The 72,089-nt window shown below is 35.3% G+C and overlaps 1 protein-coding gene, 1 long non-coding RNA gene and 1 pseudogene across 3 annotated transcripts; 2 read left to right on the forward strand and 1 right to left on the reverse strand.

Annotated features, from left to right (window-relative positions):
- Positions 1 to 5,878: 5,878 nt before the first annotated feature.
- LOC136203673 (uncharacterized) lies at positions 5,879 to 6,965 on the reverse strand. The gene is made up of 3 exons (XR_010674941.1): positions 6,479 to 6,965; positions 6,337 to 6,387; positions 5,879 to 6,264 (listed from the first exon to the last, which is right to left on the reverse strand). It is a non-coding gene; the product is annotated as an uncharacterized lncRNA (long non-coding RNA).
- Positions 6,966 to 19,726: 12,761 nt separating this feature from the next.
- LOC136204016 (probable terpene synthase 6) lies at positions 19,727 to 27,163 on the forward strand (annotated as a pseudogene).
- A 16,698-nt stretch (positions 27,164 to 43,861) lies between these two features.
- On the forward strand, positions 43,862 to 51,811 carry LOC136203146 (terpene synthase 5-like). 2 transcript variants are annotated; one of them, XM_065994221.1, is made up of 7 exons: positions 43,865 to 44,055; positions 47,377 to 47,548; positions 47,822 to 48,094; positions 48,307 to 48,679; positions 48,760 to 48,891; positions 50,270 to 50,518; positions 51,367 to 51,811. In XM_065994221.1, the coding sequence occupies exons 3-6, from the start codon at positions 47,875 to 47,877 to the stop codon at positions 50,271 to 50,273; spliced, it is 729 nt and encodes a 242-aa protein (XP_065850293.1). In that variant the 5' UTR covers positions 43,865 to 44,055; positions 47,377 to 47,548; positions 47,822 to 47,874; the 3' UTR covers positions 50,274 to 50,518; positions 51,367 to 51,811. The 2 variants fall into 2 exon arrangements, with proteins under 2 accessions (XP_065850294.1, XP_065850293.1); XM_065994222.1 differs by lacking the exon at positions 47,377 to 47,548 and having other exon boundaries at positions 43,862 to 44,055.
- Positions 51,812 to 72,089: the final 20,278 nt, after the last annotated feature.

Raw genomic sequence — 72,089 nt, forward strand, 5'->3', positions numbered from 1 at the left:
CTCACAGAATCAGTGCCATCAAACACTTTGAGGATGAAGTTATTGATGCTAGAACTCACTTCTTCCCAGTGCTTCTGGAAAAAGATTGCAGGTAGACCATCAATCCCAGGTGCCGTAGTTGGTGTCATGTCAAACAGAGCCATTCGGATATCCTCCACGACAATTGGTTTGAAGAGGTTCCTTATGGTAAGATCATCCACAAAGGGAAACGAGGCCGACGACGCTAAGGAGTCCGTCGGTTGATCAGGGTCTTGATTATACAAGGCAAGGTAGAAGCTTCTCGCATGAGATCGAATGATATCCAAGCTATATAACCAAGTGCCTGAATCATCCTGGATAGCCTCAATTTTATTGTTTTTCCTTCTAATTATGGTAGGCAAGTGGTAGAATTTGGTATTCCGATCCCCCTGAGATATCCATTGATTTCTAGATTTTTGGAACCAGAGTAATTCCTCTTGTCTCAATACAGCCGACAGTTCATTCACGAGAGATCTCTCTAGTTTGAACAAGTTTTCCTCCCGAGAGTTGATTAGGATTTTCTGAACACCAACGAGTCTACTTAGTATTATCTTCTTCCTCATGAATATATTTCCAAAATTTGTTTGTTCCATGTCATATTGCGCTTAAAATCATTGACAGCTACCACGGGATGAGTATTACCCTGACAGCTCTCTTCGACCACACTTTTAAAATCAGAATGCTCCTCCCAAGCCATTAAATACCGGAAAGGACGCCTCTCTCTTGCACCGATCAGCCCCTTCAATTTGAACAGCACCGGAGCATGGTCAGAATGCCTGAAAGGAAGGTTGATGACCGTTGCCTCTAGGAATTGGGTCCGGCCACAAGTGTTTCCATACACTTTATCCAATCTAACATGAAGTAGTTGGCGCCGCCAAGTAGACCGAGCCCCTGCAAACCCAAGATCGAGAACACCGCATTCATCCATTTGAGCTTTATGATTAATTGCACAAGTTCTGTAATTGGAGCTTCCCCCACGTTGATCATCCATCGAGCTGATATCATTCAAATCTCCTATAATGAACCATAGATCGGTGATAGAGCTGCTTAGAGAAGTCAAAGTGTTCCAAAGGACATTTCTATCGGTAAGGCAAGGAGATGCATACACAACAGACAATATACAGATCAATTTATTATTCTGCATCACTTGACAGTGAATGAACTGATGTTGACTTTGTAGAATATTGATATCCAGAGTCTGCTCTTTCCAGAACACCCAGATACCCCCAGCACGACCTTGAGCTTCAAACCGGACGCATTTCCATCCTCTGAACCTCTTAACAATACGGTCTGCCATGGCTTATAGAGCCTCAACATATCATTCAGGTGTAAGCGTTAGGGCCTCCTTTACCCGGATAGCTTATAGCACCTCTCACATTCCAGAACAGAAAATTCATAAAAGATAAGGAAAAGGAACCTAATTAGGCGTCTAACTAGCATTAGGGCCTCCTTTACCCGGATAGCTTCCCGGGTTTTGGTTCTTCGCTTTTTTCTCTATGGATTTGTGTCTCTCCGGATGTTTCTGTTTATTTGGGCTGTTTCCGTTAGGATTCCCAAGCTCTATACGTCGAGGCTTCAGAGTTTGGGTATCCGCTTGTGAGCTTTTGGGGTTGTGTTGCTTCATCCCGTTCTCAGCCTTACCCTGGCCTGCTTGATCTTGTGCCATCTGACTGCTTACCTTGTTAGGGTTAATTGCCATAGTTTCCATGATGTTAGGGTCTGGGGCCTTAGCGCCAGCCACTTCAGTGGTTGGAATGCTGCCATCAGGATTCTCCATAGTAATAGATTCATCAGTACCACTAAGGACCTCAAATCTCGAACCACTGCTCCCCATCTTTGGCTTAGAAGTCTCCTCAACCTGGCCGACCAGCTTTGGGGCTAAGACTCCTCCCCATTCTGGTATTATAGCTCTTGCCATGTGAGTAGTTTTTTCAGCTGTTGCTTTATCTGTTTCGTGCTCATGACTGAGAGTCGAGCTTTGAGTGGGTACTTTTTTTGCCGACGGCGTGGTTTTCTCGTGCTCATCCATGGTCCATACGCATTGGCAACCACATCTCTGATAACCTTATCGATGTTTGAGCGATTATCATGCTCAAGATTCATATCAATAGCCTTCTTAGGACATTTGTCTGCCAGATGGCCAAACTTACCGCACTCAAAACAAATTGTATGAAGTCCTTCATATTCAATGCAATAAGTCATTCTTTGAAGTTGGAATTTTGAGAGCAGTGGCTCGTTAAGGTCCACCTCCACGCACGCTCTTGCAAATTTCCCCCCTTTCGGCTGAAGCTGATTTCTTATTATTCTTATCAATATAATGAACAACCCCAACTTTTCTTGCCAGCTTTGTTAGGAATAGATCATTATAGTACTCAATGGGAAGGCCAGGAAACCTAACCCAAGTGAGGATACGATTAACATCTGCATCAAAAGGGTCAAAATTCGGTTTCCATGGTTGTATTGAGAGGAAGTGATCAGCAACCAAATACAGACCACCTCTTATAGCTTTCCAATAATCATTTTCATTAGAGAATTTGGCAATATAAAAGTCATTAACAGTACCTTCCTTAACCCAGAAGGATGTCACTTTTTGGTTGAGAAAGTGATAGCCTACCTTTTTCCCCAACACTTTGAGTATCAAGGAGCTGCTCCATGGCTTCCATAAAGCCCTTTTTTTTGCAGTAGTTAATCTAATTGTGGGGCAGAACGGGTCGTCGTCTTCTCCGTCAATGTCCTCGTCTGAATCCAAATCTGGCTGTTCCGATTCCCCTCTATCCACCTCCTCTGCATTTATCATCTCTGAATCAAGGTTAGAAGTTCTCCCTTGCACCATTAAGGACCAAGACGTTTTCCGTTTTTCCGGTGAGGAGAGCATTTCCGGCGGGTTGCTGGTTCCAGGCGATCCATCAACACTCTTTACCTTCTTTTTTTAGTTCTGTTCGTGACAGGCCTGCAGATCCGGCGGCACCGGTGGAGGAGGCTCCATCAGAGATGCAGTGGACGTGAACTCAGGCGGTGGGAAGCAAGGGGCATCGGCGGCGCCGCTTAGGAATTTCTCACGAAGAAGACGCAGCTTTTACTGTTGCTCGTGTAAAAACTTACAATGCTTATTTTAAATAAATGTATTAAGCCCTCATACCACTTTCCATTTCCATTCTTCTCCAACTCCATTCTTCCTCATTTCTTCACCATTTCTCACGATTTTTACACCAAAACGAAGCTCTCAATTCCAGCTACGCATGCATGTAAGTTTTATTGTGAAATTTCAAGTTTCAAAAAAAACGTTTAGAGAGAGAAAATTCGTCACTTTTGGTATTCTCTCTATTTCTCTGTCCTATGTTTATTATTTTGAAATTCTAACACCAAAAATGGACTCAGGGGATCAATTTACGTATGGGTGCACTAGATTTTGATGCATGCAAGGAGTTTTGAGGGGTAATCAGAGCTACACCAGAAAAAGTAAGAAATCTAACCAAAGTTTAATTTTCAGGTTGATTTTGGGTGTTTTGAAAGTGATTCTAGATTCCTGAAATCATAAGAAACAAAGTGGTATAATTAATTTCTCAAAATAATCAACTTTAATTTTTCCGATAGGCGGATCCCGACCACCGGTAATATTTTCCGGTGACATACTAAATGAGTGCAGAAAAAATATTTGTTTAACTTCAAAATGTTCTAAATATTATTTGGAGCAACATTAATTCTTGGACCTTGGCCAAATTCCTTACCGTTTAGTTTTTTTATATAATTGGATGAAATTAAGGAAAATAATTAAGTTCGGTTAAAAATAATTTTTGGATCCTCATTTAAATAAAAATTTCAGGGTAAAGGCTATGCTTACTTTATTTTTTACAAAGTAGGCCTTACTTTGTGTGTTTTTACCATTGGATTAATTTTATACTCCATCATCCAATGGTGAAAACACACCAAGTAATGGTACTTTGTCAAAAACAAAGTAACCATAGAAGGCACCAAAATTCAGAATATATAATTTTAAAAATAAAGGTTGAAGGGAGATTGGACTAAGCATAATTAATTAATTATGCTCTTAAGATTATTGGTTAGTTAATTTGATTGAGATAAATATTATGAAAAAGGATTATAAGTATATATGTTCATATGTTGTTTGATGATGAGTAATTTTGGGAGTAAAGTATTGGAATTACTGACAGTTATGGAACTGTCGGATGATTGGTGTCCAACCGGGCTGGTAAATTGTAGTCTATGGAGTTCCGGTTTGGACTTTGAATATTTTTGAATATAGAAGTGTATTTTATTGCAGGTTGACCCTAGTATTATTAGGAGGATGTTCGTTTTATAGGGGAGACTGTCGAATTTTTAGTAGACAGTCTGTAAAACGAGACAAAATAAATTTTAATATTTCCCTAAACATATATAGATTCTAAAAATAATATTATCTCTTTTAGATATTCAACCAGTAGGAGGAGCAGCAGTACCTGAAAACTAGGGCAGTCGGCTAGGAACAATTTGTGAGTTAATTATATGTTTTGCATTTTTAATTTAGCATTTGCATTCATAATACATTGTTTCATGATATTTCAAGTAAAGTATTATTTTCACTTATAAAAGTGTATTATTATTTATAATAATTTATACGTAATTATTTCTGGATAAATACGTGTTATGGACATGCTTCCTGGTAAGCGGCATCAGGACCTTGTGCACACGGGTACTATCAGATTATTGGATAGTGATGATACTAATATTGTGAATGTTATGATATATGGATAAGCTCGGTTGAGATATTCTCGGGCTATATGATATGTTGATTTTGGATTTAAGTGAGACTGTGTACAGAATCGGTTGAGTTATTCTCGGTCCCCCAGTCATTGGATATAAGTGAATTTTAAGGTTATATTTAGAGGATGGATAATTTGGGTATTGAGGTTTAGGGTCCAACAAGTATTAAACCACCTATCGATTTATTTATAAGACAATTTTGTGCCTACTTATATTATATATATAATTATTATTATTATATGTGACATAAATGTTAAATTACTCATGCATTGCATATAATTAATTCACTATGGGAGGTTTGACTCCTTTAATTTTTTAGGTAACTAGAAGTCTGTTGCAGCCCATAACTTTTCTCCGGGCAGCACATCTATCTTGTTATGTATGGATATTTAAGAATTATGTTAAAGTTTATACTCTAGACCGCAGTACAAGTTTAAGGATTATGTTGTGTGTTTCTTTTTGAAGGATTTAATATTAAATTATGTTAAGACTATTGGTAATGTTGATCGTATATTATATTAAGGCTTGCTATGGGTTCCGGTAGCTTGAGCTTACCCGTTCCTTAGCGCCGGTTACGATCTGTGGGATGGGTCGTGACAAAAAATCTCCCCTCCCCCACCTAAAATTTGGGGTCCTCTGCATGATAGCTCTTTGTACTCTCTCTCCTCCTACTCTCCTGTTGGGAATAGAACGTGTGTATTAACATACACGGTCCAATGACAAATCAAAACTTCGTTCTATTCCCCAACCCAACGATTACATTAAAACTCCTCATTGATAAATTCAACTAAAGTAAACAAATAATTTATCATGTTTACCTTTTGTAGCACAGATCTATTGAAGTTTTTTTTCTTTTTGCTTCGTTTGATGCAACCCCACCTTTGCAACGATTACCCAGATAGTTGAGGTGGTACTCTTGGCCAAACTAAAATTGACAATAAATTAAAAATAGCATTTTTCATTATAGACAAATCAAGTAAGTACTGGGAAAGCTGTTTTCAAAATGAATTTTAAGACAGAAATAACAAAATGAGTTAGATTGAGTTTTCTCTATAAATTGCATCACAGATTACTCAATAAATTACATCCATTGTGTTATCATTCTCAAAACCAGACCAAATATGGCAATTCTCGCACCGGAGTATAAATTTAGACGTGTGACGTTTGAGGTCACACCTTTGCTTCACTTGCACCATACAATTCGGTATATATAAGCTTTGCCTCTATGTTTTCAATTAAATTTAGATATGTAGTTTCATTTACATACGAGATAAATTATAAAATTAGTTATATAATTATTAGCACCTTTGAACCACCCCTTATCTCCAGCTTGTGCTTTGCTGTAATTATATGGTGTTTCCCTCCTTCATCTCCGTCAGCTGTTCTTGTTAACACCGACACAAAATAGTACTGTTTTCCGTCAATCACCCATGTCGATTTTTCTAATATGTTTGCTGTTGCCACCGCTCCTGAGTCAAATCCTCCCTGCACCCATCTTTATTAATTAATTCCATCTCTCCTTTTTCTCAATTATTCATTCTAGATCAAAATCGTTACCTCTGAATCGGTTTTCCCAAAATACGTCGATTTCCCTAGTAAGAAATCCACCTGCAATTATCCAATCAATTTTGTTTTTTTCAGCTAACCACTCTCTTAATTAGCAGAAAAAAGAGAGTAGAAAATGGGTCTTCGATAATACCTTGGAAAGGAATTCCTAAGGGGAGCCAAAGTCAGTGACGGATTTCTTATCAGTTGGAGTGACCTTAACAGAAAGATTGCTGGTAGTATCGAAATTGTCTTCAAATCTAAGAACTTGACCAGGAAACTCAACCTCCTTACTTGGGTTCCATTTAGCTAGTTCTAACCTCTCTCTTTGAGTTTCCTAAAGATTTGATGATATTGATTTTACGGAGAGAGGTTAGAGAGAGAAAGAAATTCAAAGATAAAGGTTAGAGAGAGAAAGAAATTTGAAGAGAGAGAAAGAAATAGAGGGAAGAAGATGAAGATATGGAGAGATAGGGGTATAGAATTAATTTTATATTAAGTGGTTGAATTTTTTTTACTTTTTGACTCGTCAAAGCTAAGGTGACGCGTTTACCGAGCATTGACCGGTCATTTTTGACTACTGTACACTTTAGTGGGAGGTCACTAAAAGGTTATACAGTTTAGTGTGATAAAATTTTGGTTGTACATCAAAGTGTGATTACGGGTAAAGGTTGTACACCACGTATGTAATTTACCCTATTAGGCGGAGCAAATCTATTTTATGTTACTTATAGAACTTTGCAATTACTGTTAGCACTAATATTTTTAGATGGAGCAATTTCAGACTCCATAATGAGAAATCTAGCAACACATTTCTCGTAATTTAATTCCATATATGTGCCACCTAAATTATACTATCGTCTACATGTAACTAAAGTTAGTGTTAATATACAGTTTTATATCTGAAACTAAATATGTTATCGCCTAATAACCATATTAGTATTAGCTATTTTTTTTTTCTAAAATAACCATTAAATTTCTTACTCAATACTTTTTTTTTTTTTTGATGTAAATTTCTTACTCAATACTAATCAAACATTTTACACATATGATTTATTTAATAAAAATCAAATCCAATTAATTTTTATAGAAAAATACGTTATATTTTCTTATATAAAGTGAGATTTGTATCATGTAAAATCATCTTGAGTGAGATATGTGTATTGAAACTTAATGTCACGTTACATCATAACCATTGAAAACCTATATAATTAATTAATTATTTTTCTTTCCGTTGGACTAGTTCCGTATTTCAATTAAAAAAATTAATTATTATTTTTGTTGAAAATTAATTATTTTTCTTATTTCTGCTTTTCTTTATATATATAATTTTTTTCTTTTTTTGTGTGCTTCTCTCATTTTCGTCTGCTTTTCTTATTTTTCTATATGCTTTCGGTTGTTTATCCATATTTTTTTCGCCTATTTCCTTAATTAGGCTTAAAATTACTCTATCAACTCACTATAAAGTTTAAAATTGTTGGGAGTATTGTGACTAATTTAGCGGAAACAATTAATTTAATAGTAAAATATAAATAAAAATTAGTATATAGCAATTGAATGAAAGACAAGAGAATTGAAGCTAATTATTTTCCATTAACTTGAATCCATACAAGCTGAACCTAAATTCTATTTATAGAGATATGAAAACATGTATTTACAGTACATATGTAATGTGAATACATTATTGAAATTCTACATTAAATAACAGTATGTGAACATACTCTTAATAATTTGTTTTATTTGTTTTTGGTTTTTTAATATTATTGTATTATTGTGCATTTAATGCACTGTCCAAAGACATGTGATATTGTTTGACTTCTTTTTTTTTGTTTTATATTTAATATCTTTTTATTTATTTTTTTATACGAATTTGCATATGACCTACGGTCATAATTGTATTCTTATTATTTTTTTTTGTTTTAAAATTAATATTATATGGACAAATATTATTTTTGATGACGCCTCCTGCAGTGGATCAGATTAATTTTGCCTTCATTTTCAGCTTTCCGGACAAAATGAAACTTGATTTTGATGTGTTTCATTTTTTGGTGTTGAATTGGATTTTTTGCAATAGCAATCGCAGTTTTGCTATCACAAAATATCTTTATCGGCTAGTTCTGCACTTCATCTATATCAGACAAAATTCTTCTTAGTCATAACGCTTGATTGACCGCTGAACATGCTGCAATATATTCAGCTTCTGTAGTTGACTGCGCGACTGTTTCTTGCTTCTCCGAGATCCATGAAAATACTCCGCTACCAAGACTGAAATTATAACCCGATATACTTTTCATGTCATCTTCTGAACCTACCCAATCACTATCTGAAAAACCAATTAATTATAAGTTCTTAGTTATTGAGTTCTTCCTTTTTGTTCTTCATTTTTCTCAGCTTTAATTCCTTCTTTTAGCTTGCCTTTAGCTTTAATTCAAGTTCCAATAGCCAATTTCCAAGTTTTTTAAGCATCCCTAAGCCTTTAGTTTGCTTAATCCTTAGCTAGAATTCTGTTTCAAAATTAATTTTCCAGATTTCGTCCATTTAAAGTCATTTTTTTTGCTTTTAATCCCTTCAACAAATTTGTTCCTGACTTCCTAATGTTCAAAATTTAGCATTTTAATTTCCCCAATTTCATGTTCAGAAACTCTATTTACAAGCCAATCTTTGCGACCCAAATCGTTTTAGATATTCTGTTTCCAGATTTTTTCAGATTCGACCAATTATTTTCAACTTCAAATTTCGTCCATTTACAATTCGTTTTAGCCTTCGATTCCTTATAGAAGTTTGTTCCTGACTTTCTGAAATTAAATTTAGCCTTTTTAATCATCTAATTCCGTGTTCTAAAGAATTCATACGATCCCTCCGAAGTTGAAGGTTAAATCTGCCTCATTTTGTCTACCATAAGTCAGAGATTTCCCAAATCGATTCCGCACGTGACAATCGACCGTGGTGCTCCTAGGACTTCAAGCCGACATCAAAATTCAACGTCCAGTCGAGATAGCTATTGTGGCTCCGAGTTTATCGTTGAATTTCAATTTTTATTTTATTGCATTTCGATTCCTTGTATTGATTTGTTTTTTCTTAATTCAATTGATTATCTATATGTTTAGTATAGAAATTTCTCGATTGTAATTAATTTCACTTTCATGCTTACTTTGAACATATGTATTCAAACTTTGATTCCTATCAATAAAATATCAATTTTCACCAAATCTTGTGTCAATTTCGCACCTTTAATTTCTTTATTTTACTCGTCTTCAATTTATTCGTGATTGCTTAAATAAAAATAATTATTTAGCAAAGTTTCTATAACAGCGCTAGAGACCCAAGAGGGACTTTTTCAATCCTTGCGTCCCTCCCCAATCGCTTCGTTTAAAATGTCAAGTTTTGGCGTGCAATTCAATAAACTTAACCGTCTTTAATAATTGAGAAATAATTTCTCTGACACGCCCGCACCCTAACCACACGTGACAAGGTTGAAAATTAGCATATTCGCAAAATATCGGTAACAGTAATCAACCAATTATATTGTACTACATTTGCCACTTATCAAAAATTATGCCATGTGAAAATGTTTAACAAATTAGTTAGTCTTTCATTCAAATTGGGTTAAATATAATTTATGAGAATATTTCAGAAAGGAAAATGTTACAAAATAATAATATAGGGGCAAATGATAATATTTTGGGTTAATGTGCAAAAATACTCCTAACATTTTGGGTCAAGAACAATTTTATCCCTAACGTTGGAAGCCAAGAGCAAATTTACCCATAAACATTGATAAATTGGGTCAATTTCAGACATTATTATAAAACACAGATATTTTTGTTCTTTATTCTGCACCAATTACATAACAATTCGTTCTAAAAAAAGGATTTCATATTTGTTATAATTAAATAATAGAATTGGAGATTAATATTTATAAATTTGGTGAATTTTTTGATTTTTTTTTGTCTAATTCGTAAAATAAAACAGTATATTTTATTATTATTATTATTATTATTATTTCAAATCTCGATATATGTTTGTGATTTGTTACTGATAGAATGACGTATGTGTAAAGTGTAGATCGCAAGACCCAATTGATCAACGGTATGATTAAAATTGTTGTTGGTTTCCAACGTTAGGGGTAAAATTGCTCTTCACCCAAAACGTTATCGATATTTTTGCACCTTAACCCATATTGGATACTATAAGGAATAAATATGACTTTATTCCTTCAACAACTTTTTGAAACGTACTGCTTAAAGATTTAATTGATTTTGTTTTTAAACAGTTAGTTGATTATATTTTAAAATTTTCGCTCTTCAAACTATAAGGTTTCAAAGTAAATTAGGATTTTAAACTATTAAAATCATCAATTAGGTCATTGAACAAAGCAAAAATCATCCATTAAGTCTTCATTCTAAGTAAAAATAATTAATTGGAGCCTAATCGAAAATCATTCTGTTAAACAGTTTCAGATCCTCTTCTCAAACCCATTTTGAACCAACACAAAGACCATTAAAATTCATATTAAATAGTCATAATTTATAAATTTATGATAGGATGGAGATTAATTGATAATTTTGCTTAGTTTAGAAACATCATTATGCTTTTAATAGTTTAAGATTTTAATTGATTTTAAAACTTTAGTTTGAGGATCAAAATGGTATTATGCTATTAATTTTTACAAATATAGTTTGGATACCTAATAGGAATTTCAGTTATTATTTACTATTATTACTATTTTAATAAGTGGGATAATATAGAAAAATAAAAATCTTCAGACACAAGTGAGCCAAAATTGGTTAATAAAAGAAGTAACTAAACGAAACGGAAGGCAGTGAATTACAGTTACAATTATTTAATTAGTTATAAATCGTTGTCTTTCTAATATTATAAATTAGTCGGGATTATCTTGGGGCCTTTGGATTTGTTGAGTCGCTCAAGTTCGGAGCTCAATAGAAAACACTTGAAACAATTAAGGCTTAATACATCATTTGCCTGCTGAACTTTTAAAGTATTTCGATAGTCCTTGAACTTACATAAAATGTTCAGTTAGCCCCCTGAACTTGCACAAATTATAATGAATTGATTATTCGATTGCAAAAAAAAAGTAAGTTAAATTCAGAAAATGTATTGCACGAGTCTTAAAAAAATAAAACGACTAAATCCTGATATGCGGTTGTAATATTCGAGAAGATAAATTTTATACTTGAGCAATAACTACATTTTTAATTTATTTTTGAATTATGTAATAATATTCGATGTTTAGAATACATCTTCCTCATTTAACTTACTTTTTTTTTTTTATGATCGAGAGATCGATTGATTACATTTTATGCAAATTCAGGAGGGTAACTGAATATTTTATGTAAGTTTAAAGGACTATCAGAATACTTTAAAAATTAAAGGGGCCAATCAAACTTTTTGGACAACTTCAGAGACAAATGATTTATTGAGCCAACAATTAATTAAGAATATCTACTTGTCCATTGATCAATTTAAGTGTAGCCATCTCATATATTTTAATTTATCTTTAAGCCGCATCTATTATGGGTTGAATCAAAAAACATATTTTATACCCATGATCTGATTTTAATAAATTGTGAATCACGAAGGCTAGTTTTTAAATCTTTTATTATTTATTTATAGCTATGTTTTGCGGATATAGAAAATAAAACTTTTTTTTTTTTTTTTTTTTTTTTTTTTTTGATAATAGCAGCACTTGTATTAAACATAATCAGTATCATTACACATACAAGTTGAGATAAAACTAGGACAGCAGCCCATGAAAATTTGAGGCGAGCTAAGGTTAAGACCCCATCAAGCGAGCTCATGTGCAGCCCCATTAAGAGTACGACTTTTATGAATAAAATTACAGTTCACAAAAACAGATGCTATAGTCTTTATACGGCGAACGATAATATCAATATAACTCATATCGCTATCTCTTGAGATAACGTCCACCGCGAGTTTGCAGTCTGTAGAAATAATGATATTTTCCACACTGCATTCCTTTGCAAAAGTGACTCCGTTGAGGATTGCGAGCAGCTCGGAGTGAATCACCGACCAACACTTTCCAATCGGGCACGCGCCGCACATTACCACTTTGCCCGTCTCACTTCTCATGATGAATCCCGCAGCACTTCCGGTAGATTGTGGAGAGTAAGTTGCATCACAATTCAATTTGAAGAATCCTTGAGGAGGCGGTTTCCATTGGCGCGGTGAGGGTATAGGCTCTTGTTCTGTTAGTCGCATTTCAGTACTGTACTCCATCGCATTTTTAACACCTTGACGGATCAAATCATCTGTAATCCCTTTCTCCCCATGTAATACACGATTATGGTCATACCAGACCATCCACATTAAGGCACAAAAGCTTCTGAACTCATTTTGAGTAAGAGATTGCCATGCCATTACCACCCATTCCATAATTGAGGAAGCTTTCAATTTGTACACCTTTACACCTAGATTCATCATCTTCCATCTTTGAATTGTTCTCCTGCACTCTACAAAAATATGCATTAATGATCCATTACTAGCTCCACAAAAAGGACAAAGGTTGGTGGCCCTAAGATTTCTTTTGGATAATGTATCCAAACATGGTACAGCACCTTTACACAAAGCCCACATAAAGTGAATAATCTTTGGGGCCAAAGTAATTTTCCAAAGCCATCTCCATATATCAGAAGGTCCCCTAGAAGTCCCTGGCACCCCATTAAGAACTCCATTTAATTGCAGTGCCGTTTTATATCCTTCCTTTATTGTGTATTTTCCAAATCGGTCCGTCGGCCAAAACAGATTGTCGCAAGTGTTATCTGACCTCAAGGGGATTTTCAGAATCCACTCTGCATCTTCCGGTAAGCATACCTCGCGAACCAACTCCTCCTTCTATGACATGTTTTCTTCGTTTATGAGAGAAGAGACAAAAGCAGTTGGGGCATCAGTTCGGAGACACAGAGGCCTGAAACATGGTATCCCTGGCACCCATCGAGAAGATAGTATTTTAACTGAAGTCCCATTTCCTATCCGCCAAACACCACCTTCCAACAAGATCTTTCTAACACTTAATAGACTTCTCCATACATAGCTGTCTTGTGCTTTACCTGATGCTTCAAAAATGGATGTGGAACTCAAATATTTTCCCTGAAAAATAGCCGAACATAGAGAATTTGGCCTATCAATCACTCTCCAAACTTGTTTTGCAAGCATTGCTTGATTGAAGGAGAACATGTGTCGAAATCCCAGTCCCCCATCTGGCTTGGGGGCACATAATTTGTTCCAGCTGATCCAGTGAATGCAATTTCCTGCATTATGTTTTCCCCACCAAAATTTTGCTATTAAGGCCTGCAATTCATCACAGAATGTTTTTGGCAGTAAAAAACAACTCATGATATATTGGGGAATAGCTTGGGCCACTGCTTTAATTAGAACATCTTTACCGGCCCTAGAGAGCATACGCTCACTCCATCCTCCAATTCTTTTATTGAGCCTATCTCTCAAGAAGCTAAAGATTATTTTCTTTGATCTCCCTAACACAGTTGGTAAGCCTAAGTATTTTGGAAAGGCTTGTACTTCTTTAACTCCGAGAAAATCACGCAGCTCATTTTTTGTGCTATTTTGCAGATTAGTACTAAAGCTCACCTCAGATTTGTCGAAGTTGATTCTTTGCCCCGAAGCCATATTGGTGCATAATATTTTTAATCATAGCGCACTCCTCGTAACTAGCCTGAAAAAACATGATTGAATCATCTGCAAAAAAAATAGATGGGTTATCATTGGACTATTCGGGTGCACTTTGATTCCGTGTATGCATCTATCCATTTCAGCCTTCCTCATCAATGCTGACAAAGCTTCCGCACAGAAAAGAAATAAATAAGGTGAAATAGGATCTCCCTGACGAAGACCCTGACTCGGTTTGACATAACCTTTAGGCACCCCATTTATAAGGAAAGAGAAGGAAGCTGAAGTAATGCATTTAAGAATCAACTCAATAAAAAACCCTGGGAAACCCATTTGTCTCATAACCTTTTCAATGAACAACCACTCAACTCGATCATAAGCTTTGCTCATATCTATCTTAAGGGCACAGAAGCCCTTCCGCCCTTTGTACCGATACTTCATCGAATGAAACATTTCAAATGCGATAAGAGCATTATCAGTAATTAGCCGACCAGGGACGAAGGCACTTTGAGTTTGGTTTATCACTGTATCAAGAACCGGTTTAAGTCTATTAGCTAAGACTTTAGAGACGAGTTTATAAGTCACATTGCATAGGCTTATCGGTCTCAAATCATATAGAAAATAAAACTTATGTATCATGTCTTATTTACTCTCTATTATATTTATTTTCTCATCTAAAAATCTCTTCAAATTAGTTGAAGTACAAGTTAAACCTCGATAAATGAATGTTCGATAAAGTAATAACCTCGTTTATATAATAAATTCTTTCGGTCTCGACTTGGGTCAATGGACTAAAGTAATAACCTCGCTAAATGCATTAAGTAATAAAAATATTTAAATCCTTAAGAGCCTAATGAAAATATAAATTAATAATTATTGAATTACATACAATATATACATAGACAAAAATCTTTCAATCAATCAACTAGAAGTCATTTCTTCTAAAAAAAATTGCATCTATAGTTGATTGTTTTTTTTTCCACCTAAACCAAAATGAACACAATCCTTAACTTTTTGTAGTGCAAACACAACTTCTGATATACTTTGCTCATGTTGTAGCAAGTAATTGTTTAAGGTGACCATTGTTTAAAAGGCCTATTTTGACGATACATTTACGACAACGCAACTATCATCTAGCTCTGGATCATTTAGATCATCATTGTTTATTATTGACTGAATAATTTCTTCGTCTGTAAGCGATTCCATAACTGCATCATTCTCGCTAGGATAGTTCAAAAGATGTTCGACATCCATCACATTTCTATAGCATAAATTAGAAATGACATCATTTAATCATTGGATATCTTCATCTAATTGACTAACTTCTGGTTCAGGAACATTAGCATATTCTGAACGAATCTTGCAATTATTTGATTGATTTGTAATTATGCTAATGTGATAATTACAAATCAATCAAATAATATATTTTCTAAACAAGATAATTACATATCTAATGAATATTTATCGATAAATGAATAATTTATTCATTTATCGATAAATGAATAATCTCGCTTAATGAATATTTTTTTCCGGTCCCAAGAATATGCATTTATAGAGGTTTTACTGATAGAAATTAATATTGTTGTAAAATCAAAACGCCAAGAAAAGACGGAGGACCTGAATGATAAATATGTAATAGTTAGTATTTACTCTGAGGTTGACCTTTTATTATGTTTCTGCCTCAACACAATAATTTAAAGATAATATGTACATAACCCCCAATGTTGAATGTATGATATGATGTATGATAAAACAAATCAAGACTAGATTAGATTATGAGACTTAAAATAAATTTCTCATTAAATAAAAGTTAAGTCAATAAATAAATTATAAATCGGTTGCTTTTCTAATATTATAATTTAGTCGAGATTATCTGACGGCCTTTGGATTATTGAGTCGCTAAAACTCGGAGCTCTAACAATTAATTAAGAATATTTAGCTATCCATTGATCAATTTAAGTGGACCCATCTCATATATTTTAATTTATCTTTAACGCATCAACTATGGTTGTTTTTAAATCACGAAGGCTAGTTTTTAAATCTTTTATTATTTATTTATGGTTATGTTTTGCCGATTATGATATTTTTTTTAAACGAGGAATATAGTTGTCGATATTTAAATGAAAATTTTCAAAAGTTAAAGTCGTTTAGTATTATATTTATTTTAGAATCACGTTTTTTATTTTTTAAAATCATAATTTTTTGAACGTTCTTTTTCTAAACATTAGATTTCTCTCTTGTCACCAAACAACATCTAAATGATTTCAAAACAAATAAATTTAAGAATTAAACCTACTTAAAATATGAATAAATTATTGATAAATAATTTATTAGTCATTACATTTTCACATAATATATTGTTTAGTCTTATTCTTTTGAAAAACACATTATAATATCTTTATGTTTTATCAATATTAATCATTTGATCCTTTAGCTTTTTTTTTAGATTTTTAATGGAACATATCTTAGTTTTCATGATAGTCATAGTACTATATAATATGGTCATGTTACTCTGTCATTTTCTGTCAGTAATGGTTTAAAATCTAAAAAAACAGATAGAATGACCAAATGGTTAATATTGATAAAAGATAGGGATCCCACAATATGTTTTTCAATATAGTGGGACTAAACAGTGTGTTAAGTAAAAATAAATAAACAAATAAATTATACGGCTCATTCATATCCGACGGGAAGGGAACAGTGCAGCTGATTGGATAGCAAACTACGCAGAGAGTTTGAGTTTAGATATTCATGAGTGTGATGCGCCTCCTACAAACATTCATGACATTCTTTTTTCTGATTTTTTTTTGTAGGTATGCGCTTCCCAGAATGACCTATCTATGAGGGTCGGTCTATTTTTGTTGTTTAATCTCGAGTCCCTCTATTGTAACAAAAAAAAACTTTCAAATTTGACAATATAAACTTAAAAGCCATCGATTTGTAAATCTCGACAAACACCATCATCGTTTTGAAAAAAAAAACATAATCTCATTTGCAAAACAATTTAACCAGGAATTGAAATTAATCTATTTATTTATTTATTTATTATCACCATCCCTGGGCCCCGACTCATAAATTTTAAATTGAAAATAAATCCTAGTGAGATTTGAGTTATTACTATAAATGCCATGGCTCATTCATATGTCACCATTCTCAAAAAGTAGAAGACCAAATATGGAAGTTTCCGCAACACTACCAAAGTACAAATTTGGAATGTTTGGGGTCAAAGCATCTCTACATTTACCCCACACTATTCGGTATATACATCCACTTTGCCTTTCTATTTTTAGTTAATCATATATATATATTCTCCATATTGTTATTAGGGCTGGACTAATGAGTCGAGCCACTCATAAGCGGTTCGGTGATCAACTCGATAAAAACTCGGCTTGACTCGGTTCAATTTATAAACGAGCCGCTCGTGAGTATGATTTACTGGCTCGGTTCGTAAACGAGTCGAGCAAGCTCGATTAAAACATTTATAAACAGGTTTTAGTTTTGTAGAAAACTATATAGTTTTGTGTTAGTTCACAAATATATAAATTTAATATTATTTTATTTGCTATTAGATTAGTTCGTTCATAACTATAATAACTGAGTAATAGACGAACTATTTGTCAGCATTTTATTTATTTATTCACAAACTTTACTTGTACGCTTATTTATGTACACAATTAAAGAACTGTTTGCGAGCAAACTTCATAAATATAATAAACGGTTGACTCAAATAATTAATGATTAGATAATTTTCTCAGTGCACCAAGTTCAAAGAGGATTTTGGGTTTGAAACAAGCTTGAAGCTCGGTTCGAGCTCGTTAATTTTATAACAATCTGAGATTGAGCAGGCCAAAGCTCGGCTCGGCTCGATTATAGCCCTAATTGTTATTCAAAAGATACGAATTCTTTTGAATTATAAATCTTTTTTTTTTTCAATTTCCTGATTTTCTCAAGTTTACCTTTACTAAAAAAAAATTCTTTTAATAACATATCTTTTTAAAACTATAGAAAATTCATGAGTAAATATTAGATAGAAATGGAGAAAAAATTATATCATTTTACAAATTTATTAAAATATGTATTATATTAATAAGAAGAGAGTAAATATTGCGTAAAAATTGCTCTATTAAAAAAGAGATTATAGAATAAATATATATATTAAAACATTATTGCAGACTTCATAATCACAGATCTAATAGATGTTCTTTTTCTTTTGTTATTTTATTTGCAGCAACTAAGTAGTGTAGAGTTTGAATCTTAGCAACCTTAATTTTTCCTTTTTGAATAATCATAATACTAAATTTGTACCTCATATAATATGTAACATGGAATCAAATTTATGAAAAATTAATTCGTGTTATAGTAAAGTTGAAATTGTTGCATCTAAAACATATTAATTTTAACATTACGTGGAATTTAAAAGCTTTATGATTTGGCTGATTTGTAAACGCAAAACTCGTGATTTAAAAGTTGATAAATTGGTATTTTGAAGTTGCAGTAGATGGTTTTTCAATTTTGAGATTGAATCAGTTACACTTTTTGAACAACTTAAAAGGTTGAGAATGTATTAGAACTAAATTATATATATACAAATATAGTTTACATTTTTAAAATATTAATTCTTTTATTTTTAAATTATTTATGAAAAACATTATAATTTTATTTTAAATATTTCAATATGTATATATTTAAAATATTTAAATAAAATGATTTTTTAAACATTTAAATTAAATGATTAAAGTGTAAAATTAGTCATATAATTATTAGGGGAGCAAAGTTAGACTCTAGATTTAGTATAAAACTTTATAATTAGTGTTAGCACTAGTATTTTTTACAATTTCAAACTCCATAATTACAGATATAACAACAAATTTCTTGTTAATTTCGTTCCAATATGTGCCACATATGCTTTACTAGCGTTTACGTGAAACTGAATTTAGTACTATTATACAATTTTATACATGAAAACTATATATGTTATGACCTAATAATCATATGTCTAAATTTGTAGGTGTTGATAAAATTTATACGAATCTTTATTTAGTAATAACCTATCAATTGTTATATAAATAGTCTGATCTCAATTGTATATTTATATAAAGTTTTACTCTAGTTAAGTATGTTTCAATAAATTGTGAATCATCACACGGATTTACAATTTGCACTTTTCATGACAGATTATCCAATTCATTGCATTTTTGCCATTCTCAAAAGTCGAACATAATTAGAGCTAAACAAGAACTTTCAACACCAACAAAACTGGAGCAAGACGTTTTACGTGGTTGTTTGAAAAACCGTCCACAAAGCATCTGGAGTCAAACCTTTACTTCACTTGCCCCATCGAATTCGGTATATATATAACCTTTGTCTCTTTGTTTTCTATTAGTTATACCTTTACAATTGGACAAGTTTGAAGAGTTATATTTTACAATTGGACAAGTTTAAAGGGTAAGTGGTTACAGTTGAAAGTTGAGGGGGCAGTTGCAACATTTGGACAAGTTCACGGGGTTATTTGTGTATTAGACCTATAATAAACTACAAAACGAGTCGTACGGAGGTGAACAAATTTAGATTCTACATATATAAAACTATATATACAATATTATTATTAAAGTTTTACAAATCGAACAAGTTCTGACTTCATGAGAATAAAAACATATTTTATTATTAATTAATTTTGTTGTATATATCTGTGTTCAATGTATAGGAATTGGAATCACACGAAAAAATGGTGGCTTAAATGAAAGTAAAAGTGAGGAATATGTTGCTTCAATCTGCGGAAACATTAACAGACAATATTGACTTCATCAATTTATTATGTCGTCTTGGTGTATCCTATCATTTTGAGGATGAAATCAATGAACAACTCCATCGCATCTTCAATATGCTTCCTAACTCTTGGAGGATAATGACTATGACCTTTGTACTCTGGCAATTTTGTTTCGAGTTTTAAGACAACATGGATACAAAATGACATGCTGTAAGTACCCATTCATCAAAACAACAACTTTTTTATGTTCTTGTCATTTTTAGATGTTATTCAATTTTTAGGTCATTGCTTTTGATTTTTTATAAGTATATCCAAAATGGAAATATATATAAGCAACTACGTTGTTAATTATGATTTAACAATACTATTTTTATATATTATCTCTGATATATCTCCACACACACACTGAAAAAAAAAATATAAAAGCAATATATTTTGGTTTAATTATGAACCTACGAAATCAGGTGTGTTTAACAAGTTCAAAGATAGAGATGGAGAATTCAAGGAAAACATCTGTAATGATGTCAAAGGTATCATTAGCTTGTATGAAGCTGTTAAGCATAAACTGAAAGCTTAATGTTTGGGATAATCAGCTTGTTTATTCCACTTGAAACAATGGCTATTTAAAATCCTTACAAAACAGAAAGTAGAGAAAAAATAGCAGCACGATTACATGAAGATTCCCAAGCAAAATAGAATTAAAAAAACTATCTGCACTAGCCTTTAAAATAGGACTCCCTACTGACTAGGCAACTTATTAACAATAAAGTAAAACAACTCCTACAAAATAGGACTTTAACGTTAACAACCCCTCTTTTAAACTAAGCAGATTGCTTAGTTTACTTCACATACTCCAAGTAAACCTCTAAGCTTCTGAAATTGTTCCACCTTGAGAGGCTTTGTTAGAATATCCACAACTTGATCATGTGTGCCACAATGAATTAAACATACTGCTCATTCATTACATAAATCTCTTAAAAAATGGAATCGAACTGCAATATGCTTACTCCTTTTATGCAGAACTGGATTTTTGGACAATTTTATTGGACAATTTTATTGTTGAACTATTGTCACAAAAAATGGTTGTGCACTCATTGTCATTACAGCCAAGCTTTTTCAGAACCATCTTCATCCACATCGCTTGACAAGCACATGCCGCTGCTGCTACATATTCAGCCTCCGTTGTTGATAACGCCACAATTGGTTGCTTTCTAGATGACCAAGCTACTGCCCCTGAACTCATCATAAAAGCATATCTTGAGGTGCTCTTTCTATCCTCCAAACATCCTGCATAATCACTGTTAGTGAAGGCAGTCAACATGCACTTTGCTCCTTTCTGATATAAAATGCCAAAGCCGGTGGTTCCCTTCACGTATCTTAGCACCCTTTTTGCAGCTATAAGATGAAGCTCTGTAGGTTGAGACATGTACCTGCTAATTAAGCTCACTGCATACATCAAATCTGGGCGAGTTGATGTTAAGTAAATCAGACTTCCAACCAGCTGCTTGTACAAAGTGCTATCAACCAAAACTCTATTCTCATCCTTTGAAATTTTGAAACCTGGAATTATAGGATTCAAAACAACATTGCATTCTTCCATTCGAAATCTTTTGAGTACATCCCCTGCATACTTCTTTTGGCTAATGAAAATTCCATTTTCCAATTGTTGCACCTCAATACCAAGAAAGTACTTCATCTTTCCTAAGTCCGACATATCGAACTCTTTCATCATTGATTCCTTAAATTCTGTCATCATTGATTCATCATTTCCTGTATATATCAAATCATCAACATATAAACTTACAATCAAAAGTTTATCTTGAATGTTTGTCTTCACAAACAAAGTCTGCTCGCTGGAACACTTATCAAATCCCTCCCTTAAGAAATATGCATCAATGCGACTAAACCAGGCTCGAGGCGCTTGCTTGAGTCCGTAGAGAGCTTTTCTGAGCTTGTACACCTCGTGGGGTTCATCTTTCTTCTCAAAACCTCTGGGTTGTTCTACATAGACATCCTCCATCAACTCGCCATGTAAAAATGCAGATTTAACATCGAGTTGGTAAACCTTCCATTCCTTCTGAGCAGCTAGAGCAAGAATAATTCTGACAGTGTCCATTCGAGCCACCGGTGTGAAGACTTCAGCATAATCAATTCCATATTGTTGTACATATCCTTTTGCGACCAACCGGGCTTTGTATTTCTCCACTTTACCATGATCATTCAGCTTCGTTTTGAAGACCCATTTTAATCCAATCTTCTTTGCGCCTTTTGGTAAATCAGTGAGAAACCATGTACTGTTCTTTTCTATGCTCTGGATTTCAACCTCCATAGCTTTCTTCCAATGTTCACTTTTAACAGCTTCTTCAAAATTAACAGGTTCTGAATTTGTACCTATAGCAAAATTCACATCAATTTCATCTTCTGAAAATCCTTCTCCACTCACATAATCATTTATCCAGGTTGGTGGTCTCCTGATTCGTGCTTCTACATCAGAGTTTGAGGAGGTGCTGGAATTTGAGGGAGTTGTTGTTGCATCACTTGTCTCATTTTCATCTTAAAAAACAGCATCATCATCATCTGAAATTGGATTTGCAGCAACTTCAGCCTCAAAGTCATCATCAAATGCATTATCGACAGCTTCCTCATCTTCAATTTCACCCCATTCGAACTCAACAAGTATCTGCTACTCATAGCTCTTGTCCCAATCCCATTTTTTCTTCTCTTCAAACACAACATCTCTACTGATCATTACCTTCTTTGTCATCGGATCATATATTTTGTATCCTTTTGATTCATCGCTAATTCCCAACAGAACACCACTTGTACTCTTGCTTTCCAACTTCGTTCTTTTTGCATCTGGTACATGTATGTGACACACGCACTCAAAAAATCTGGGGTGTTCAACTGATGGCTTTGCTCCACTCCAAACTTCTTCTGGGGTTGTATTTTCCAAGGCGACGGTAGGACACCGATTGAGCACATAAATTGCCCACTTTACTGCTTCAGGCCAAAAAGGTTTTGGAATTCCCTTTTCAGACAACATGCTCCTCACACAGTTCATCACCGTGCGATTTTTCCTTTCTGCGACTCCGTTTTTTTGAGGAGTGAATGTTGTCGTCAGTTGTCTTTTAATTCCATTGTCTCTACAGAAATTATTGAACTCAGTAGATGTGAATTCCCCACCTCGATCTGTCCGCAGACATTTGATAGCAAGACCTGTTTCTTTCTCAACAAATATCTTAAAGATTTTGAATACAGCAAATGTCTCTGACTTTGCACGCAAAAAATATGACCAAGCTTTTCTGCTATAATCATCAATCAAGCATAGCACATATTTTCTTGCACTATTAGAAATAGGTGAAATTGGACCGCATAAGTCAGCGTGAATAAGTTCTAACCTCTGTGTTGCTCTCCATGTGCTTTGTTTTGGAATGGGCTCCCTATGTTGCTTTCCTTTCAAACAATCTACACAAACTTCATCTGAGATTGTCAGTTCAGGTAGACCATGAACCATTTTCTTGCGCTGCAAAGTTTGGAGATTTGTGTTGCTGATGTGCCCCAGTCTGCAATGCCACAGGTGGGTGAGGTCCTCGGTTGCTGTGTTGAAACATACTTCCTGTTTTGGTTGCAGAAACTTTGATAGCATCTTAGCTACCAAGATGAACATCCGATTTGCTGTCATTTTGGTTTGAATGATCAAACCTCTTTGTGGATGAAAGATTTTACAGATTCTAGCCTCTATAAGAAGGGAAAGACCTCTCTCTTGGAGTTGCCCGATGCTCAAAAGATTATTTTTGAGTTCAGGGACACAAAAAACATCTCCAACAGTGAAATTGACATCATCTACCTCCATTTTGATGCTTCCTTTACTAGAAACTTGCATTCTAGTATTGTTGCCTAGCTTCACAGTTTGTTGAGAGACTTCCCCAAACTCATAGAATAAGGCTTTGTTACCACACATGTGATTACTACAGCCTGAATCCAAGAACTAGACGTCTTCTCGCTTTGCTTCAATTTCATCAACATATGCCATCAGCTGTCACGTCCGTGACTAAATTTCTAGAATTTATATTTTGATATTAGTATATATTATAATTATTGATGTGTAAAGTTAATTCGGTGGTATAGGAAAAGTTTGGAATTAAATTGATGGTTTTATGTGTAAAGTAAAAGTTTAAGATAATTTTTAAAAGATTATAGAAAGATGGAGGATCAAATGTGATGTTTGCTAAATTTGAGATATATATCTCATTTCAGGCGGTGTAGATCATTATCTTTCCTTTTCTTTTTCTTTTCTTTTTTTTGATTAATCAGTTTTCTCTGAACCGTTTCTTCACCGTTTTTTTGATTTACGGAGATTCGACCGTCCGAATCACTTGAAATTGAAACCATAGCATCCTTATGCATAGTTCTAAGTCCTAACCAAAAAGTTTTTGAATTTCGGAAGTGTTTAGAGGGGAAACGTCTTAGACAGAATTTAGAGGCGAATCGATCGAGTGTATTTTCCTCAATTAGTAGTCAAGGTAAGTAACTATCAACTATATTTTGAGTTTTATGTATATAGATATGTATATAATCAAAGAATTTTCAGAAATTGATATTTTAGGGTTATGCAGGAATTTTATAAAATTGGGGTTTTTCATGATTTTGCTTTTTATTGTGAAATTATGGTTCAAATGAAGCTATTGACTATGCTTCTATGTGAATTTCAGATTTTACTTGATTATGTTGATTTAAGGCTTGATTTGGTTGATTTACATATATACATATATGTTTTTGGTTTCAATATATATCTATATTGAACAAAATGAATTTGATGATTTCTTACGAATTGTTTTTGGATTGAGAAATCTGTTGCAGTTATTGTTGTTATTATTTTGGATTGAAGTCCAAATATGATTTTTATGATACAAAAGGGCTAATTGAAGCCAAATGATTTATGGTTATGAAATAGTTTGAAATTTGATTGTGAAAGGAAATTTGAGCACGTTATGATTTTATGATTTTATATCCATCGAGAGTTATCCGGATCGGTGGTTTTATATTTGAAGACCATGTTCAGTGAGGGACATGGCCTGTGTACACAGTCTTAAGACCTATTGGGTATGACAGCGAAGTGTTGGGTAAGACCATATGGGATAGTTCTTTGAACTCAATATTTTATAAGGTTTTGAACTCAAGAATGGATACAAGATTATATATTTTTGGTTTTTGGTTTAGTACTTTGACTATATTATGAACTTAAGTTTTGAGTATATTTTATAAGGTTTTGATTAAATCCTTTATAAATGTATATATGTAGCTATGTTAAGTAAAGTTAGTTTTTACGGCTGATAGTTGCTTACTGAGATTTTTCTCTCACGTTTTTAAATGTTTTAATGTTTTTAGGTGAGAAAGTACAGGATATAGAGAAGGTTACCGACCGATTAGGAGAGGTTTGGAAGTTGGCTGCTTATTGTTAGAATTATGGTTAGAATTTTTGTATTCCAATTGTAATATAATATGATATTATGATATTGGGATAAATTGGAGACTCTTAAGTGTTGATTATAATCTTTCTATTTCACGCCCGATGCCGATTGAGGTCGTTTAGGACCGGGTGTGACATCAGCAACATCTCCTCCGTCTCGTCTAGCTCTGCAAAATTTGAATGCTTTCCCAAGGTGGGACATTCATATTGGAAGTGGCCAAGATTGTGACATCGATAACATTCCACAGTAGCTTTGTTTAGATATACTCTGCCTCTTCCTTGACCTCCTCTGATTGCTCCTCTTCCTCTACCTCTTCCTCTTTCTGCTCTCTCTTCATGAGTCACCTTCATCAACACTTGTTCTTCCCCATCAACATTCTTCATTCTCTGCTCATGGATCAACAAGCTGCTTTGAAGTTCATCGACTGTAAGAGTGTCGACGTTGTTGGATTCTTCAATGGAGCAAACAACATAATTAAATTTTGGCACTAGGGATCTGAGAATCTTCCTTATAATGTCCCTTTCTTGAATGATTTCTCCACACGCTTTCATTCGTTTTGCAATGGAGAGAGTTCACCCGAAATAGGCATTAACAGTCTCTCCCTCCTTCATTCTGAGTGTTTCAAACTCAGTCTTCAATGTCTGTAATTGAGCCCTCTTCACCCTCGTGGAACCCTTGAATTTCTGCTTCATAGAGTCCCAAATCTGCTTGGAAGTGTCGTCATTGAGTATAGTCTCCATGATTTCTCTATCGATAGCTTGATAGAGATAATTCTTGATCTTCTTGTCTTTCAACTGTTGCTCTTCTATCACCTTCATCTGGGCTTCTGTTGCCTGAGTGCCTTCTGGAACTGTGTCTATCCCCTTCTCAATTAGGTTCTAATATTCCTTCGCGCGAAGGAAATTCTCCATCAATTTTGCCCAATGCTCATAGTAACCATCAAATCTTGGAATTGCTGGTTGTACAAACTTCCCATTGGTACTACTACTCTCAGCCATCTCTTCTCTTTCGCACAGATGATTTTTCTCTCACTCGGTGTTTCACTCTTTGCTGAAGCTATTTATCAGCCCTGATACTCTAGCTCTGATACCAAATGTTAAGCATAAATCGAAAGCTTAATGTTTGTGATAATCAGCTTGTTTATTCCACTTGAAACAATGGCTATTTAAAAGCCTTACAAAACAGAAAGTAGAGAAAAAATAGCAGCACGATTACATGAAGATTCCCAAGCAAAACAGAATTAAAAAAACTATCTGCACTAGCCTTTAAAATAGGACTCCCTACTGACTAGGCAACTTATTAACAATAAGGTAAAACAACTCCTACAAAATAGGACTTTAACGTTAACAGAAGCATGTTTTTGGGAAATTTCTGGTGAAGATATATTAGATGAAGCCCTTGCTTTTACAAGGAAACATTTGAAAATTTTAGCTGAAAGTTCAAGCTCTCATCTTCAAAAATACATAAGGAATACTTTGATGAGCCCATCTCATCGCACCATAGAAAGACTTGATGCTTTAAATTATATATCCTTTTACGAGGAAGATGAATCTCCGAACGAAACTCTTCTCAAATTTGCAAAGTTTGATTGTAATGGACTATAATTACTCTACAGAAAAGAGTTAGCTTTACTTTCAAAGTAAGTAATTTTCCTATTGGACATTATTCTTTCATTTGCTTTAATTAAGATGAAAGATATATACATTTATTTCTTTATAGGTGGTGGAAAGATTTGAATGTTGTGGAAAACCTTCCATATACAAGAGATAGACTTGTAGAGTCATATATGTGTGCACTTGGATTCTTTTTCGAGCTAAAGTATAGTGCTTCTCGGATGCTTGTATGCAAGTATGTAACAATGCTAACACCGATGGATGATGCTTATGATTCCTATGGTACCATTGATGAACTTCAACGATATAGATTGATAGTGTGATAAAGACTTAAAATTTATATTTGTGCTTGATTCTAATACTTTCCTTTTTTATTCTAAGAGTAAAGGCCAATACTAGTTTTTCTTATAATCTTTTACGCATCCCCAAATATTGAAATTCCAATATATAAGCTAAAAAATATAGCTTTTATTATTAATCATGAAAAAAACTTGTGCACATGGTACCCATAGGTTTGAAGGGTGTAAACAAGAATTCATTTTGCTATGTCTGTTGAATTCTTTTTAATAAATGGAAGCTGGCATCATTCAAACTCATGACTATATGGTTGTCGTAGATTAATATAAGATCTATGGTTGGGCCTTAACTATAAGTTCCAGCTTTTAGTTCAATCGGTTCCATGACATGGTATCAGAGCTTCTAAGACCAAATGGTCGAGGGTTTGAGTCCCGGCAACCTAATAAATATGTGGAATTAAAAAAACACATGGCGGGATGGGCCTGTGTTGTGCACGTTGCAAACCCAAGGGGCATTTGCGTGTGGGGGTGTGTCGGAGATTAATAGGTTCCATGACAATGGTATCTATGAGATTATATACCATTACAAGAATCTAACTGGTCCAAAAGTTTAAACTCATAGTTAAAATCAATAATAGTTTTTGTTATAAATTTTGATAGTTAAGCATTCTATTTTCCATTTCGAGTTTGCATCTCTTACTAGATTATCAATATATAATTCACACGTTTTCTTTTTGTCAAAATTCAGGTTCACTAAAGATGTTGTTGATGAACTACCAGAGTATATGAAATTTCTTTACAAGTTTCTCTTTGAATTAACCGAGAATGATGGTACTCATGGATGCGGTTGCAAAACAACTTTTATGAGGGAAATGGTATACTTATTATTATATATTTTTTAAATTAAATACACTGTGATAAATCATTTAAATCTTTTCAACTTTTCTTTAAACATGATAATTTCTACTATGCATCGGGTGTAATACACAAACTATTTAAGAGAGGCATAGATACCAATTCATGAAAGTTGATTGGTGTTAAGAAATACAAACCTACTTTTAGGTTCTTATAATTTGAAAGTTTATTTTAGGTGAAATATATTAGGCCCTAGTATAAGAGTCTCCAACGTTTTTATATTAAACAATGAATTATATATATATATTTGTACTTAATTAGGAATAACATAAATATAATGATATAATAACAAGGAATCATCTATAGGCAATAATTTCTTTTGATCTACCGGATGGTTTAACCAAAAAAATAATTCATTTTGATCATTACTACTTTGACATTCCCCCTCAATTGGAATATGGCGTGGATAGACTGTCACTTTGTCCCCAAAAAAAAAAAATATGCATGGCCTTTGAAAAAAAAATTTGCATATGTCCAAAGGGATTCATGAGACTATCCCCCGTGATTCAAGACAAGTTTCTGAAGTTTGAATCCTACTGCATGGACATGATTAGTGGAAAAATAAACTATATATGCATGTGTCGTGAATTCATTGGTTAAGAGTATTACTCTAAAAATACCCTAAAATTTTCTATTCAAGTAGATCCAGATGCATACCTTTCTCCAATATCTTCCATATGCACAAATATGCACAAACTACTTTCACTTACCAAATAATCAACCGCATTTGAATGAATATAGCATCACCGAAAAGATAGGATAAAGGAAGTCAAAAAAAAAAAATTCAATTTAGGGTTCGGATTTGGAAGACCATGAATACATCAGCTTGAGAAAAAGAAAAAAAAAACCTTTAAATCTCATAAATCTTATATAGGGTTCAGTGCTCAGTGGCGGAATCAGGACCCCGGATGACCCGGGGCTCAAATATATCAGCAAAAAAAAATTCCAAACGTCAACAAAAAATTAGAAACATCAGTAACTATTATGATGATAGTGAAAATCCATGTCTAGAAGATAGACTATCTATGGCAGTTTTCAGCGATTGAGATGAAGTATCAGCCACATGTTCTACCGAAATAAATCTTTCAATCACCTCACCATACTTGTTCACATATCTTAAAACAACAGCCATCTGTTCCGCCCCTGGTTCCGCCCCTGACAGTGCTTTTTTTTTTTTTAGATCTAATTACTCAATGACATAAAGTAAGAAGGATCAGTTGTGTAGGAAAATCATGAAGAGATAAAGAAAATTAATCTTGGTTTGATTTTGAGAGGGTTTAGAGCTATGAAGACAACACTAGTAATTAATTTTTTATCATGGAAATAAAGCAAGGTCTAAGCAAAAGACAGTGACATAAAATTAGGGTTATCATGTCATTTAAAGAAATTTCAAGAAGCTAACCAGACATCCTTAAAATTGGGCCAATAGAGTTTTTATTGTGCTCCCTAATGTATTCAGTTGTTATTTTATTATAAGAACCCATTAATGCATTTGATAGATCATGGGAAATTTAAATTGTTTAGCATTATATATATAATTTATTAGTCTCTATATTTTTTTATCTAACACGTTGTTTAGTTCTTAAAAAAACACGTTCTTTAGTTCTTGTATTTTCATAATATACTATTGGGTCCTTAACTTAAGTTTTATTCAACAGTTTAATCCCTTATAGAGGGACTAAACTGTTTAATAATTCAAATATTTAAGGAACTAAATTATTCAATAAAACAAATATTAAAAACTAAATAGTATATTATCAAGATATGAGGACTAAACAATATGTTAGATAAAAATATAGAGATTAATAAATTATTTAACCTATATATATATATATATATTTATTGACAAGTTATGTATTAATTTATTACAGATAAAAGAGCTGGCGATAACTTATAATGAGGAGGTAATTCGGAAGAAAGAAATGAAAGTACCTTCCTTCAATGAGTATATGCGAACTGCAATAGTGACAAGCGGTTATGACATTACTACAACAATACTTATTCTTGGAGTGGAAAACATGGGTACGAAGGAAATGTTATGGGTCCGAAGTAATCCAAAAATTGCTCATGGTGCAAAATTACATACTCGTTTCCTGAATGACATTAGTGGAGTACGAATGGTATGTTAAAGATAACAATAAAAACTATTCTTGATTTTTATTATGTTAGCTTAAAATTTTAGGACAAATAGTTCTTAACATGGTTTCGTAGATCGATTTATTTAAATTAATTTTTTCAATTAATAATAATATTATGTTTCATACATGCATATTAGAATTGAAAGACAAAACAAGGCTTATTATTACATTAGAGGCTTTTTACATACTTGGTTCAAAATAGTGATTGGCCTTGAGTACTTTGGAGATGTCTCAATAGATCTAGGAACCTAATTAAAGTAATCTATCAATTCCTGATGCGGACATCCTAACTAGGATCACTGATCACGCGCGCCTTGGCGGATCCTCAGGCATCACATCCACGGAGGGTGTACCTAGGAGGGAGGATCCCAAGGACATACAAGCGGGGCGGATCTAGGAGTACACAAGGAGGCGTATCAACACCTGACCAGGGGAGGATCCTCAATCCACGCCTGGGCGGACCTCTAGGTTGGGCGGATCTCCAGGTTACTTCCTCCCGAAGTAATTCACCAACAACCCTGACACTCCGTACCTGTACCTTTGTACTGATTGTCGGGGCGTATCACCTCTTTTACCCTTTTGTTGATAACCTTATTGTAACCCTAGTAGGGGTAGTCCTTGTCTTTTGTTGTCATTAGGGGGATGTATTTAAACCCCCATTTCGTAAGGATGAAACAACTTTTATCAATCAAATATTATTCTCTTTGAGAACCTAAGGTTTATACCTTGTTTTGGGATTCACTCCTTCTAGTTTAGCTAGAGAAGAACCTCTTTGTTGGTTTACGATTAAAATCTTCATTTATCGCTTTCAATCTGTATCAGTTGGTATCAGAGCCGATCGTTTCCTGACCCGAAACTTCTTTTGGCAATGGTTCAATCCCGACAACCGCAAGATTCCATGGAAACCAGTGACCGGAGGTATGAGGAGCTAAGGGAGCACCTCGCGGAGCAGATCCAAGCCAGCCATGAGCGGCAGAGGTAAACCGACCAACGGTTCCTGGAGCTAGCCACCTCCCTAGAAAACTTCAAACTGGAGGTTCTGGCTCTAATTCGACCAACCGCGGGAGGATCAACCTAGAGAAAGGAAGGAGTCCCTGAACAACAGCTTCCACAAATGGGTCCTAGGGATCCTGAGGTAAGAAGACCCAACTTTGTCCTTGTGCATAATGCTGATAGTGATAGTGATGACTTTGAGGGTATTGAGGATGGTGATACCGTTAGAGTTACGAGGGATGTTGGGCCTGTTGACAACCGACGTGTGGATGTTGCTAGAGTATACCCAGGTCTAGGAAACTTTGATAGAGATGATGCCTTTAAGCTAAAAATAGACTTACCATCTTTTGGAGGCGAACTGGATATAGAGGGATTCTTAGACTGGTTATCGGAAGTTGAACGTTTTTTTGAGTATGTTGGGATTCCTGATGAGAGGAAGGTGAGGCTGGTGGCATATCGCCTGAAGGGTGGCGCATCAGTTTGGTGGGATCAGATGAGGGAAGAAAGAAGAAGAGGGGGCAGAGATCCGATTAGATCTTGGCTACGGATGAAGGCGATGTTGAGGGAGCGGTTCTTACCGTCGGATTATGAGCAGTATATTTACAGCTCCTACAGGGGATGATCTCAAGGGACCCGAAGTGTCCATGAGTATACCTCAGAGTACTTAAGGCTTTCGGCAAGGGCCAACTTGTTAGAAACTGAAAGCCAAAAGACCTCTAGGTATCTAGAAGGGTTGAGATACAACATCCAGGATCGTATTGGCACACAGATGGTGGTTCGGGTACAAGATGCCAGGAATTTAGCCCTCAAGGCTGAATCCCAACTAACCGGGAGATCCAGGAGATCCGCCACTACTGAGTATACGCCTAGAGGAAGAGATAACATGAAGCCTTATGACAAAGGCAAGCAGGTGGCGAGTGCCAGTGGGGCCAAGGTCAACAGTGTGGGAAGGGGATCTGTCGGAGATACTAGGCCGTACAAGGAAGCACCTATACCACCTAAGAGCAACAATCCGTACACGAGGCCAGCGCCTTTTAAATGTTTTCGGTGCAATGAGCCAGGCCATAGGTCCAACGAATGTCCTAGGAGGAAGAGCGCCAACATGGTGGAGAGGTATGAAGATGACTATGATGAAGGGGATGAAGTATTTTGTGAACCCTTAGGAGAAGATGATGATGAGGCGGATGAAGAGAGATACGCCATTCATGTGGTACGGCGTTTGTTAGTCTCCAGCCGGATAGAGGCACCGACTATTCAGGACCCGCTATCTTGTGAAAGGTGGGCGATGCAATGTGATAATAGATAGTGGAAGCCAAGAGAACATTGTGAGCAGCAGCGCCGTTCGGAAATTCGGGTTGTTGGCGGAGGCGCATCCCGACCCCTATAGGGTGGGATGGATAAAAAACGTGGGTGAACTTAGAGTCAACCAGAGATGCAGGGTACCTATTGAGATTGGTGATTATAGTGATGAAGTCTGTTGTGATGTGGTCGATATGGACGCCTGCCACCTATTGTTGGGCCGACCCTGGCAGTTTGATAACGATGCCATCCACGCAGGAAGAGAGAACACTTACAGATTTGTGAAGAATGGGGTGAAGTTCGTACTTACACCAATGATGAGAGAGCCAAAGGCCGACGAGAAGTCTACCTTGGTAGTATGTCCCACACACAAATCATTTGTCAGCCAATGTGAAGAGAGCCAGATGGTGTATGTGGTAATGGTTAAGGCGAATCACGAAGCCTTCCTAGTGGATGAACGGGAGATACCGAATGAAGTGACCCGCCTACTTGGCGAGTATCCGGATCTTTTCCCTGAGGAATTACCAAGTGGGTTACCACCTTTGAGGGACATCCAACATCATATCGACCTTGTGCCCGGGGCTAGTTTACCAAGCCTCCCCCATTATCGAATGATTCCAAAGGAAAATGACATCATGAGGCAGAAAGTGGAAGAGCTCATTGAGATGGGATACGTTAGAGAAAGTATGAGTCCATGCGTCGTCCTAGTCCTACTTACGCCCAAGAAGGATGGATCTTGGCGGATGTGTGTGGACAGCAGGGCTATCAACAAGATCACTATCAAGTATAAGTTCCCTATTCCAAGACTGGATGATATGCTAGACTAACTTGGCGGATCCCGAGTTTTCTCCAAGATTGATCTCAGGAGCGGTTATCATAAGATACGAATTCGATCTAGGGATGAGTGGAAGACTGCTTTCAAGACCAGAGATGGATTGTATGAGTGGTTAGTAATGCCATTCGGGATGACTAATGCCCCCAGTACATTTATGAGGCTAATGAATCAGGTGCTCCGTCCGGTAATTGGGAAATTTGTAGTTGTGTATTTTGATGATATTCTGATTCATAGCCAGACCGTGGCGGAACATGTGGAGCACTTGCGGACAGTATTTGACCTGTTAAGGAAACACCAGCTATACGCCAACACTAAGAAATGTGATTTTGTCATGGAGAGCCTGGTGTTCCTTGGGTTCGTGGTCAGTGGCGATGGAGTCCAAGTTGATGGGGAGAAGGTAAGAGCCATCCGAGAATGGCCTACTCCGAGGAACGTGGGGGACATCAGGAGCTTTTATAGGCTAGCAACATTTTATCGACGATTCATCAAGGACTTCAGTTCCATAGTGGCCCCGTTAACGGATTGCTTGAAGAAAGGAAAGGGATTCGCGTGGGCGGATGCTCAAGAGGAGAGCTTCGCCCTGATCAAGGAAAAGCTGAGTACAGCGCCAGTGCTGGCGTATCCCAATTTTGATAAATTGTTCGAAGTTGAGTGTGATGCCAGTGGAGTTGGGATTGGTGGTGTCTTGATGCAAGAAAAGAGGCCCATTGCATATTTCAGTGAGAAGCTCTGTGAGCCACGATAAAAGTGGGCAACGTATGATCAAGAGTTTTATGCTGTAGTTAGGGCGTTGAAAGTGTGGGAACATTACTTGGTGGGGAAAGAATTCATCCTCTACACTGACCACAAAGCTCTCAAGTACCTGGGAAGTCAGAAGCAACTTCGAAGCTCCATGCATGCCCGGTGGTCCGCCTTCATAGATAAGTTCCCCTATAAGCTTATCCATAAGGCTGGAAAACAGAACAAGGTGGCGGACGCCTTGAGTCGAAGGGTGTCACTAATAAAGACAGTAAACCTGGAGACCGATTGTTTTGAACACATCCGAGGAGAGTACTTGGCGGATCTTGATTTTGGCAATATCTGGGAAAAGTGTCAGCACCAGCATGGGGATGGGGCGTATCACCTGATGGATGAGTATCTCATGAGGGGCAACCAACTTTGCTTACCCTGCACTTCCATCCGCGAGAAGGTTGTTCATGATCTACATGGCGGATCCCTGGGAGGGCATTTTGGGCGAGACAAGACAAATGAAGCAGTGAGTTCTCGTTATTTCTGGCCTAAGATGAGGAGAGATGTTGCCTACTTAGTAGAACGATGCTATATTTTCCAGACCGCCAAGGGACGCACTACAAATGCTGGCTTGCAGCTACCCTTGCCTGTACCAGAAACCATATGGGAGGATCTGTCCATGGACTTTGTCCTAGGGTTACCCAGAACTCAGAGAGGCATGGATTCCATCTTTGTTGTGGTCGATCAGTTTTCAAAGATGGCCCACTTCATACCATGTCGTAAAACTAATGATGCCTCAGCGACTACTAAGCTATTTTTCAAAGAGATTGTCAGGCTACATGGCGTACCCAAGAGCATTATCTCGGATCATGATACAAAGTTCCTCAGTCACTTCTAGCGGACGTTGTGGGCTCTGTTTGATACGTCTCTGAAGTTTAGTACCACCGCCCACCCTCAAACAGACGGACAGACGGAGGTGGTCAATAGAACTTTGGGAAACTTACTACGCATCAAATGTAAGGATAAGCCCAGGATGTGGGATGTGGTTTTAGCCCAAGCTGAGTTCGCCTACAACGGCTCTGTACATTCGGGAACCGGGAGATCCCCATTTGAGGTAGTATACACGAAGACCCCGAATCACGTCCTCGACATAGCCCATCTTCCTAAAGGAAACGTGACTGCCAACCAGCTGGCCAAGGTATTAGATGTATTATAAGATAATAATTGGGAATCCTATTCCGAATTGAATTCCTATTAAGTAACCTATTCCTATCTAACTAGGGTTTAGATACAAGTTATTATATATACCCCCCTACTACATGAATTTCGACTAAGCCGAACCCCTCCCCTCATTGTGATTTTCGAAACATACAATTAGAGAGAGAAAGTGAATTCGCATCCCCTAGTTCGTGGATAAGAATTCATACGGCTTCCATCGATCGATTAATTTCATCTATCTTTCTTTCTCTTTGATCTTGTGTTGGTTAATTAGAGGCAATCTATTTTGGTTGCATCTCATACGGTTGATTCTAACTTAACCTCACCATGTTATACTTCGTGCTTGGGAACTCGGAGAAGAATTGTGGGCGCTTCTTTAACAACGGCAGATTGTTCTTCAAAAGGTATTTCTTCTTATCCCTCTTTATATGAAATAACGATTAACGGATCCTATGGTTAAAAGGAAGTAGGCTAAAATTTTATATTTCCGCTGCTATACCTTAGCCTTAATTTCCTTCAGACACAAGATCAAAGAGAAAGAAAGATAGATGAAATTCTTGGTAGGGAGCATCATCAGATTTATGCTTCAAGTAAGCATAAAATTCTTGGTAGGGAGCATCATCAGTTGGGTAAGGGAGTATCGGTGTATCAAGTACATACCCTTTCCTCTCGAACTTCAAAACAATTTTGAGGTTACGAAACCAGTCGGTGAAGTTTGAACCATTCAATTTGTTATCGGTAATGATGTAACGCAAATCGGTGTTAGTCATGATTTTAAGAGTGTGTTTAAACAAAACCTGAGAGTGAGAAAGAGTAAACGTATGTCATTCATTTGCTTTAAAGTATAACAATCTAAAATTATAGGCCTTTTAATTTATTTCAGATTGCTCCCACTATAATATATCCTAGTGAAACTAGATATACTATCTAATCTCCACGGGCTTGCTTCAAGTCTCCTTGGGCTCCCACCATGGGCTTGGACCATCTGGGCTTCTTCACGACCAATTACAATTTTATAAAATAGAACCTATTCTAAAATTACATTAATGAAAGAATGGCACGCAGACCATATTTCCCAAAATAAATTAAATTACAAACCGACTTTAATTTAGGGCCCATAGAACTCTATAACACGTTCCTGCACAGTAAGACATATAAATATAATGCATGATCATGGCATTCCAAAATCATCTAATAAAGTTAAGCCGAGTTACTTAGGGTGAAATCGCCAATTTTACCATATGTGACTAAGGCCCATAAAGGCCCAAACGGTTAACATCCATTTAAATACAAAATTACAATTTTGCTCCCACTGAATTTTAGGGTCGTCACATATCTAAAATTTAGCTCTCCCAATTTAAACCGGTGTCACGGTCTATTGGGCCAATTTCACAAATTAACCATATTCAATTTTATACAAATTATCAATTCGATCAAAAATTAAATATGCATGCCAATAAAAAACGTTTTAATACCAATTAATTTTTATTCAAAACACGTTTAATAAATTAAACGGTATTAGGGCCCTGATTTTATTAAAATTACCCGAGAAAAATTTAAAACAAAATCAGTCCCGTCTAATCCAAAATTAAAACATAATTTTAAATTTTCAACGGACTCGGGACAGCGACGTGGCTGCTGTCCGTGACTGCTGTCTGGCGGACAGCATCAGTGCTGCTGTCCGCCCAACAGCAGCCGCGGGGCTGCTGTTCGCGGACAGCAGTCCCGTGACTGCTGTTCCGTGTCCGTTAAGTATTTTTTTTCCATATATATAATCTATAATTTTATTTACTGTTTTAAAACTAAATTTCAGCACAACTAAACACAAAATAAGCAGAAAATATATATTCCAAAACTTCCAAAACTAATTACTAAACATAGAAATTAATAGGAATTTTCAAAACTGATTTGGAAAAATAATAATAACCAAATCTTATTAATTTTCAATCAATCAAAACGGACTAAACCATGGCTCTGATACCACTGTTAGGGATTAAAGCCAGTTAATCAATTGTAGCGCAGCGGAATTACGGTTTAAAATTTATTTCTACTCCCTTTGAGTTTGATCTTTGTTCGTTAACCATTGATTGAATAAAACCTTTTGGATCCGTTTAGGGATAAAAACTTACCCGGACTGTCTCTTCTAGAGACGGCTGAAGAATCCACAAAGTAGTAAGATCTCCGTAGTCAGGTGCACGAACAACTATCGAGCTAGAACCGGTGCTAGCCGAAGAACGGACGAAGAACTGGAGAGATAATGTAATTAGCCAAATTTCTTCCTCCACTTTTCAAGTGGTGGCTGGCGAAAATCTAATTGTTTGCTTATGCAAACATAGATTGGCCGAATATCATTATTAGTGTATTAGTTAATTAGGGTTTTAGAGTGTTTTAATTTATATGTATAGTGTATTCCTAAACCTAATTGGTTTAGGGTTAATTGGTTAATTACAAAACTAATCCAATCTTAATCTAATTACATAAATAAATACCAATAATATTTATTCTATGCAATTAGTTGTGATTAGATTAAATTTAATTACCCCAATTAAATGAATAACACTAATTAATAAATTGACGTATTAATCTAATTAATTATTCACTGAATGCAATTTCATTAATTTACAAATTAATTAATTACATCCCGTAAACTAATTAATCAATTAAATACCCAACACTTAAGACCATTAATCAATTACCTTGATACAAAGTATCAATTAATCAATTAATTAACCACTAATTAATTACCTTGACATTTTACTGTCAATCAATTAATTAATTTCATCTCTCCAATGTACCGTCCTATAAGTTCTAACTCAGATGTTCGATGTGCACGATCCTATGTGACTGTCCTTAGCTAGCAGTGGGCTCACGGTCCACAGACAGTAAGTGGATTTTAGCAAACCATTACTACTCCTAACCAAGACAGAGTTTCAGCAGTCTAAAGATGCAGAGACCCTGTAGTTATCTCTTAACTTCTTTTACCATTTGATATCGATATTATAAACTAGAGGCATGGCGGCTGTCATCCTCTCTGATGTTTATGATATTTCTTGATCTTAAGTAGATTGATGAAACAGATAAGTAAACTACTTATCAGGGTGTGGCCACACACTTATCAATCTCACTTATCAAGTGGCATGTGATATCATCTCACTATTACATGAGTGGTAATTCCATCACTTCAATATCAATACCAACGTGTTCACCTGTTCACCCAATCATACCCGTATTTAGCATCCTGTTACAGACCTGTTAGGCGTATGTCAAAGTGAAGCGGATCCCATATTGATATTATAATGAAATCTGGTCTGAAGATAGTTAGAGACCTACTTAAGAAAACTAATGACACAACCACCATGTAGTTTTCTCGGGCGGATCGATCCAGTCACATGTATACAACATGTACCCATATTCACAACTGACTTATCAAGTGCTATGGCTAGTATCAATTACTAACATACAGTCGTCGAATATACAAGTCCGTGGTCCTAATCATTCCCATGATAGAATGGACTTGTGATATGGTTTTACGATTATCAATCAATGGATTCTCTATTCATATTATAGCATAAGATATAAATGAACTAGATTAATGCCTTTATTAATGTAACACAAATAGTGTATCTATGCAAGAATAATCAAAAAGCATAATACAATATACATGAACCAATGCCTAAGAACTAGGGCACACCAACAGCAGTCTGACTTTTCAGGATTAGGCAATTATTTCTGACATGTGTTACACGCCTCGCGTAAGTTGGCGTACGCCTCGCGTATGCTGACTAGATTCCGCGTGGTGTTTGTGGATAGGGCAATCATTTCTGACTTGATGTTTCACGCCCCGCGTATGGGATGATACGCCCCGCGTATTGGCATGAATTTTGCTTCTTCCTTGTACCTGAAATACAATTCTTGAGAGCCGAGTTAGTTTGACGTTTTTATTTCCTAAATATATCAAAAACAAGGGAATTTATCCGAAAATACGGAATTTATTATTATTTCGTTATTTTATTCAAAACACTCTATTTTTGCAATTAAACTTATTTATTTCTTCTAAAATTAACCCGTAAATCATGCTAAAAGATAGGGGTAAAATACCCCTATCAAACCTCCTCGGACTTTAAAGTTTTACTTGTCCTCAAGTAAAAGAAATCGAAAGACAAGGGATTGAGATTATTAAGAAACAAACCGACGGTTGGTTTTACCAAGTGCATGATTTCAAAGTTAAAGTTTTATGCAAAGTTTTCGGCGAGTACCTACGCAAACAATCGAGCGACCAAAACTTGTTTGAAACCTCCATAATTAAAATTAATAGGCAATAATAACGGGGTTGATTATCTTTTGAGAACCCGATAGTACCTCACCAAGGGATTTCACTCTTACGCTCAAACTTTGGTGGGTCGGTGTTTTAGCACTCTTCTTTGCACTTACCCGAGATCACTTTTGAGTTTGCATTTTCATCCGGGTTTTTTTCCTCCTAAGTTATGGTTTAGACAATATTAAAAATGAACCCGGAGGGGGGTTGTAATGTGGGTGGCTTTTTAGTGGTTAATTTTTGGAAACTCGAGTTTAAATACCATTTTGGTGATCGCACCGTATTTTTATTTTGGCCTTAGCGAGTTCATAAGATATACTCGAAATTGCTCGGGTGGAGCTTGAGAATGCCTTTTTCTCTTTATTGTATTTTTCTTTTCTTTTTGTTTTGAGAGCGGCACAAAAACGATTTCGAGGGTTTAAGGTGTTTACTTACTAAGGCCTTGACTTATTTCGGGTGCAAATTGATTTCGTTGGTATTTAAACAAGAGGAAAAAGAGGGTTAATTGTTAAAAGGGTGTTGACAAGAAAATTCGGTTAGTAGGCTTGAGGGGGTTTCCTAGAGGTTGATAAAAACGAGAAAAATAAATTAAGAAAAGAATTAGACTAAGTGGGTTCGTTTTATCATCTATTGCCATTTTAACTAAAATAGGTGTACTTAACCCGGTATTAGATGCAAACTCTATGACTCGAGTGAAGTCAAAGCTCTCGAAGAATTGTGAAAGAAATAGAGTTCTCGTACGAACTCCTTTAGGCTCAAAAATACCTCACAAAAATTCGGGTTTAAATTGTGTACTATCGAATTGTCGCTAAATTTTCAAACATCCCGTCTTTATTGCCTTTTTACGTTTCATTATGGAGATGACATGTGGGTTAGGACTCAATGCTTTTTGTTTAGTATCACCTAGTCTTTACATAAATTCTACAACTTCAAAATTAAGACTAAAATTTCTTATTAAAACTGATCCTTTGTGCTCCGACGGTATTTACATTTAAGGACAAATAACTGAACATTTAGATTAGTTCCGAGGGAGGTTAATGTGTCGGGAAAAATTTTACGAATTGATAAATTAGTTTAATTATTTTTATGTTTGTTTGATTTTTTTATTTTTGTTTTTGTTAGTGCAAAACAAACTGAAAGTGCGGGGTTGCACGGTCCTCCGCGTTATTAAAATGACGTTTATTCCAAGGACGTCGCAAAAGAAAGACAAAAACAAAAACAAAAACAAATGGTGAATTAAAAGTGAGACCCTTTGGGGTCAGATTCTACGCGAGGCGTGGCCAAGGGGGCGCCTCGCGTAGACGGTGCGTTTTATGTTGTTTTTGGGCAGAGACTCAAATACGCGGGGCGCAGGAAGTGGGGCGCTCCGCGTGTTTGAGTTTTTGATTATTTTGTGCAAGAAAATAAGGGGCACGCGGGGCGTACAAGGGGGTACACCCTGCGTGAGTTTTATTGAAATTGAAAAAATAAACAACTATGAAAATAAACCGACGAAACACGAAACATACGGAAAGTTAAAAATATATTAAAATAAAAGGGAATTACAAGAAACAAGAAGATAAAGAAAACAACTAACAACATAAACTAAAACAAACGTGAAGAAAGAAAATACAAAAATAAAGAAAAAAGGGGACTATGGTTGTGGTGGAGGAGGGTTTCCATGGATGTTGAAGTGGGTGTAGAAGTCGTTGGTGAATGTGTCAAAGCTAGCCCTATCCGCTTGCCTTTGAGCCTTGGAGGCATTGAAGCGAGCATCTAGGGCGTCGAAGCAGGAGTCGAAATGGGCACGATCACGACGTTGGTTATCCTCCAAAATATCCAACTGGGCATAGAGAGAGTTGAAGTCGTGGAGGGGTGGAGGACTAAAATTGAGACCCATGCTCGAGTCCGAGTCACCTTCCGTATTGGAGTGGGCCGCCCCCGAAGTCTCACCCAGGCCGGTGGTCGAACGCTTAAGAGACTTAAAGGCGTTCTTCTCCACGGGCCGAGGCAAAAGGCTTGGGAGGCGATCAAAGGCAGCTTCACCGAGAGCGGTGAGGGCGAAGATGGTGACGAGGTGGCCAAACCCGAGCTTGGCCCGCTTCCGGATAGGCGTGGAGTGGAGGTGAGCAGCCACATGATAGGCGAGGTCATAAGTGAGCCCATTGGCACAACAGTAGAGGGCCAACAGTTCGTGGTTGTTGACCTTAGTGGACTCGGACTTCCCCGAGAAGTAAAATAAGATGAAGCGGTGGAGAAGTTGGAGGATAGGGTCGCGGATGAGAGATGGGCGGAGGTTGGAGATATCATAGTCCTCAGACCCGATGATGGAGGTCCAATACTCATGAGCGGCAACACCGTCGGGCCAACGGGATATGCCCCCCTCCGCTTGGTAAGTGAAATGGTGTTGGAGCCATTGAGTGTCAATGGAGAAGGGGCGGTTGTAGAGGCGGAAGTTGAAGAGGGCGTCTTCGGGGACGTTGTTGGAGGTGAGGGTGGTGTAGAACTCCACCACTAGTGACGGGTACACCCGCCGATGCGTAGAATAGAGGTCGTACCAACCGAGGGCACGGAGGCGAGCTTCGAAGAGAATGCCTAGATCATATTGATCAAGCACTCTACGTTGGATATAGGGAAGCTCCTTGATAGTGGCGGCACAAAGATCTTCGTACCTTTGGGCCTCCTCCTCGGTTAGGAGATGAAAAGGAGCCCGGTATTGGTGGGTGAGTTTTGGAGTTTCCTCTCGTTCGGGAGGTGGAGGTGATTGTTGGTTTTGTGCGGAACGGGAGGATCAGGCCCGAGTGGACCGTGGGGGGCGCATGTCGGCGGTTTGCTTTCGCCTAACCATGGTGGTAATGGAAGATAGATGAAGAGTAGAAGAGGAATGGGAGAGTGTGTGAGGGTTGTGAGGAAGAATGAGGGAAGAAGGGGGAGTTTATATAGGGGAAGAGTGGGGAATCCAAGAAAGCTCGGATTCCCAGAGGGGTACGCGGGGCGTGAAGGGGCCACGCCACGCGTATCCCTCCCCCTGATGTTATTTTGCGCAAGAATGGTGTGATACGCGGGGCGTGAAAGGGGGCACGCCTCGCGTATCGCACCTCCTGCTCCTTTTTTTATGACAAAAAAGGGCGAGGACGCGGGGCATAAATGGGGTTACGCCCCGCGTAGAAGATAGAAGATGAAGGATTTTTTTCGGTTTTTAGCAGTTTTCTGATTTTTTTGATTTTTTTATTTATGAGTTTTTAATGAGTTTTTTTATGATTTTTATGTTTTATTTATTAACTCTTTTTAATTTTTATGTGTTATTAATTTGTAATTAAGGAGGTAGTTAATGCAAAATTTATTGTGGAGGGAAGTTGAAAATTTGAATTTGAAAAGATGGAAATTGATTGGATGGAAGAGGAGGTGGAATGTGGAAGTGGAAAAGGTGTATAGGGAAGAGGAGTGATGGGAAGTTTGAGAGAGGGGAAGTTGCCATGGGGAGTTGTGATTCACAACTCCCGAAGATACGCGAGGCGTGCCTTGGGGCACGTCCCGCGTGTCTTCCCACGTGGCGTTTATTAAAGAGTGTCAAAAATTAAAGTGTATGCGGAGCATGATAGGAGGGACGCTCCGCGTACCGTGTCTTTTTTATTAGGGATTACAAGAAAAATATTCAGACGACACGAAAATGAAAAATGACATAGTGTTTTAATGCTCCACACGACCTATGGGACATTCCACACGTCGTGTGAAATATGGAAAATTTCGAGCAGGCACTTTATATTGCATCCACACATTGTATGGTTGCCTTTGGCCTTCATTAAAAAAACACACATCCCTCACATGGCGTGTGGACTAAGTCACACGTCTTGTAGCTTCTTTTACTAACTCATTACTCGTCATTTTAATGCTCCACACGATGTGTGGGACATTCCACATGTCGTGTGCAATGGCCAATTTCGAGTAGAGACTTTAAATTGCACCACGTGTGGTATGGTTGTCTTTGGCCTTTGTTGCGAAAAACACATCCCTCACACAGCGTGTATGATTAGCCACATGTCAATGTAAGTTAAAATTTGTTGAACTTTATATATTAACTTATATTATATGCTTTTTATATACATAGAACTAAAAACTAAATTACTACTTTTTGGGCCAATTACAAGGAGCAAATAACAAAAATTTGAGTAACACAGGGTCCAATAAGTCTTTATGTCCAATAAGTCTTTATGAATTATTAGATGTAACATGCCTGAACCATGTTCTGATTTTATTTAGTGATAATTTGACAATAACTGAAACTTTGCACTCAATAAATAAACACATGTTTTCATTACACAATGAGCTAGATTGTGTTGTCTCTATAAATTGCATCACAAATTATTCAATAAATTACATCCATTGTTATCATTCCCAAAACCAGACCAAACATGGCAATTCTCGCACCGGAGTATAAATTTAGACTCCACGAGGCGTTTGAGGTGCAACCTTTGCCTCAGTTGCCCCCCAGGATTCGGTACGTATAAGCTCTACCTCTATGTTTTCAATTAAATATAGATATGTAGTTTTATTTACATACGAGATAAAATATAAAATTAGTCATATGATTCTTAGGGAGAGCAAATCTATTTTACGTTATGTATAAAACTTTACGATTAATGTTAGCACTGATATGTTTACATGGAGTAATTTCAGACTCCATAATGACAGATCGAGCAATACATTTCTCGTTAATTTTGGTCCATATATGTGCCACCTAAGTTCTAATATCATCGATGTGTAACCGAAGTTAGTACTGATATATATACGGGTATATACATGAAAATTATATATATGTTGTGGCCTAATAAGCATGTCTAAATTTATATGTTAGATGGTGTAGATGTGGAACCAAATTTGATTTAGTTAAGAAAAATCAAATCAAATCCAATTAATCTTTTATGTATCAAGGAAATTTCTTTATATTTTCTTATAAAGTAAGAATTTGTATTATGTAAAATCATATAGAGAGTGAGATATGCGTATCCCAATTTAATAAAACATGTTAAACAATAAAATATTAACACCAAATATATTTTTACCTAATTATTAAACAGATTTATTCCATGGTAATCTGATTTTATTTATTCTATTAAATGTAATTATAGTTTTAATCATAAATTGACGCGGATCAAGTTTGTAATTATAGTTTTAATCGCTTATTGATGTGGATTAGATTTGTAATTATAGTTTTAATCGTAAATTAACAAAGAGATTCTTAAACAAAACATGAAAGGAGTTATGAAACCCCAAAAATTCACAAGCTAAACTTTGTAGAAATTAGAAATTCCAATTGATAAAAAGATGAACCTAACCTCTGAGAGAGAAATTGAATTATTTGACTGATAAAGATTACATTCTACTTAATAAGATGATCTATTTATACCCCACAAACCCTAATATTAAAATTACATAAAAGCATAATAAACTAACTAGCTAAAGAAAAGTTAAATGAGCTAAAATGGAATAAGGTAATAGTAAGATTTGTTGTTGTAAATAATAGGCAGCTCAAGATAAGGTGGTCTTCTCCTATTAAACATCCATATGACGTGTAAGAATAATTTTCCAAAAACAACAAAATTGATCCTGCTGAATTTGAGAGCTCACACCACGTGCCAGCCAGTATACTCACACTCTGTGTTGATTAAATTTTGAGAAGCAAAATCTCTATATTTGGAGCCACACGCTGTGTGAACTCTATTTTATCATCCCTTTCCATTGACTTGTCGCCTCTTTGAACTGACTTCTCTCACATTTTCGGTCAACTTGATGTACTCATTATTTATTTTATTTTCTCATTTATTTTCTGTCGTTTTTTTGTATTTCATTTTCCCAATTTTTTATGTTGTTTTCTTATTTTTCTCTATTTTTATGTTTTCTTGTTAAAAAAATTATAACCCGCCCATGAACTTCAAAATGTTACAACTAACAACCTAACTTGCTTATTATTTGGAACAAATAATGATATGGATCGGTTTCGGACGAGTTGATTTTAATCATAAATCAACAAAGGAAGTTCTTCTCTATCTAAACTAGAAGGAATTAATCACGGTTTAAGGGCTAAATCAGTATGAAATAAAAAATCCTCTATTATTGAAGGTTGAATACCTTAACCAAGCTTCATAAACAAGATGATAAAATTATATTGATTAAAGTTGTATTTACTTATAAAGAAATGAGCTTATATTGTTCTCCTAAGAAAATGTAAATGGTAAACCTAACCTAGTTAGTGTTACAAATAATAAAAAGTGATAGGGTAGAATAGGAAGGAAATGCATAAATGTGATTTGGAGAATTAGAAAAAAAAAGAACAAAGAATAAGGTTAAAATGACATAATTGTAAATAAGAGATGTAAATAATTGTGCCAGCCTTGGTCCTCTTGTCCTCTAACATTGTGTGTCTCTTTTTAGACTGAAAAACTGGTTCATCGTCTTTAAAAATCAACATTCTGTCGCTAATAGTGAATTTACTTCGTCGCCAAAATGGAAGCCACTTGCCCAGCTCCTTCTGGGCAAGAGCAGCACCACACATCGCGTGGGATGTCACACGTCGTGTGGGGACAGATCTGGTCTATTTTGGGCCATTTCTCCCATCGCTCGTTCGTTCCTCGTGCTTTGCCCAATTGTCATCGCCGAGATTCGAACCCTTTGGGAAATGCTCCACATCAAATAACCCTTCACATAGGTTAATATTTGTGATTTTTTGCCTTTTTTGCCATTTTGATAATATATTAGTACATTTGTTAGATATAACAACTGATATTTTAGACATTTTTTTTTATTTCAGATGTAATATTATGTTGGATGTTATATTTCAGTTTAGGAGTTATTTGTTGCAAATAAGCAATTTGGAGAGTTATTTGTTCCAAATAAGTTCAGAGATCAGTTGCAGTTTTTAGACAACTTGAGAGACTAAAAATATCAATTATTTTATTTTTTAAATTATTTATGAAAAACATTATATTTTTATTTTAAATATTTAAATAAAATGTTTTTTTAAGCATTTAAATTAAATTTTTTTTCTTGAAAGGCTGATAAACAGGGAGTGTGAATCATAGGCATCCCAACTATGTTGGCACCCAAATTAATTTTTTTTTTAATTGAAATACGGATCTAACCCAATGGGAAGTCCAACCAGGTTAGGGAAGCAAAGTTAGACTCTACATTAGGTATAAAACTTCATAATTAGTGTTAGCACTATAGTAGAGTAAAACCTTCATAAATTAATACTCGATAAATTAATAACCTGAACCAGATCACTAATTCTATACTCAATAAATTAATATCTCTATAAATTAATAAAATTTCATGGTCCCAACATTATTAATTTATAGAGGTTTTACTGTATTTTTTACAATGAGCAATTTCAAACTCCATAATTACAGATATAACAACAAATTTCTTGTTAATTTTGTTCCAAATATGTGTCACATACACTTTACTAGCATTTACATGAACCTGAATTTAGTAATATTATACAGTTTTATATATGAAAACTATATATATATATATGTGGTGAAGCTCTTAACCTGTTGGTTGAGAGCTTACCTATTATCCTTAATGTCATGGGTTCGAATCACATGGGTGGGGTGGGTTAAGGATTTTTCTTTGTCTTTAATGTAACTATATATATTTCCGTCTAATAACCATATGTCTGTCTAAATTTTTAGAGGTTGATAAAAAAATATATTATCCAACCTCTATTTCTATATTTATATAAAGGTTGTACTCTAGTTAACTATGTTTCAATAAATTGTGAATCATCACACGGATTTACAATTTACACTTTTCATGACAGATTATCCAATCCATTGCATTTTTGCCATTCTCAAAAGTTGAACATAACCAGAGCTAAAAAAGAACTTTCTACACCAATGGAACCGGAGCAAGACATTTTGCGTGGTTGTTTGAAAAACCATCCGCAAAGCATGTGGAGTCAAACCTTTGCTTCACTTGCCCCATCCGATTCGGTATATATGTATATATATATATATATATAACCTTTGTCTCTTTGTTTTCAATTAATTATACCTTTATTGATCCTTTTACATATAATAAACTACAAAATGAGTCGTATGGATATTGGAGGTGAACAAATTTAGACTCTACATATATAAAACTATATATATATACACAATGTTATTATTAAAGTTTTACAAATCGAACAATTTCCGACTTCATGACAATAAAAACACATTTATCATTATTTAATTCGATTCTATATATGCGTGTTCAATTTATAGGAGTTGGAATCACACAAAAAAGTGGTGGCTGAAATGAAGTAGAAGTGAGGAATATGTTGCTTCAATCTGCAGAAACATTAACAGACAATATTAACTTCATTAATTTATTATGTCGTCTTGGTGTATCCTATCATTTTGAGGATGAAATCAATGAACAACTCCATCATATCTTCAATATGCTTCCTGAACTCTTGAAGGATAATGACTACGACCTTTGTACTCTGGCAAATTTGTTTCGAGTTTTAAGACAATATGGATACAAAATGACATGCGGTAAGTGTCCATTCATCAAAACAATAATTTTCTTATGTTCTTGTCATTTTTAGGAAGTTTTAAAATTTTAAGGTCATGGCTTTTGATTTTTTTTTTAATTTAACAATACTATTTTTATATATTATCTCTGATATATCTACACACTGAATATATATATATATATATATATATATATATAATATTTTGGTTTAATTCTAAATGTACCAAATCAGATGTGTTTAACAAGTTCAAAGATAGAGATGGAGAATTCAAGGAAGACATCGGTAATGATGTCAAAGGTATCATTTGCTTGTATGAAGCATGTTTTTTAGCAATTTCTGGCGAAGATATATTAGATGAAGCTCTTGCTTTTACAAAGAAACATCTGAAAATTTTAGCTGAAAATTCGAGCCCTCATCTTCAAAAACACATAAGGAATACTTTGATGAGCCCATCTCACCGCACTATAGAAAAACTTGATGCTTTAAATTATATATCCTTTTACGAGGAAGATGAATCTCCGAATGAAACTCTTCTCAAATTTGCAAAGTTTGATTATAATGGACTGCAATTACTCTACAGAAAAGAGTTAGCTTTACTTTCAAGGTAAGTAATTTTCCTATTGGACATTATTCTTTCATTTGTTTTAATTAAGATGAAAGATATATACATTTATTTCTTTATAGGTGGTGGAAAAATTTGAATGTTGTGGAAAACCTTCCATATACAAGAGATAGACTTGTAGAGTCATATATGTGGGCACTTGGATTCTTTTTCGAGCCAGAGTATAGTGCTTCTCGGATGCTTGTGTCTCAAAGGTAATAGATAGAGAGAAAGAAAGATAGATTAATAGCAAGTGTCTCACCAGCTCCCTAAACTTGCTTATTCTGTAATAACTAAACACCATATGTTTTTAATTCCACAAATTAATGAGGTTGTCAGGACTCGAACCCTCGACCTTTAGGTCCTAGAGGCTTTGATACCATGTCATGAAACCGATTGAACTAAAAGCTCGAACTGATTAGTTAAGGCCCAATCATAGATCTTATATTAATCTCCGACAATATATATATATATATGTTACTTCCTTTACACTCCCCTCAAGTTTAGTATGGCGTGGATAGAGTGTCAGCTTGTCCCAAAAAAAAAAAAAAGAGAGAAAACAGTGCATGGTCCTGAAGTTTGAACAAACAAACAGTAGTAGGAAGGTAGCTAACTAATATAAGAAATCTTCTAAATTCATATAGTCTGCACGACAACTAACTAATCAAATAGACGATTGAATTGAATTTCTACATCATTACTATTCTCATTAGATGGAGATGCATACCTTTCTCTAATATCTTCTACATGCACAAATATGCACAAACTACTTTCACTTACCAAATAATCAACCACATTTGAATGAATATACAGTTAAACCTCGATAAATGAATGTTCGATAAAGTAATAACCTTGTTTATATAATAAATTCTTTCGGTCCCGACTTGGGCCACTGGACTAAAGTAATAACCTCGCTAAATGCATTAAGTAATAAAAATATTTAAATCCTTAAGGGCCCAATGAAAATATAAATTAATAATTATTGAATTATATACAATATATATATACATCAAAACCTTTCAATCAATCAACTAGAAGTCATTTCTTCTCGAAAAATGCATCTATAGTTGATTGTTTTTTCTTTCCACCTAAACCAAAATGAACACCATTCTTAACTTTTTGTAGTGCAAACACAACTTCTGGTATATTTTACTTATGTTCTAGCAAGTAGTTGTTTAAGGTGACCATTGCTTGAAAGACCTCTTTTGACTGGATAATTTTTTCGTCTGTATGCATTTTACAATGAAAAATTATCTATAAAATAATAAATATTGATTCATCGATAAATGAATAATTTATTCATTTATCGATAAATAAATAATCTCGCTTAATGAATATTTTTTCCCGGTCCCAAGGATATGCATTTATCGAGGTTTTACTGTAGCATCACCGAAAAATTGAATAAATGGACTAAACTGTTTAATAATTCAAATATTTAAGGGACTAAATTGTTTAATAAAACAAAAATTAAAGACTAAATAGTATATTATCAAGATATGAGGACTAAACAGTATGCTAGGTAAAAATATAAGGATTAATAAATTATTTAACATGTATATATTTATTGACAAGTTATGTATTGATTTATTACAGATAAAAGAGCTGGCGATAGCTTATAATGAGGAGGTAATTCGGAAGAAAGAAATGAAAGTACCTTCCTTGAATGAGTATATGCGAACTGCTATAGTGACAAGCGGTTATGACATTACGACAGCAATACTCATTCTTGGAGTAGAAAACATGGGTATGAAGGAAATGTTGTGGGTTCGAAGTAATCCAAAAATTGCTCATGGTGCAAAATTACATACTCGTTTCCTGAATGACATTAGCGGAGTACGAACGGTATGTTAAAGATAATAATAAAAACTATTCTTTATTTTTATTATGTTAGCTTAAAATTTTAGGTCAAATAGTTTCTTAACATAGTTTCTTAAATCGGTTTATTTAAATTAATTTTGTCAATGAATAATATTATTATGTTTCATGCATGCATGCATGCATGTTAGGATTGAAAGACAAAACAAGGCTTAATACGTTAGAGGCTTTATATACTTGGTTCAAAACAGTGATTAGCCTTGAGTACTTTGGAGATGTCTCGATAAATCTATGAACCTACTTAAAGTAATCTACCAATCCATCTAAACATAGTGAAACTTGTCAGATATTAATATGGAGTAGACCTTTAATATTAGCTTGAGCTTTTAGTTCAATTGGTAATTGGTTCCATGATATGGTATCAGAGCCATGTGATCAAGTAGTCCAAGGTTTGATTCCTGGCAGCCCCATTTGTTGAGTTATTTGCAGGACATGGTAATTTGTGCCCAATAGGCATTCGCGTGTGGGGGTGTGTTAGATATTAATATGGAGTGGACCTTTAACTATCAGCTTGAGCTTTTAGTTAAATCGGTTCCATGAAAAAACTTACATGTTGCTTAAAATGACTAATTAGCTTCTAGAACTTGTTCAAAGTTATATACGTTTCAACGTGCTCAACTCACCTCTTATTCTTCCAAGTAGCACTAAGGGGTAATTAAGTAATTTTAAATAAGTTTATGGGGTGAACGAAATATTTTAAGGTTGAGGGGGCTAATAGATTTTTTGGACCATGTTTAGGAGCACATGATGTATTCATCCAAGCATCTTTAAAATTTGCTAATTTTTTTCATTAAGATAAAAATTTATATTTGTAGAATGAGACCAATAGAGGAGACTTTCCCAACGCTGTTGATTGCTATATGATAGAACACGGGGTGTCACAAGATGAGGCTATTGAAGCCATGCTAAACATACTAGAAAGTAAATGGAAGGGAATAAATGAAGATTTTCTGGAGACAACGACTCTACCGAGAATATTGCTTAAGTACACTTTAAACTTTACACGCATCAGTATTTTTTTCTACCAAGGCATCGATTATTTCACTTATGGATACAACATGAAGGAAGATATCGCATCATTGTTAATTAACCCTCTTCCTATGTAATATCAACATTGCCTTATTTTATTTTATTTTTATTTTAACTTATTATAGTAGTCCAACAAACCTAAATCAAGGTAGAATTTTTTGTTTGTAATGGCTTGTTGTATGACTTTTAGTTATTTCTATTTTTATTTCTATTTTAATTTATACTTCTTTACTTTTAGCTTATACAAGATAATTACTATTTATACTATATGAACATGGAACTATTACAAGTTTAATAATTCAAACTTAATAACTCTTAATGACTAACTTAGAATGTAATTTAACTTTCACAATTTCTCATAACTAAAGTAACTCAACTATCATAATTTCTCATAACTAAAGTATTTTTTTTTTTTGACAACCAAATAAGCATATATTAAGAATCCAGAAGAAGCGTATTACAAATAAAATCAGGGGGTACAGAAAACCACTCACCCCGATGTAAAGGTAAAATACTACTTCTAGCTAACAAATGAGCAACAGAGTTTGCAGAACGACAGACAAAACGAATAGAGCAATTAGAAGACTCGTTCAAAGAAAAATGACAATCATTGGCTAAGGCGTTAAAAGGAGATGAAACCTCTAACGGGCGGGCCATAGACTGTACCACGATCAAAGAATCTGATTCAATGATTACATCCTTCCATCCGCGGTCTTTGATCCAACTAAGAGCTTCACGGACCGATAGCGCTTCAATGAACGATGCATCTTGATAATTCTGCAAGGATCTATTTTTAGCCGCAACAAAACGGCCCAACTCATCCCGAACAATACAACCAAACCCAGCCACATTCTTATCTGCAAATGACGCACCATCCACATTCAATTTTAGGAAGCCAATTGGAGGACGCTGCCACACCGTCAGGCTTGGCACAGCCGAACTGTCTGAAGGAGAAACCGACGCATGCGCTTTCTTCTAGGCCTGTAGAAATGAGTCGGCCGAATGATACAGGATCGAAGCTTGTGAATCCTTCTGATTCCACACAATGTCATTTCTATAACCCCAAATAATCCACCATAAAACCGCTACAAGCTCAACAAGCTCCACCGGTTTAGAGAAGATCCAACCCCAATAATCAAAAATGTTTTCAAAATTGGGTTCCCACATCCCCAATAGGCGAAATAGTCCAAATAGCTCGAGCCATAGTACATCTGAGAAAAATATGATAAGAATCTTCCACCGCCCCATGACAGAGCTCGCATAAATCTGAGATAGGAACCCTTCGGGCTTTCAGCGCGACTTTAGAAGGGAAACAGTTAGCAAGAACCCGCCAAAGAAGGTTCTTAACTTTAGGGGGCACTTTAAGATTCCAAACTTTATTCCATAGAGGAGAATCAATGAACCAATTTGTTCCAAATCCAGCCATAAGCTTTATGTACCCACTTTTAACTGTATAGTTGCCCCTTCGATCATCCTTCCAATACCACACATCTTGATCAACCCTATTAGATAAGGGGACACGGAGAATAAGATCTGCATCTCGAGGAGCAAAAATGCTCGAAACTAACCCAACATCCCAAGACCGCCGACCCTCCTCCATTAGATCAACCGCCACTTCCACCCCTAACCCAACCAATTTTTCACTTACAATATATGGAAAATGATCGTCAGGGAGCCACGGGTCATCCCAAATCTGGACCTCCCCACCCGCCCCAACAAATCTACGAATTCCTGACTTTAACAAATCTTGAGCACCCATAATACTACGCCAAACGAAGCTAGGCCCATCAGATAAAGATGCATCAAGAAAAGAGCAATTCGGATAATAAAGAGCCTTAAAAACTCGAGCCACAAGAGACTCAGGGTTTGAGTTGAGCCGCCAACCTTGTTTAGCCAATAAAGCTAAGTTGAAATTATGCAATTTTCTGAACCCCATTCCACCAGCTTTTTTAGGGCAACACAGCTTATCCCACGATTTCCAATGTAAGCTACCTTTACCCGAACCATCTGATCCCCACCAAAAAGAATTCATCAACTTCTCAAGGTCATCACATATATTCACAGGAAAAAGGAAGAGACTCATAGCATAAGTAGGAAGCGCCTGCACTACCAATTTGATCATAATCTCCTTTTCGGCTCTTGACAGAAATCTGGCCTTCCAGCTCTTCAGTCTAACCCGCACCATGTCCTCAACAAAGCCAAAAACATGTGCCCTATTCCTACCCACCACCGAAGGTAGACCCAGGTACTTATCCGGGAGGGCAACATCGGAAACCCCCAAAATATTACTAGTTTCAGCACACTCACCATCTGGGCAGTTTCGACTGAAAGATATAGAGGATTTTGATAAATTTATTTTCTGTCCAGAAGCACACTCATAGTCATTTAGAGCTTGTTTAATTGCTGAAGCTTCTGATCGATTGGCTCCGAAAAAGAAGTAACTATCATCAGGAAAGAATAGATGAGAGATTGATGGCGCTTAGTTCGCAACAACACAACCTCGGATCCGACCCTCTGACTCTAGCCCAGATAAGTAGAGAGAAAGACCCTCCGCACAGATAATGAACAGATATTGTGACAATGGATCCCCTTGACGGAGCCCCCTCTGTGGAACAATAGGGCCCACAACATGCTTCCAATGGACAACCCTATATTTAACCTTTGTAACGCACTGCATTAAAAGGTTAACAAAGCTCAATGGGAAACCAAGTTTCACTAACATCTCCTGAAGGAATCTCCATTCCATCATGTCATATGCTTTAGACATATCAAGCTTAAGAGCAGCTATACCACTTGAAACCCTTCTAGTTTTCTGATGGAGATAATGATTCACCTCAAAAGCCAGCATAACATTATCAGTGATAAGTCTGTCAGGGATAAAGGCACTCTGGGACGGAGATATAAGAACATGAAGAACTTTCTTTAACCGATTAGCTAAGACTTTTTTCACAATTTTGTATATCACATTACAAAGAGCTATCGGTCTCAAATCAGAAACCATCTCAGGCTTCGATTTCTTAGGGATTAAAACAATATTAGGGATTAAAGTAATTTAAGTAACTCTAATAGTATTTTGGGGGCTTAACTCTTAATTAGGCGTGTAAGTAGATACATAGCAGTTGAGAAAAAACTGAAATCATCTCTGCAGAAATCCAAAAACACTCCTCATCCTTTTCTTCTTCCTTTCCCTTCCCTTGTTCCGTCAATCTTCCTATTTTGTTGATCTCCTTTGAGGAGGATGAAGGATCTTCCTTCTTCCTCCTCACATCGGGTTAGGTTTCTGTTTTTTTATTTGTCTTTTTAGTTTGTGTTCATATATTTCTTTGGAACTCTTTATACGTCTGATTGTATCTGTTCTCTATTATTCTGTCGTTTATGCTTTTTTCGGATTTAGCAAGAGCGGAAATGATTTATCTTGTCCGTAGATCAATAAATCTACGCGGTTGCACCAAAAAAAATGACTCAGATCCGAATATTCGGAATGGTCTAAAGGATGAAGTTTGGATTGCAGATGTCTTTCTACAGATTTGGATTAACGAGAAATATATTGTTGTTTTGTATTTTTTGTGCCTTTTATGGACTCTTTTTGCTATTTGTAGTCATTTCTATCCCTTTGTGGATTTTGTATTTACTTTAGTCTGTAATCCTGTGAGGTTTTATTCCTTACATTTTGCTTGTTGTACTTCTTTATGTATAATCTAATGAAATTACAAGCATTTCTCAAAAAAAGTAACTCTAATAGTTACAGGTTAATTTAATTTAGACTTAGTAGATAAAAAAGGATCGATACTGTGCCTTAGTGAATGACCAGGAAACTGTGCACTTTTGTGCGAATACCAATTCAGAAGGCAGTGCCCGAGAAAAATGGCATACTTAGTAGTTGATTTTCAATCATACTTGTAACCTCCTGACCGGCATCCAAGAAACACTGTAATTGACAAAGTTGTCCTCCTTTGCATAAATGAACACCATAAAACGAAGTATGATTTAATCATCACAAAATAGGTTTAACAGTCAACCAATAAGACTCACGAGTATCATGCATATACTGAGAAATTTTATTGACTACTAAAGATATATCAAATCGTATAAATGTGAGATAATGTAGACGACCAATAGTGGTTGGGTAGTGGCTAGGATCACGTAACAATGAGCCATCATGTGTGTGCAGCTTCTCACTCGAGTTAGTAGGACTAAGAAGAAACTTTTTTTTATCAGAAAAAGTTTAGGTAAGATAGGTCTATATCCAGGGCACAGACGTCGATGATGATTTAAGTGGAATTTACAAATTACCTACTAATGAGGGCTAAATTTTAACGACCTGTCAAGCAGAGATTCAACGCCTTATTGGCGACTAAGAAGAACCTTACTATTCCCAATATGCGAGTTGGTAGAACTGTTTTTTCCAATGGACTAAAGAGGTTAACTATACGGTGGTTTTAGTTGCTTCCAAGGAGATGATTTTTGTGAAATGCAATGACTTTGGATTTCATGTCGATTCTTACTATATTCATTCTTACTATATTCATTGCCTTCTTCTATTTTGACAATTCGACAAGAATGTTGAGTATATTCCTCAAGAACAGGAACATATAAAAAGCTCTGTGGACTTGCAACATGGTCCATGCTGAGTTTAATGGTGAATTGTAATTGTTAAAACTACCATCGTATTTATGATTTTATAAGATAAGACAAATGGCAACGAGGTAGTTCTCACTCTGTTATATATGCTGTGAAAGACCGACTCGGGTGCGGACATGAGTGTGGGTACGGGTGTCGCCAATCACATTTTTTTTTTAAAATATGAGACAAGGCTGTGTTGGGATATATCAAATTTCTATATAATTAATTATATATAAAAAAAACCTCTTATCCTATATGCTAGAATAAACTTTTAATGGTAACCAGTGGCGGAGCCAGAAGATATTGTTCGGAGGGGCTCCACCGAAAAAACATTAAATGATATTTATATATTTGAGAAAAAAAATCAAATATATAAAACACACAAAAAAAAAATCGATATGACAACCTAATCAATTTATGAAAAATTTGTCTCCTCTCAGTAAAAAAATTTCAATATGATAATCTAAGCAATTTATGAGAAAATTATCGTTCACCCTATCATACAAATCAGTTTTGATTAATTTTACGGTAGAGAAAGAATTTTCAACATTAGTTGTTGAAATATATAAGTTCAAAATTGGTTCAATTAGTCAATATATTACCGGAAAAATAATGTGTTCCTATCAACTATTTTCTTCACAATATACTCTGCCCATTCCCTTGTGTAAGTCATGTTAGAATATTTCACACAAATTAAGGTTTAATACATCTCTAGCTTTTGTACTTGTGCAGGAAAATTAAATTACTCCAATCAACATGATAAAATAAGATAAGATTTTAGACCAGTTGATGAGTCAATAGATTATGGTAATATGGTAAACAAGTTTAGAGATAAATGAACCACTTAAAAAAGTTAAAGATTTAATAGATCAATTTAAATAAATTTAGTGGATAAAAATAGGGTTTTCAAAATATAAATAATTTTTTTTTCAAAGAAAAATATAAACAATTCTTAAACGTATACTAAGCCTAAAATCAATAAAAAATAATTTAAAACTCAATATTTAAAACGTTAGAAAATGATTTAATTTAAAGAAAGATAATGATACTTTAAGGCAAATGATATATACAATCCTAAGGGTTGTATATAAGCATTAATTATCCTTGTGTTTTCTTATATTTTCAATAAAAAAGAGAATTAATTGTATTGGAAATATAACAATATATTATGATAAATGTATTTAAATATTTAAGTATTAAAGTATCAACAAATTTTAGATATTGGAAAACAAAAATAGCACTAATAATAAGAATTTTAAGGTTCTTATTTACAGCCCTTAGGGCTGTAAATATCAGCATCCTTTTTTTAATATAGAAAGATAATGATACTTAAAACGTAAATTAAACTTAAAAAACATAAATTGAAATAAAGTGAAATCACATAATTTTTTAATTCCTTTTTTGAAGATAATTTAGGATTCAATATTATATTCCCATCCAAAAGAATAGATATTATATTAATATATAGGATAGTAGTACATGGGGAATCAGCATGGATTAAAAGCACCGTTCTTCTTTTCTTTTGCAATAAATACTAAAAAGGGTAAAATGGAAATTTAAGAGTTTTCTTCAACCTCTGTACAGGGATACATCACCAATTTTCTTCCTCTATCGCCATGGCTGGAGGGGCTCCCAGCCATGGCGTTTTCACTCTTGACCAGAGCGGAGCACCTCTACACTAAAAAAAAAGGGGCTATCACGACACATTTTTAGCAACGTTTTTCGACATGTGTCACCATATTTATAAATTTAGCCACGCTTTTGTAAATGTGTCAGCCTTTACTGCCAACTAATGACACTTTTTATTATTCGATGGTATTTTGGAAAAAATAACTACACTTTTAAAAAAAACATCGGTATTTTTTTAGGTGAAAGATAGTTTAAAATTTGCATTGTAAACAAGTGTCTCGATATTTTGGCATTAGAATATAATTTTATTATTTACTCGTATTTTAAAAAAATCAACCACGCTTTTTCATTTGTGTCGTTTTTTATAATAATTTAATAACATTTTTTATTTTTGTTGGTATTTTTAAAAATTTAATTAGACACTTGAAAAAAAAATTGTCGGTATTTATTAACTTCAAGACGGTTTAGAATTTATGTAGTGGAAAAATATCTCAATATTTTTAATTTTATTTTATGGGTTCAAATAAAATTATTTGCATTAATAATAATGATGATTTAAACTAAAAAAAATGATTAGTAAAAAAATAAATTGTTTTCAAAAAAAAAAAAGTAAAAAAATAAATTAATAATAATGATTTAAAATAAATAATAAAAAATAAAATGAAACACTATAACACATATAACAACGAGAGATATATTATAGTCTTATGTCCATATATTTGCACTATATAGGTTTCAAAAAGATAAAAAGATAAGTGATTTCTTAAAAAAAAAAAAAAAAGATAATTGATATTGAAGACATTTAAAAAATAGCCAAATTGAAAACCGTTTCTGCTAAATTAATGGAATCAAAGACCACCATTTATGGTTTTCAGTTTTGGAGGTAAACTTCCCGCTCACAATTTCGAAAATTGAAACAAGGAAAAAAAAGAGAATTCTACAAGGAAATAAATTTGCAGCGAAATTGATATTGAGAATTTCATTTATTTTCTAAAACCTAGAACGTATTTTATTAGCCAAATGTTGACATATTTTTAATTAAATATCTTCATTTTGAAGATGCTTTTAAATTAAAGTGTCGCCGTATTTAAGTTGCTATCAATATTTTCGGAAGGAAATAACGACATAACAAAAAATTATGTGTCGGTCACTTTGCGGCGCTTTTTCAGAACGTAGTGGAAATTTCTGAAATGGAAAATAAATAATATATAAAAAAAATCACGACACTAAAAATGCAAGTGTTGGAAGCATGACGACGTTTATATATGGTATGTCGTCGGATTGAATTTACCCACACAAGCTTTTATGCGTCGTTATAATTAACGACACGCGATTTAATGACGCTTACGACGACGCTTTAAAAAGCGTGGGTAAGCATTTAGGGACACCGAAAAGCGTCGTTAAACCTTAAATTTTAGCGTCGTAATAGATCATTTTTTTTGTAGTGCTACTATGGGGGTTTTCAGGAGGTCGGAGGGTCGGCCGACCCTCCCCGCCCCACCTGGCTCCGCCCCTGATGGTAACATCTCTTATCCTATCTGTTTTGGTTTTGTAAGTAGTGATGAAGGATGATAATTTCTGTTTGCTTTTTTCCGGAGAGGGATAACCTCTTAGTTTTTTCTTAAAAAAAAAAATGGACACGACATAGACATGGCGGGACACATTTTTTCCATGTCAGGTGTTAGGCCGGTTATTTCACTGGCTAGTCCCCGTGTTCGGCGATTCCGACACCGCCACTCTGACCCAGAAGAGTTTGTTCTTCATACATAGTATATATGTATCTATGTATTCATTCTGAGTTATCCGAATCAAGGTTAACTAAATAGAAGATCCTTAAATAGTTAACCTTGATTCTGATAACTCAGAATGAATGCATGGATACATATGTACTAGGGACTAAGGTACCAAAATAGATCTAGGTTTTTGGGGAAGTATTAATTTAGGCTCTACGTACAAAATAACATCAATATAAACTTAATGTTTAAAAAATGGTACCAATTTAGGCTTTGATAACGAAACTTGACACGTCATTCATATTACTCCGTTAGGGTCTTTTATTTGTCATGGAACCGATTGAACTAAAAGCTCGAGCTCATAGTTAAGGCCCAATCATATATCTTATATTTATCTCTGACACGAGCTCATAGTTAAGGCCCAATCATATATCTTATATTTATCTCTGACACACCCCCACACGCAAATGCCCATTGGGCTTGCAGCGTGCACAACACAGGCCCATCCCGCCATGTGTTTTAATTCCACAAATTAATGAGGTTGCAGGACTCGAACCCTCGACCGTTTTGTCCTAAAGCCTTTGATACCATGTCATGGAACCAATTGAACTAAAAACTTAAACTAATAGTTAAGATCTAATCATATATTTTATAATTATCTCTGACAGCTTTGCCTTGACATCTTAGAGCCTTGATCATGTACAATTAAAAGCAGATGAAGTAACACAAAATGTTGCATCCATTTTACAGATTAGTACCAGGGCCGGCCCTGGGCCTAGGCCAGGAGTGCACTGGCCTAGGGCCCATGGCTATAAGGGGCCCAAAATATTTGTTAGATGTATGTATATTTAAGTTGTAGAAGATTTAATCTAAACCTACCAAGTATCCTAGTGGTTAAGACCAAGAATTCCATCCAAATGGGCCTACATTCGACCCCCATATTCACTTTAATTTTTTTTCCCAATATTTGGCTTTCTTCAAAAAAAAAAAAATATATATATATATATATATATTAATATTAATATTAAAAAATTTATATAGAAATTACTTTTTAAAACTTATTGACAATTATATCAAATAGATTTAATATATAGATAAATAAGGAATTAATGAAATTCTTTTTTGTTTATCATGTACTGAAATATATTTTTTATATTTTTTACGCAAAATACTTTTAATAAAGGGGCCCTTATTTATTATTCCGCCTAGGGCCCATGAATTATCAGGACCGACCCTGATTAGCATGCACTTTCTTTATAGAGCTAGGTTATTCTTGCTCCAACCGAAGAGACTCACAAATTGAAAACCCACCTAAGTTTATTCTGTATCATTATCTTTATGATAAATAGTTGTGTTAAACATAATTTCTTAAAAACACTTGCTTTTTCATTCTGCTGCATTTTTATGAGAAAAATCCAAGAAAACTAGTATCTTATCATTTTTTTTCACAATTTTCTTTAATATATAAATAGAGAAAGTTCCCTTCAATCCAAAATTATTTTAACTGTTAAATTATAAAAAAAGATAGGATAAAAATATCCTACTAGATGATGGACTTTTAGTAGCAAATGTCTGTAGAAAACATCGACCACAGAGTTGCCGAAAAAATTAATCTCCAAAGCTAAGTGTTATTAATATATAAATATTAAATATAATTATATTATGCACCAGAAAATTCTCTTCGCAGACTATTGAAACTATCAAATGGTCCCAAAAAATATAAGATATTCTTTTCCATCTTATTTTTTTCATGTAGAATTTCCACAATACCAATGTTAAAACCTAATATCTAGCGTCTTGTGCCATTGTTTTTGAAGCTAAAGTGATGATCTAATATGAAATTTCTTTCAAAAATTTATGGGTGACGAAGGTAAAACTTCAAATGGAGAAGTAAGATGGTGAATGGAGGAGAGAAAGTGCAAATGAGAGAAAAATGTGAATTATTTATAGAAAGACAGAAATATCCCAGTCAACATTTGGGTAATATTGCAACCTCAATATTTTTTTAATGGGTTGATAAATTTGATTGTGTTTGTTAACGTTTTGAATCTTAAGGTACTAATTTGCGGATGTTTAAAATACAAGGAGTACGTTTATTTTTTTGTAATTTTTCCTTGATTTTAAGTGTCAAAATAAATTTTAAGTATCAAAATGTAAATATGATAAAATTCAGTTACTAAAAATATATTGCATTTTCAGAACTCATTAATTTTAGATTGAGACATAATTAAGGGTTAAATATAAGTAGAGGCACTATGGTGCGCTGATTTCCAAATTGATATTTTTGTTTTTTTAATGCAAATGCAATTTTGTGGTTTACTTTACTTTTCCAAATTTAGTTGATAATGATCTTAAAATAAAAAATTCAAGAATTAAAATTGTTTAATATTTACTATAAAATAATATTATTTTTTTTCAAAATTAGAGTTTTCTCTCTCTAAACATTAAGGTGTTGTTTGATAAAACTGAAAATTAAGTTCTTAAAAAATAAGTACGGAGTGATATAGTTATTATAAAAATATTAGTAGATAATGTTTAACTTAAAATTTTAAGTTAAATATCTTGAATTACCAAAATAAGTACTTTTTAACTTAATTTACTAATTTAAGTGGTGGAGAAATAATTGTTATCAAACGCGGTTAAATTAAATAAGTGTTTAATATTTTAATTTAAGTAATTAAGTGTGTTACCAAATAAGGTCTAACTTTCTCTCTCATAAAAAACAATACTTAAATGACCTCAATTCTAAAAAATTGAAAAATTAAAGTTGGTTAAAATATTTTTATCTCTTGAAAGCCAAATTTAGCGAAGTAAAAAAATACAAAATTTTGCAAACCACAGTTGAGTTTGAAAAAAAAAATACCACATATATCTATTTACAATCCACAAAACCACACCCCCAAAATTAATTTGAGCTAAATTGAGAGCAAATTTAACCCTTTATTCCAAATAAAATCAAGTTACACTTTTTAAAAACTTACTGTAATCTTCTCTTGTGCAATCTAGATAATTAGAACTACCATGATTTCAATCATGTATACCAACAATTTGAATGATTAAATTTTGGATTGTAACATGCTTTCCACACCTCTAAATTTATTGGTGGAAGCTCGTGACTGTGTATTAATCAAGAAAGTGCAGTAGTTCCATTTAGAGGATAGGAAAAACCAATTAATTGCGCAACTAATTGAAAGGGAACAAAAGAATGAAGGTCCCATAATAATCCAGTCTAGTAATAATTCGAGCATCTCAAACATGTGGAAATTATCTTAATACATGGTGGCAAAATCAAAGACTTAATATATCATTTTCTCCTAATATTTTCAAAAATCTTCATTAGTTTCCTAAACATTTAAAGTGTCACCATAACTTTCAATTTTCTTAAAATATCTTGGTAACCTGCTCAAATTGCTTATAATATAGTGAATTAATTACTCGATTGTAAAAAAATAATTTATATGTCGAAGGTATATTGCAGAGGCTTTCCAATATTATTACATAATTCTAAAATAGTTTAAAACATACTAAAAAGGAATGTCTTACGTGCTCAACTATAAGACATGTTCTCTCTAATGCTAGAATTCTGCACCACGATTTTGGTCGTTTTATTTTTACAAGATAGATGTAACACACCTTTCACAGTCAGCTTACTTCTTTACAACCGAGTGATTAAGTGACTATATTTTAAGCAATTTACTAGAGGTATCGTGATATTTTAAGCAAGTTGAGAAAATTATGGAGACACTTCCAAAATTTAGAACGTGAATGATTTCTCGAATGGTTTGCAAACCATTGAAAGGAAGAATAGTACTATTGGGAGTTGGAATCCAAACAGTTATAACTAAGATCATAAAAACAGAACGGGATAAGGGTGGAGATAGCCCCAGCCCGGGGGGCCAAAGCCCCCCGTTCTTCGTCACCATCTCTAAGGAATAATAGTGCAACTCCGAATAGCTTCTCTAAGAGAGTTAAAATAGTATGCGATTGTATAACACGAAATTAAATTTGCATAATTGGTTTAAGTGGTAGCTAAAAGCTCTTGTGTAGCTTTGTGATACTCTCATCTCCTCATTTTTTATTCAATTATAATTTTTTCTCTTAAATCAAAAGGTGTTCTTTTTATCTAATTATAATTTTTTCCTATCACATTTTTTTTATCTAATTTTAATATTTTTCCCTCATTGTTATTATCTAATTTATTTATTTTTTAGCATTGTTATTAATTAATTTTAATTTTTTCGGTTAATCAAAACGTCAAAGTATATATACGATGTATAAAGAATAATATACTTGTTTAGAAGTTTTCATTCAGGAAATTAGCGTTGAACTAATAGAAAATTAAATATGTCTACGCTGTTCATGTTAAGCGCTTTTAATTTTTTAGTTAACACACTAAAATGATACAATTTTATCATTTTGGAGACAAGAAAATTTTACACAACCCTGACGAGCTGAACTTTAGAAAATTACCCCAACCACATAGCTAAAATTAGCACCCTAGATATGAAATCCTGGCTCAGCTAATAGAACTGGACAAATCGGTTCGATCTAGTTTAGCCAAAATTGGTCTCTATTCCGATCCGGTAAGTGCTAAATTTTAACATTTTTTAAAATAGGTCAAAATAGCTCAATCTGATCGGGTCAAACCCAAACCGCATGAATCGGCCTTGCTTGAGAGAACTGATAAAAAAAAATATTGTGTGCAGACAATAGAACTCAAATATGGGCTTTTTTTATGAAAATGTGTATGTCATTTCATTGGACGAGAAATATCCAAGTACAACTAGAAAAGTAAGTATAGACTACGTCTAATACAAAATCGATAAGAAAAGAACTACAAAAAGGAAAACAAACCACTAAAGGTACAATTAACCCAAACAACATAGGAAACATATACTTCTGGAAACTCCAAATTCGCAGAGAAACATTTGTAATCCAATCTTTCATCATTTAACCTCTTCTATGCAGAGATCTACTAATAAGATCTATCATTCCTACTATTGGTAAATAATAAAATGTTAATAAAAAAGATAATAAACAACTAAACCATTTAAGCGGATTAAGATATCTGATAAAATATATGAAATTCAACTAAAATAAACTTACTGAACAAAGAAAATAAAAAAAAATTAAGAAAAAAGAACGCTGGAAGGAGAAAAAGGAAGTCAATCTTCCTTCTTCCTCCGCAAATAGAAAGCAGCAACCTAAAAGAGAAGAAAACACAATCAACAGGAAGATGGAGCTATGAATATGATGAAGAAAAAAGAACTGGAAAATTGAAGAAAAGAATAAAAAGCTGTTTTTAAAAACTGAACTCTACACTTCTTATCATTGTTATTCTTAATCACAAACAAATTCCTTAACTGTTGGATTTGTTATATCTATCAGAATTAATATATATATATATATATATATATATATATATATATATATAATCATCTTTAAAAATTAAATATTTAAAATACCATTTATTACTAATTTTTTCTATTTTTTGTTTCGATAGTTACTATATAAAATTAGTTTATCTTTTTTTGATAAAAAGTTTATCATTCTAATATTAATAAATAAAGTTCTATTCTTTTTGTCCTGTGATTAGGCTTTCCTCAGCAGAGAAGCGGGAGCTCAGAGATAAGTGGAAGGTTTCTTTAATAGTAACAGTGCTTGGGAAGAGAATTAGCTTTAACTATTTTGCTCAAAGGATCCAAGCTCAGTGGGTTAGGAAAGGAAAAGTCAGTATTACTGACCTTGAAAATGACTACTATGTCATTAAATTTACTCGAGTTGAGGATTATAATGCTGTGATCAATGGGGGTCCATATATTATTTCTAACCATGTTCTAGCCTTACGGTCTTGGGTTCCTAATTTTAATCCTCATGATTTCTCGGTTAATAGGATTTTGACTTGGGTTAGATTCTCGGGCCTTCGTATTGAATATTATAGTGAGAATTTTCTCAGTAAAATAGGAGGTCTGGTTGGGAAGGTCCACCATGTGGACAAAACTACAATTGGTGCTATTAGAGGCAAGTTTGCAAGGGTTTGTATTGATATTGATCTTGCAAAACCTTTGTTGTCAAAATTCTGCGTTCGTAACAAGGTGTACTTTATTGAGTATGAAGGTTTACATAATATTTGCTATGATTGTGGTATGTATGGTCATACTCAGGAGGGGTGCCCTAAAAGGGAAAAGGTTTTAAAAGAGGTTGTTGAGGGTGGTATTGGGAGAACTGAAGGGATCCAAGGTGATGGGGGGAATTTTGGGCCCTGGATGGTGGCGAAGAGGTCTGCTAAACGAAGGACACACCCTTCAGTTGTTCAAAATCGTCCTCCTGATATTAACATTAATATGAAGTCTACCCTACCAAAGCCTATTGCTAATCCAAGTGTCAAGGAGAAGCCTAACCCCAAGGTGATGGAGGATTTTGGAGCTGTTTCAGATTTCACTTCAGGATCCAGATTTGGGGCCTTAACTATTGAGGAAGTCCAAGATTTTGACCAGGTTGACGAGCATATTGATCAAAGCATGCCAGGTTTGGAGTCTGTTGAACCATCCAATAAGGTGGTTGAAACTGTTAACCCTCTTTTTGTCTCCAAAGGTGAATCCCAGGTGGGGTCCCTGGCTTTGGCTTCACAAAGGAAGAAGAAGATAAATGAGGTTAGTATTCCTACTTTGTGGTGATCCTGGGATTGGGAAGACTATGAGAGTTAATAAAACTAGTATGAAAAAGCTAAAGGGAAAGCAAAAAAGTGTCCTTAACACTATGGTTTTACCAGATAAGAGAGGGCATGCGGGTACCTTGGCGAGGCTCTCAGGAGCCCCTAATAAATACCTGGCTTAGGTTTGTAGGTGCGGTCAGTGTTGGTCCCTTGTTTAGTTGCAAGTATAGTTCCAAGGGGGGGTTAGGAACTATTTAAACTTTTTTGCAATTTAGGCAGACTTCTTTTTCTAAAGAAAAAAAAGGTTTGAACAGCGGCGCTGAGTAAACAGTAAGGTACTGGCTTAGTCAACAGGTGACTAGGTCAGTTTCTTAGCTTGAGTCAGGAGATAGCACTTAGAGTCTATTCCTGAGCTCAGACGTTCAACGCACACAACTCAACTTGACCTCTTTACTTGGTCAGTTTTGATTATTTAAAGCAAGCAATATAAATAAGGAGTTAAGGTAAGAAATACTTCACTCAGCAGATTTATCCAGGTTCGGCTTCTTCTAAGCCTACGTCCTGTCCCCGGAACACGTTCCGAGATTTCAAATACTCTACTGAGCTCTTTAAAGGTAGAGCCTCAAACCTTTTACAATATCAGCAATTGAGTATGACAAGAGTACCTTCCTCTATACTTCTGCTCAATCCTAATCTCTCCGCTGAGTACTTAAAACCGAGTACTCAGCCTCTCCTTTCTATCTCTAGAAATGATAAGTGTTTTGTCCTAATACAAAGATGTGCTAAGACACTTTAGACGATTTACAATCACTCTAGACTTTTACACAGATATGAGAAATGTAGTGTAAGAATTTTTGCTTTGCTTCTTGCTTGCAGAACTTGTAGAGATTTGGTCAGCGTAATGGCTTGATCAAGTTCTGTGTGTTGTGAAGCTTGTGATGGCACTATTTATAGAGATGTCTGGGCCTCGGTCATTTTGAATTTCGAAATAACCGTTGGAGGGAAACGGCTATATGTCGTTGTCATCCTGACTTGCTCAGAGCTATCGGCCAATCACAATCGTGTATCTTCTGTCCTCGGTCAGCTCAGCAGATGGTCTCTCCTTTTATGGTAAAGTCAACTAGACAGTATACTGTGTCGTCTGAACTTTACCAAAAGAGGAAACACTTTGTCTGGAAGTTTTTTTTGCCAGCTGCTATCTTGTACGCTTTGTCGAGACGACTCAGCAGCTTCATTGTGAAGTTGTTCCCGAAGGTCTTCTAGATCCTTCTGTTTGCTGAGTTGCGTTTTTGTTCAAAAACGGCAACGTCTTGACATACGCGGGCCGAGTGTACTAAGTTGTTTGACTTGGGCCTTGGCTTCCGTATTGCGCTTGGGCCTTTCGATTCTTATGTCTTATAGTATTTTAACTCAACAATGAACAAACACATTAGTAGAATTAAATCAAAGCATTTAAACTTAGTGTGTTTAGAATATGTATATATATTATACTTAACCAATTTTGTCAAATCAAAATTATGTGGAAAGGTGTTTCAACAAACTCCCCCATTTTGATGTTGGCAAAACTATTCAGCAAGGAACTCAGTATGAGCTCCCCCATTATAGTTGACCTAATATACTTTAGCAAACTCCCTCGTAAGGGTTGAGTTACTGACTTAGTTTTACTTAAAACATTTAAGGATTTAAATGAGTAAGTCTAAGGTCAGTTTTTAGGTATAGGTCAGCTATATCACATATTCTATTTACTCAGTGTTAAGCGGAAGTTTTAAACATATAGAGCGCGCTGAGTAATTTGTTGTTCAATGAGTTCTTATCAGAATGTTTCATAAGTACATAGGTTAATGTCAAACATGTTATCAGCATATAATTTAGTCAATAAATATTATATAAATGAAGATACATAATAACTCAGTACTTAATAGCATATATCATAACTCAGTATTGGAATAAGAAAAATAAGTATGATATATATTGAAAGAAGTCAGCAAGTACATAGTAAAAGAAATAAACTAGACAAATAGATTACACTGATATGGCCTAAGTTATGCTAGCCTATCTATTTCTTCTTCTTGCCCTGTGACTGACTTCGCTCGTACTAACGTCGCTCATGCTGAGCTCTGGCAGCTTGCGCTTTCTCCCCCATTTTGTCAACTTCAGGGAGCTTGAACGCATCGGTTAAGACAACACGAGAAAGTTCTTGTGAAAGCTCTTTTAGTTTGTCAGCACTTTCATTTACGCCATCAAAGATGGCAACTCCATCAGCTGATACTTCGACTAGTACGCGAAGATCAGCAGCACTGAGCATATTTACACTGAAAGCTTGAGCTTTTGCTTGCCAGATGAGAGCTTCAGAGAGGCCAGCAAAGACTTGGTGGAAAGTTTTCAAGAGAGATGAGTCATAATGATGATGCTGGATATTATTATGATGGATGTGATTGAAGGATTGTTGTGCGAGAGACAGCAACTCATTCTGCTTTAAAGCGTCAGTATCCATATCTTGCTTGTTGAGGTTAAGTAGCCTGATGGCCTCACCGATTTGCTCGACTGAGCACTGACTACAGGACACTATTTGCTCATTTGTCTTAAGTTGCTCAGTATGAAGCTGATCAAAAAGCATCTTGAGTTCTGAGGAAGTGGCGTAGTCAGGTTCACAGCAGACAACTTCTGAACTTGCTGATGGAGAGAGTTCAAATGTTGAATTGTTGACAGCTGTATCTCTGCCAACTTGGCAAGTGAATCCTGCTTAGCTTGCTGGGCTTGGAATGACAAGACGACATTCAGCAGATCCTTGAGTCCTTTGACTTCGTTGAGAAGTAGAGTGACCTGGGAGAGCTGAGTTGTCTCAGGAATTGAAGATCCAGCAGCAGGCGAAGCAGAATGTTGAAGATCGTGGATGAGTGCTTACACTGAGTCAATGAGCTTTTTTCCGGACTCAGTGGCATCCCGATGTACATCAGTATGACCAGAAGAAAGTGGAGTGAAAGAAGTACCCTGGTCAGTGACTGGATGAGTTGGCTCAATCTGCACTTTAGTTGAAGGAATTGTTGATTGATCAGCAGAGAGGTTGTTGATGGAAGACATAACCCGAACACTGTCTGTGCTGACAGCAGAAAGATGGAGAGTCAGCACCATGCTTGAGGAGACAGCATGGACAGTGGTTGGTTCAACGTGACTTGTTGAAGTGGTTGAAGTGGTATGGTCGGCATGTTCCTGTTGAGAAGAACAGAGGCTTGTTTTTCCAACGGCGTTGTAGTAGAGGAAGTTGATGGTCGTTTGAAAAACTTTAGTTGAACAGTAGAAGGGTCCTTTGTTGTCTTAGAGAGGACAAGTTCAGGAATAGATGGTGATTGCACAGGAAGTTCACTGACCATCACTTCACTGGCCTTAACCAGCTTTCGCCTTCTACGTGGTGGAGTGGTATGATGAGCAGGTTCTTCTGAGTGAGTAGGAGTAGGTTCCTTTTCCTCATTATGGGTCTGGTCAGCTTGATCAACTTGCTCAACTTGCTCAACTCCAGCAGCTAACTCAGTGTCAGTTTGCACATTTCCACCAGCTAACCCAGTGTTAGCATCCTCAGCTTCAATTTCGCTGGCAGTTTCTTCTGAATCCTCAGCGTCATCCTGACCGCTGGTTTCTTCTTCTTCCTCTTCCTCCTCAGAACTATCTCCGTCAAGTTCTTCCTCAACTTGGGAGATGAAGTGGTCATCTAACTGGACCTCAGTTTCCGTAGCATCAGTACCTTGGCATTGAGTGAAATGAGAATCACCCGGTACAATGAAGTCGATCGGTATAACGTCCAGAGGTGCCAGTGTTGAAGTCTTTTGCTTCTTCTGAGGTAGTTCAGCAGCTTCCTCAGTTCTAGGCTCATCTTGCCTGGTTCTCTTTTCAGCTGACTTTCCAGCTGACCTCTGCCTCTTTGCAGGAGACTCAACATTTGGTGACTCAGTAGATTTTCTCTTGCGAGAAGCTGGAGCCTTAGTTCTTCTCCCTTTCTTAGGCTCAGCAACAGTTTCCTCAGTTTGGCCAGCTTGGCCAGCAGCAGCAACAGCAGCTTTTCCTTTCTTCAAGGGTTGCCCAAATTTCAGTGCCCTCAGCGAGGCAGCTGTGATCTCAGTTCCTTTGAAGGATTCCTCGCCTTCGAGATCAATCTTGTGGTCAAGAAGAATTCGAGTTATGAGTGACCCAAGCCTTAGCGTACCCGTGCTGCGTAGGAACCCAGCAACTAAGAAGACCGGCATGTTGATGGGGGTGTACGTCAGCATGTGCCATATGAAGCACTGTTCAAAGTTTATTGTTGATGTAGTGCAGTTGATCTTTGGGTAAATAAAATAGCTCAACAGGTAGTGAGCCATCTTCTGGTGCTGTCCCATTGAAGATGCTGAGATCTCTCCTGAGTGACCCTCAGGTTTGCAGAAGGTATGGACGTAGTTGGTTTTGTCCTGATCTCCTGACTTCCTCAGCCTTACTCCCTCAGTTTTGAGCTGGAGGAGATTTCCTATGTACAGAGGGTTGATGAAGATGGTTTTTCCTCTTACTTCAGTGCTTAGGTAGTCGACGGAGTCACTGGCAACCTTAAGGTTGTGGTAAAACTCCCTTACCAGGTCAGGATATGTCTCATCTCTGACCGAGAACAGCCCAGTCCATTCGTTCTTGGAGATCCATTCGGAAAATGGTTGTTCATGTTGTACGAAATGCTCAGAGACCCATCTGGAGGGCTCAACCTTCCATTCGCGGACATTTTTGAAGACCTTGGAGTAGGTCCTGATCTTAACAGCTTTCCCTTTTCCAGAAGTTTGGCCAGTTTTACCCTTGCTCGGTGTAGAGGGGTTTTGTGAAGGTTCATCGGAGCTGGACTTTTGGTGGCCGGCACCGGAGACATTGAAAGATAACTTAGTCATTCTTTGAAGATGGAGGAATTAGAGGAATTTGAGAGAAAAGAAGTTCTAAGTGATTTCTTTGCCTTAAGAATTGATTAAGCGTAAAGAGTAAAAGATGGGGAAATACCCATAATTTATAGACGAAATGAACGGTGTGGATCTTAATCGAATCCATGTGTCAGTTTTGCCTTGGGATCATGTACCGACAACGATCCTGGCATTTATGACACATTACGGTGAATACGTCATCCTAGGCTATACGCGTGCTTTGCATTTATGCTAACGGATTAATCACTCAGTATTTAGAATGTCAAGCGTTTGATATTCTGAGTGGTCAGTGCAGTATTTAAGGATGATTTTAAGTTCAAGTTCTAAACTAAGTTTCTCAGCATGCAAGTTTACTGAGTATTGTATATTCAGTCAGTTTCGATGAGTTACTCAGCAAACAATAAATCATTCAGCATGTAATTCACTCAGCATTCATATTCATTTAGCACAGGAATTTACTGAAGAGGATTAAACATACCAATTGCTTCTCTCAGTATGCTGAACTGCTCACGGGCCAGTGGCTTCGTGAAGATATCCGCAAGCTGTTCGTCCGTTGGGACAAAGGTCAGCTTGATCTCACCCTTGAGTACATGGTCTCTAATGAAGTGATGTCTGATGCTGACATGCTTCATTCTGCTGTGTTGAATTGGGTTCTTGGAAAGATCAATTGCACTTTTGTTGTCACATTTGACTTCAATTGTCTTCGTTTGAACACCATAATCTTCAAGTTGTTGCTTGATCCATAGGACTTGAGCAACACAATGACCAGCAGCGATGTACTCAGCTTCAGTGGTGGACAAGGCTACTGACGCCTGCTTTTTGCTGAACCAGGATACAAGACAGCTTCCTAAGAAGTGGCATCCTCTAGAGGTGCTTTTTCGTTCCAGCTTATCTCGTCCATAGTCAGCGTCAGTGTATCCGATGAGTGTAAAATCATGAGTATT

The sequence above is a fragment of the Euphorbia lathyris genome, chromosome 8 (assembly GCF_963576675.1).
Source record: "Euphorbia lathyris chromosome 8, ddEupLath1.1, whole genome shotgun sequence".
NCBI classification, from domain to species: Eukaryota; Viridiplantae; Streptophyta; class Magnoliopsida; order Malpighiales; family Euphorbiaceae; genus Euphorbia; species Euphorbia lathyris.

Excerpts from the sequence above, each read along its gene's own strand:
- LOC136203146 (XM_065994222.1), top strand. The coding sequence starts at position 47,875 with ATGTTGCTTCAATCTGCAGAAACATTAACAGACAATATTAACTTCATT. Across the intron at positions 48,095-48,306 it reads TGGATACAAAATGACATGCG|ATGTGTTTAACAAGTTCAAA; the intron begins GTAAGTGTCCAT and ends GTACCAAATCAG. Across the intron at positions 48,680-48,759 it reads GAGTTAGCTTTACTTTCAAG|GTGGTGGAAAAATTTGAATG; the intron begins GTAAGTAATTTT and ends ATTTCTTTATAG.